The sequence below is a fragment of the Eubalaena glacialis genome, chromosome 4 (assembly GCF_028564815.1).
Source record: "Eubalaena glacialis isolate mEubGla1 chromosome 4, mEubGla1.1.hap2.+ XY, whole genome shotgun sequence".
NCBI classification, from domain to species: Eukaryota; Metazoa; Chordata; class Mammalia; order Artiodactyla; family Balaenidae; genus Eubalaena; species Eubalaena glacialis.
In genome coordinates this window covers 184,106,226-184,176,538 of record NC_083719.1, presented here as the reverse complement: position 1 = coordinate 184,176,538, position 70,313 = coordinate 184,106,226, and the positions used below count along the sequence as shown (strand labels likewise).

Below are 70,313 nucleotides of genomic sequence, written 5' to 3'. Positions count from 1 at the left end.
TATACCCAGAGAAAACCGTAATTCAAAAAGACACATGCACCCCAATGTTCACTGCAGCACTATTTACAATAGCCAGGTCATGGAAGCAACCTAAATGCCCATCGACAAATGAATGGATAAAGAAGTTGTGGTACATATATACAACGGAATATTACTCAGCCATAAAAAGGAACGAAACTGAGTCATTTGTTGAGACGTGGATGGATCTAGAGACTGTCATACAGAGTGAAATAAGTCAGAAAGAGAAAAACAAATATCGTATATTAACGCATGTATGTGGAACCTAGAAAAATGGTACAGATGAACTGGTTTGCAGGGCAGAAGTTGAGACACAGATGTAGAGAACAAATGTATGGACACCAAGGGGGGAAAACCGCGGTGGGGTGGGGATGGTGGTGTGCTGAATTGGGCGATTGGGATTGACATGTATACACTGATGTGTATAAAATTGATGACTGATTAAAAAAAAAAAGAAAAATAAGAAACTAATAGGAATTCATATCAATGGTAAAAAAAAAAAAAGGGTACTAATCCCATTCATGAGGGACCCCACCCTCATGACCTAATCACCTCCGAAAGGCCCCACCTCCTAATGCCATCAACTTGGGGGTTAGGTTTCAACATATGAATGGGGGGGCGGGGGGTGTATAAACCTTCAGTCTGTGGCAGTATCACTTCTGCTGCAAACTACGGGCCAAGGAGGAGCACAAGGAAGCCCAGGCTCGAGGGCCAGGGAAATCGATGTATTGATAATTTCTAGATGGGAAGAGCTGCATGGTCACAGTGGAAAGGGCGTGGATATAAGAAGGAACAACATAAAGGACAGGGGTGTTTTGGCAACCAATCTACCACATCGAGGTTTTAGGAGTTGAGCTAGCCAAAAAACAGCTCATGGGAGAGACTCCTCAGGCATGGCCCATATGGTTGTCAACACCTAGGTAATCTAGAGCAGGGGTTCTCACCTGGGGTGATCCTGCCCCCAGGGGAAACGGGGTGATATTGAGGACATCTGTGGTTGTCACTCTGGGGGGCTCCTGGCATCGAGTATGTGGGGGCCAGGGATGCTGCTCCACACCCCACAGCGCCCAGGACGGCCTCACAGAGAACAATCTGAGAAACTCAGACCTGCAAGGGCGTGGTGCCCAGGGCTGGGGATCGGGGATTAGAGCCTAACGTTTGAAGGTCGGGGGCAGGAAGGTGAGGCAGCAGCGGAGGCTGTCACTCTCGCCCAGGCTCCCTGCCCCAAGTCTGAAGGGAGAGTCCCCACACCTCTTCTCTGGCTCCCTTTGGTGAGAGGTCAATTTCTAATAGCCTTTTTCTGGGTCCTTTTACGAATAAGATGAAAGCTGTGACTTCCGGCCCTCTGTGATTCCCTGGAAATGGCACAGCTTTGCCGGTAATCACCTGGGGCCTCACAGGCCCCAGCTTAAGAATCTCTCCTTGAATGGGAGAGCAAAAAGCATTTGCTGAGATTAAAGGCAAAGTTTACGTGCCCCTGTGTGGCGTGGCGTGTTCCCTTCTCTCGGAAAATGTAATAAATCCTCATTCAATGGCAAGAGGGTCCCTGTCGTCAGTCACCTCCATGGATGAAAATCCTGCAGGCACAAATGAGACACTGCCTTAGAGCAAGGTGAAGAGAAGAGGCTGAGGACGCGAGGGTTCTGCATGAGGACGGAGGACCAAGATCAAGATCAAGGAAGAGCTCACAGGGGTTTCAAGCTTAGGAACTGGGAGGAGAGCCGCAGTCCAGCGGCTGGCATGGGAACGGGAGCCACACCACCTGGCTTCCAATCCTGGCTCTGCTCACCGCGGGGCCTTGAGCGAGTCACTTCTTCTTTCCTCACGTCAGTTTACTCACCTGTAAAATGGGAACACCTACCTCTCGGGATGGCGTGACAAACAAGAACTCATGTGCTACAGTGCCTCGCACAGGAGCTCACAATGCAGCCCAGAGTGGCCAGATCTTCCCATTTTAAACGATACCAGAAATCTTTAGAAAGTCTCCCAATTTTAAAATACTGGCACCTAACTCAAATATAGCAAGTAAAAAACCCACTGCGCAGGCCAAAGAGAGCTGGTGTGAGAATCCAACATGGTCTGCAGGCTACCGATTCTCAACCCCGACCAAGAGCAAGGAGTTGGGAGTGGTTGTTGAAAAACAGAGAGTCACACATTTACTCTCGGTGAAGCCTCCCCTCAAGCAAGGGGCCTAAGCTTGGGCTGCTGCCGTCTGAAGTCGCCTGCTGCTCACAGGGAGAGGATGCCGCTGCACCACAAGGCCCAGGGCCGCTGTCCCCATGACAACAAGGGCCCGGTGGGTGCCGCCTGCCTGGCAGGGAGAAGAGCTGAGGCGGGAAGCTGGGGAGAAAGCACCGGCACCTGTTGGCTCAGGAAGAGCGGGACTGAAGCACGTCTGTGTGACGCAGACGCACAAGTCCTGGCTGCCATCCTCGTCTTTGGGTCGCAGGCTTTTTGGTCTGAATTTTGTTTTGGGGAGTCAGGCTTCTTTGGGTGCATCGTCTAGATAAGATTTGAGAATGCAAGGCTGGCAAGACCCATGGATGTGAGCTTGTTCAGTGAGTCACCTAACTGATGGGGACACGGAGGCCTGGAGATGGAAGGGACTCGTCTGGGGAGGCCACGTTCCCCGACCCAGGGAACTCTCTGGTACACGCTCTGCTTGCTCCTAAAAGGCCAATCGTAAGGACACATTGCACCTTGAGTGTAGACCTCACTTCAGAAGGGCGCATCTCAGGAATCTACAGGCAGGTGATGAAATGTCACAGGGATGGTCAGGAGGAAAGACAGGTCACTCTGGGTTTGCTGTAACAATGATCTCTGTTGCAGACTGCTTTCAAAGAATCATTCAGTGAGCACACAAACACAATCAAAACATTTAGAGTATGAGAAAAAAAAATCAAGTGGAAGAAAGATTTTTGTGGAATCACAGTGCTGAGAAACCTTACATAGTGCTTTCTTTTTAAATCATGGACTCTTCCTTCCAGGGCATAGCTCTTCACCCACTTATTTATCATCCCTCCTCCTAATGACACCCACCCCCACCCCAATGGCAGAAACTAAACCAGAATGAGGGGTTAAACCTGAGTGCCTAGTACTTGGAAATCGCAACCTCAACAATCACCTACTTTGCAGTGCTGTGGGGAGAAAACCTCGGCTCTGGCATCCTGACCTAGCTCAGTTTCCCAGGTGCGCCTGAGACTACTCACAGGGTTGAGGAACATTCGGAGCTTAGACGGTGCACTGTGAAGGGCGATACCCAAGGCTAACATGCGCACTCAAGACATTCATCAGGGAGGATATTTTCAAACCTGTTTTATTGGCAATAAGATCACATTTGTTATTTTGTGTGTACACGCATACATATACACCCAGAGAGATGACTTCATTTGGCACTTCAGTTCACAAGAGTTTTATATTCAAAACATATAACATAACATACATTCATTCCCAGAACAATTCTGATTTTTCTAATAGAAGTTTTTTTTTTCCACGAAAGCCTTATATGCACTCTCCATGTTAAAGGCCCATTTCAGACCCAGGTACTCCCGGAAGACATCCTGGAAAGGGATCTGATGAACTAAATCCTTGGGCTCTTGGGAAGATGATGGAGAATTTCATTCCCCCACGCCCATCTGCAACCTTCTTTAAAATGTAGTCAGGCGTCTCCAGCTCCCAGTCAGGGCCAGCCTAGCTCCTCAAGACAGAGCCCCTGGACTGCTTGGTGTTCCCGAGGCAGGGATTCCAGAGACTGCTGACGGGAGTTTCCTGAGCGTTGAGGGTGAGCCATGTTCTGTTTGGCAGTGGAACTCCCGGAATTCTCTTCCGTCCTTCTGAAAAGGAACATGGTGCTCACACGGAAGGTGGCTGCATAGTTAGCCCTGCCAGTCAGATGCTTAAGAATGCCATCTTGTTGATACATGCTGGTTAAGCTAAAGAGAAAACATTATGTACACCCGCCCTCCCCAGAAGCAGTGCAAGTGAGAGGACGCCCAACCAGGATCAATAGGGCCGTGCCTTTTTGCTGCCATGAACAAAATAGGTGAAATGCTGTTCTGGGCACAGCGAGGGCTCATCCGTGGTTCCAACCCTCTCCTGCTGCTTTAAGGGGCAGAAAAACCTCCAGAGCAACATCTATGCTGGTCTAGCACATGGGCCTCTCGTGTCAACAGAGGGAGGTGGGACTGGACAGCCAATCTGAGTTTCTCATGAGCAAGTACAACAGATGTCGAACCACCAACCCTGATTCAACCAATGACATTCAAAATTTAAAAGAAGCCACTGGCTTTTTAAAAACATTCATTCCAAGAGTCTTAGACATTACAGTTCATTCTGTTCCCAGAGAGCAAAACTCACAAGGAGTTAACCTCAGTCAACAAAACTGACTTTCCAAACTACAAAGTGCTACAGAACCAAAGTGAAGCAATTCTCAATTCTCAGTCAACAGTTAATTTAAATATGCAAGTGGACAGTGATGCGCTGCAAATGCAACTTACCTCTGGGGGGAAACAAAACTGCCCAAAGCAAAATACGTACCACAAAAAGAAGTCCCGTTCCCCCAAATACTTACAAATGAAGTTTCTAGCTAAAAAAGTCTGGCAAGCTTAGAATTACCCTCTAACGCAAGTGTAAGAGAAAAGGACAGGCAGAGAATGTCAGTTCCCAGCTGGTGGCGGATACCTCAGTACAAGGGACAGAACAAGGGAACAATTACCAACCAATTAGACCTTGGGTGGTACCAAAAGCTTTTCCTACCAAGATTCTAGAATACCCAATGAGTAAAGAGCACACTTCAGATTTAAGGTGTCACAGACATACAAAAAAACAAAAGAAACAAGCAAAAAATCTCTGCGCTTTGTCAAAGCTTCCTAATTTTGTTTTGAATTAGACAGCATTTCTCACCTTAGATGAATAAGCTATCTGAACAGCTCAGAGCCGTGATGAAGACAAAAACTGGTATTATCTTCTTAACATACATGCAAAACCCCACAACCTTCTTAATCGACTAAAACCAGTTGAAAAGGAGGGCTCCTCCTTCTAGCTGGAATACATACTATTTCTTTTAATTATCAAATGTATCTATAATGTCTTCTACGTTATCCTTCTGTGATTAAGCTTTTAAGAACAGAAAGCAAGGTCATAAAGTGGAAGCAGATGTCATTTGTCTCACACAGTCTGACTTTGGTTCTGGTATTTAAAACTTGGATTTCACATAGGATGGGGAATTGTGGCTTCTCTGGGAAACGGGGAAGACTAGCCACTCTGGGTTCAGTGCCACGTGTCAATGACAGGTGGGAGGGTGGGGTGCGCAGGCTGTTTTGATCCTCCCCTGACAGACCCTCTATCCTCTATCTTAGACGGTATTCACACATGTATGTGTCTGCCCCTTACAAGACCATCTGCAATCCCTGATCTGAAGGTTCACAAACTTTTGATCTACTAATATAAAATAAAGAATGAATACGAGGTTTATAAATACCCTTTCTACACGTTTCCCTTACTTTTTAGGACTGCTCAGTTATTCATCCAGATCAATGGTCTTTGTCTCCTTATCTCCATAACCACATAAGAGAACACCAATCACACTCACGTGAAAAAAGAATTTTAAAGGATCATTTGAAAATGCTTTTAAATTTGATGTATTTGTTCTGATCATTCTAAATACACACATTGGTAGATCCAGACAAAAGACAAAATATAAAATAAAACTAAAAAATTCAGAAACAGAATATGTTGAGGAAAAAAATCTCTATTAGGAATTAACTTATGCTCTGATGTTGGTGAGTTGACTTTTAGTTCTAAAATGGATAAAATGAAAATTCAAAATCCACACTTCAAAAATTTTAAATGTACCTAATGTACTTGTGGTAGGAACACAGATAGTATAGTTCTGTCATTTGAAAGGTTTTCCTTAAAATATACTGAAATCAGGTCTTGCCTGCAGTTGCGAGCCTTTCTGAGATGGGTCTTTAGAAAACAACAGCAGGCACACTGTAAAAGGAGAACTCCTGGGCCTTGCTTTCCCAGGGTCCGCCTCCAGTCAATCCCACGGGGAGTACACGGTAAGTGCTGCTGAGGTGCAGTCACTGTCAGGACTGCGTCAAACTCGACTACAGGTTCCCACAAGCCCCACTCTCCTGCTTTTGGGTGTGGTGGCAGGTGCACCCCAGTCCCTGAGGCAATGACACCAGATTCTCTCTGGCAGCTTGTGTTTCTGGGACCTAAGCTCAGGGGATAGACAGGCCTTGGAGGGTAAGGTTCACTCTGGAAGGGCCTGGAAACCAGGGGGGCAGAGATGGGGTGCAGGCAACAGAGGCTGGCCTGGGTATGACCAGGACCATTCTGAATCTGGTCGTAGTCGTACCTGACAGGGCAGGGGGCTCCTACCTGGGGGCTGTTAACGGGTGATTTTCCGTCTGGCAGCACTGGGGCTGCCTATGCTGCCCCCCATGGCTGACGTGGGCTCTGGTGCCTTTCCCAAGCTATCTGTTGCCTCTGGAAGAGATTACTGAGAGACATGGGTTGGGTTATCATTACCATCCCCATGACACTGGACCAGATGCTTCCTCGGCTTCCCTACTCCAGGGCAAGTAATTTTGCAAGGTCTGAAGAACGTGGCCCTAAACCACAATCTGGCTAGGACCCAAACTAAAGGGGTAGGATCCAGGTGACAGCGTAAAGAATGGCGGAACCCAGTCTCCTCCAGCAGGCCCCCCTGCTAAGCGGCTGCATCAGGCTAGGTCAGCCACCACGAGCACCTCCCCAGGCTCGGGCATGCCCTACCATGGGGCAAAGGCACGGCCTGGGAGCCAGGCAGCCCTCATTCCTAGCCAGACACCACCACTCACCACCCTGGGGATCCTACACCAGTTACTGCACCCCGAGCTTCGTTTCCTTATCAGCAAAATGGGTATCATTAATACCTAGCTCACAGGATTACTGGGAGGACTGGACGAGATATCAAGTGCTTGGGACTTATTCAATACAGAGGATCAGTAACCAGCACTTCGTATTGTTACCCACCACTAACAGAGTTCGATGGGGTTCCAATCAGGCTTCCAACTTCCTGACATTCTCCAGATGAAGGAATTCAGCTATTAACATTTATGCCAAAAGTTTATTAAAATAGAACTTCTCTTGATGGGAAATCAAGTATTACACCAAAATCCAGTAGCTGTCTTATTTAGGTTTAACAAGAATGCAAAGGTAGAGGTAGCCAGCTACACTAGATGGGTGGTATTTTGACAAAACTGCTAGAAAAGGGAAATATCACAGTAGATCTGGCCCACCTGTCACGTTCCACCCCTGTGGACATCCACCGTACAGCTCTGAGCTCTCAATGCTTTCATTACCAACTCGACTTAACTCACACAGAATTCTGCTGGATTTCTTGAGCAGCTCTCAGCCTCACAACTGAAAACTGCATTCAGTGCTAATTAAACACACTGTCAGATTCAATTTTCCACATGGGATTAATCCTTAATTCTGAACACGTGCAGCACTAACTCTAAGTCTAAAAAAGCCTTATGAGATTTAAAAGACCACCTAAAGTAAAATAAATGAAAATCATCATTATTTACAAGTAAATACAAACTTTTCTTATAACTTCAAGAGTAAGTGTGCATCCGATTCTTACTGAACAACAATTTAAGAACAGTTCCGATTCCAACCCTATTTATGGATGACAATGTAAGCAATATTACTATCCAGGGCTATGGTTACCAATTTTAAAAGCCAAAAAAACCTATGCAAAATTCCTCTAAGAAATAAACTGTCGTCTTTGCTTTGGCAATCATGAAATGGGCTTTGTAAATACTGTTGTCCAGTATTTGTCCATAAAATTGGTACTCACAAAATCTGTTATCTGATCAGTTTTTCCATGGCACATTATGTAAGAAATATATACTTTAAAAGCAGCTGAAGGTTTCAAGCAAAAGTCGTTTCCCCCAAAAGAGAATGTCTAGTTAACTTAAAACCATTCAGACAATGCAGATTATCTTGTTTCAAGATTTTCTGAGACTAAAATTGATTTTGCTATAATTCCTATGTTTTTGATTTAGTTAAATCTACTCCTTTCTCAAGGAATAACACACACCCTTGGGGACAATTCTAAAGACACGGACTAATTTGACATTCAGTTCGTGGTAGTTTAACATCCTTAGTTACACGTGTGTTTACTGTATCACCTAAGTCATCAGAATCCAGACAGGAGCTGTGCCAAACTGTTTAAATACCTTAATTCAGGTAAATGACAAAAACATCTGCTGAAGGCCCGCAATTACCTGTTTTTTTTGTTGTTGTTGTTGTTGTTGTTGTTTTTTAATTTGGATTCCATAGAATTTTCACATCACAAGATATTCTTTTTTTTTTTAATTAATTAATTAATTTATTTATTTTTGGCTGTGTTGGGTCTTCGTTTCTGTGCGAGGGCTTTCTCTAGTTGCGGCGAGCGGGGGCCACTCTTCATTGCGGAGTGCGGGCCTCTCACTACCGCGGCCTCTCTTGTTGCGGAGCACAGGCTCCAGACGCGCAGGCTCAGTAGTTGTGGCTCACGGGCCTAGCTGCTCCGCGGCATGTGGGATCTTCCCAGACCAGGGCTCGAACCCGTGTCCCCTGCACTGGCAGGCAGACTCCCAACCACTGCACCACCAGGGAAGCCCAATTACCTGTTTTACCAGTGTAAGTGCTCATACTTCTCCTCCGGAAGGTAATCTTAATAGAAAGCGTAACATTCAAGTGATTTTCCGCATCTCACTAAATAATGCACCGGAGGAAGAGAGAAAAAGAAGAGAAACAGAAAGGAGAGAGAAAGGAAAGAAAGAAATGGCAGCGAGCAGGCAGAGGGGCAGAACATGTCCAAAAGGGCGCGGTCTCTGGCAGCCTAGCCTAGTCCTGCTGCTGTAACTAAGCACTGGCAATAAGAATGCTGTACCACCAAGGATGACGGAAACAGGGAAGGATAACATAAAAATGTAACACGCTGTATGTAACACTCTGTAGCCATTCTTTCCCTGACAGAAACTCCATGACCAGCCAACTCTACACCTTTCAGACCACTCTGGATACAGAAAGCAGGAAGAGCGCTCCCAATTTCCACAACCCCTGGTTCCAAGGCCTGACCTAATTCCTCCTGATCCCACAGGAAAGAACACAGCAGCATCACAACTGGGTTGAGGGAGGGATGGGCACTAACTTTCCACTAGCCTTACCTATTTTCAACGTGTTGAAAGAGAGCATGAAACAACCCTAACAGGCCCGTGGTGCAGCAGGCACCTGCCGCTCAGTTATCTAAGGGGCGGTTTGAATCCAGTCTGTGAGAAACTGGCCCAGGAGGTTCTGCCAGGCTACCAGCTGGCAAGTGACACCAGGGCGACAAAGGAAAGTGGGTAGGAGGGCACTTTCCCCCAGGGATGCCCGCTCTGCCTGCATCCCCACCTGGGACCTGGTCTGGAGTGCCAGGCTGAAGGACTGAGACCGCAGACAGGCTCCAAGGAGAAGCCCTGGAGAATGATGGGCGTGTGTACATCTGGGGTACAGACACACCCCATGTGTCTCTACCCACAGAGCCCTCCTTCCCCTGGCTGCTTCCCATCCCTGCCCACCCCCATCCCCGGCTCTTCCCTCGGCCCCTGTCTGCCAGGAGGTCTTAAAATATCCAGTCGCCTCCTCCACTGAGTTTCCAGGTCCCTCTACCCTTCCTTACTGTTCTCCCTCCCCCGGAAGCCCCAGGTGCCCACTCTCCTATTGGGTCTCAGGACTTCGCTCAGGTCAAGACCGCTACCCCCTCAAGTCTCTGCCCGCTCCCCCAGTCAGGCCTCTATCCCCCTCCCACATGCCTCTGCCTCTCCCCCCGTCACCCTCCCAGGTCTCCGTGTTCTCTCACACCCCCTCCCCCCATCAGGGTTCATACCTCCAAACCCCACGTCCCCCTGCCTGGCCAGGAACCCCTCCAGGGCTGTCTTCCCTCCCACCTCCACTCCGCTCTCCCTCGCCGAGGTCTCTGCTCCACCCTCTGCCCCGCCAGGTGCACTCCCAGATCTCCGTCTTCTCCCCGCCTCCACCCCAAGTCCGGAGGCTTGACCTCCCCGCCCTCCGTCCTTGGCCTTTGCCCCTCCCCCAGTCCGGCCAGGTACACTCCAGGCAGCCCCACCCCTCGTCAGATCTCGGCGCCCCCTCAGGTCCATCCCCGCGACAAGCCCAGAGCCCTCTCCCACGTCAGGAGCCCCTCTGCTCTCCCCGACAGTTACAACTCGGGGCCGCGGCCTCCCCGGGGCCGAGGCCGGGGCCGGGGCAGCGCGGGCGGCGCGGGGGCCATTACCTGTACTGCGAGCCGGCGCCCTGCGCGAAGCCGTAATAGTTACTCGCCGCCATCTTGGCTCCTCCACAGCGCGCCCGCTGACCCGGAGGCGCGAAGGGGCGGGGCCGCCGGCGCGTGACGTCATCCGGCCCGCGCCCAGGCCTCGTGCCGCTCGCGCCCCGCCACGCGCCCCAGGCTCCGCCCCCCGCGCGAAGCTCGCGCCTTCTCGCTTCCTAGTCTGCGCCTGGGGGCGTGTCTTTGCCTCGAGCCCGCCCCGCCGCAAGCCCCGCCCCTTGTTCGGAGTCCCCACCTTCCCTCTGAGCGGTCAGTATCCGGGGTCTTTGGCTCGACCCGCTCCTTCTCGCCGAGCCCCAGATCCGGCCCTCTCTGTTTCAGTTCAAGCTCCGCCCCTCGCCGCAAGCCCCGCCCCTTACCGGATTCCCCTCCTTCCCTTTAACCTCTCAGCTTGGGGATTTCGAGGCTGGAAGTGATTTTCCTTTTTGTGCCCTTGGGTGGATTTGGTTGCCCCGCTGACCGTTTCTGGCTGGGTGAATGTGGCCCTACTGATACGGCCAAGTCCTGCTTGTCCCTTCAGCAGCCCCCTGGGTGCCAGTCTTTTCGAGGAGCCTTCTAAGGCTCCAGTACCTAAAATTCAGTGGCTCTAAATTAGTGGTTCTCAACTGGAGTGTTTTGCCCCCAGAGGACAGTGGGCAGTGTCTGGGGACATCTGTGGTTGTCACGACTGGGGGTGCTCCTGGCATCAAGTGGATGGGGACCAGGGATGCTGCTCAACGCCCCACAGTTCCCAGGAGGGCCCCCACGACAGAGAATGACCTGGCACCAACGTCCGCAGTGCCAAGGTGGAGAAACCCTATTCTAAGGGTAATTCATTTTGAGGGCTATTTCTTGACCCACTTACTATAGGCAGGGCCATCTTGGGGGGTGCAACAGTAAGCTGCATGGCACCAGTCCTCAAGGACTTAGATTCAGGGAAGCAGATCATAACCAAACTATTACAATTAAGGTAGTCTTTGGTTAAGAACAGATTTATTGAGATATAATTCACGTCCCATACAATTCGCCCAACTAAGGTGTGCAATTCAATGGTTTTTAGTATATTCACAAAGTTGTGCAACCATCACGACTAATTCCAGAACACTTTCATCACCCAAGAATAAACCATGAACTCCTTAACAGTCACTTCCCCACCCCCACCCCAGCCCCTGGCCACCATTAGTTTGCTTTCTGTCTCTATGGATTTGCCAGTTCTGGGCATTTCCTATAAATGGAATATTACTCAGTAATAAAAAGGCATAAACTCTTGATACATACCACAACTTGGATAAAGCTCTAGAGAATTATGCTGAGTGGGAAAAGTTCCATTTACATAAAATTCTTGAAAGGTCAAAAATCATAGAAATGGAGAACATATTTGTGATTTCCAGGGGTTAAGGACATGGGGAGGAGGTAATAGGTAGTGGGAGTAGCTATAAAAGGGAAACATGAGAGATCCTGTGGTGATTGAAATGTTCCGTATCTTGACTATATCAAAAGCAATAGTGCTATTGCATTATACTATAATTTTGCAAGATGTTACCATTGGGTAACATGGTGGAAAAGGGTACATGGGATCTCTCTGTGTGATTTTTTACAACCCCATGTGAATCTACAATTATTTCAATTTTTTAAATTAATTTTTTTTAAAGATTTATTGATTGATTGATTGCTATGTTGGGTCTTCGTTTCTGTGCTAGGGCTTTCTGTAGTTGCGGCAAGCGGGGGCCACTCTTCATCGCGGTGCGCAGGCCTCTCACTATTGTGGCCTCTCTTTTTGCAGAGCACAGGCTCCAGACGTGCAGGCTCAGTAGTTGTGGCTCACGGGCCTAGTTGCTCCGCGGCATGTGGGATCTTCCCAGACCAGGACGCGAACCCGTGTCCCCTGCATTAGCAGGCAGATTCTCAACCACTGCGCCACCAGGGAAGCCCTAAATTAATTTTTTAAAGGCAAAAAAAAAAAAGAGTACATTTACCAACCATGGTGGGGTGGTGTTCTTTTGCCATCCTTTTAAGCAGGCACAGGGCTAGTTAATTCTTGGATGGAAACCATGGCAAGCCCAGGGTGCCAAGGAAAGCCGTATGGGTGATTTAGTGGATGGCATTCTTCCATTTGTGTCTTAATGACCATGTGTGGCCACAAGGAACAATCTAGTGCGTCTGGCAAACGCAGCTCTCCTGCCATGCCCTGGCTAAAGGCCAGCGTGGTAATTACACATGGCCTCCCTCCAATTCCCTGAAGCTCTAACTAGATAACCCAGACTGCATGCCTTTTACAAAAGCAGGTCTGTTTTGATGTTTTCTCTGGATTGCATAATATCTTTTTTTCCCTGTTATTTGCTATAAGCATTGTGCTAAATGCTTCACATGCATAATCTTATCTAGTCCTCACAATAGCCCTCAGAAGTAGGTATAGTTGATTCTCGTTATTGGCAGCAGCTCTGTTCTGTAAAGTTGCTGCAAACACTGAAATAGCAAAATACTGACCCATTACTCCTAGGGGAAATACAGGGTTAGGTTCCTGTGAGCCTCTGGTCACAACATTTTCATCAACTGATCAATACATAACCTTGTGTTATGTGTGTTGTTTTGTTTAAAGGCTTCTTATTTAATATACATTGTAGATTCCTTAATATTGAACTCACATTCCAGAGCACTATAACTCACACCTCAATGAAGCTTATCTAACATGCTTATTTTCTCCATAAGGGCACAGCGCAGCCTTCTTATGCTAACAAACACTAGACAGCACCTCAGCACCATGTGTGGGGGCCACTGTAAATAGCCAAGTCACCAAAAAAAGCACAAAAATGTTTAAAGCACGGCACTAAATAGACCCAAAAAAGGACAGTTGTTTACAGCCTAGGCTGGAATAAACATCATCTGGTTCAACCTCAGCTGACAGCACATACACAACCAGCACTCAGATTTTTTCACTTCTCTGTGTTGTCTACAAATGACCCTGGAAGCACCATGAGTATTGGTTTTGGGGTTACAAATAAATTTCAGCCAGCAGGCAAATTTACAAATACCGTGAGTAATGAGGATCAAATGTATTTGTATGAATCCCCTTTGCAAATCAGGAAAAGGAGATTCAAGGAGGTTTAGTAATTTCATTGCCTCAACAAACTTCACTGAGAACTAACTTCGTTTCAGGTGTTCTTCTAGGGCAGGGTTTCTCAACGCCCGCACTGTTGATATTTCAGACCAGATAATTCTCTTGGGGAAGGGGCTGTCCTGTGCATTGTAGAGTGTTGAGCAGCATCTCTGGTCTTTACCCACCCGATGCCAGAATCACCTCCATCCCCCAAGTCATGATAACCAAAAATGTCCCCAGACATTACCAAATGTCCCATGGGGGGTAAAACCGCCCACAGGTGAGAACCACTGGTCTAGGGATTAAAGATATAGCAATGACAAAAGGAAACATCTCTGATCTCAAGAAACTTACATTCTGGGGGAATGGAGATGGGGAGTTAGTGTTTAATGGGGACAGAGTTTCGGTTTGGGAAGATGAGAAAGTTCTGGAGATGGATGGTGGGGATGGTTACACATTGTGAATGGAATTAATGCCACTGAACTTTACATTTAAAAATGATTAGAATGGGGCTTCCCTGGTGGCGCAGTGGTTGAGAATCTGCCTGCCAATGCAGGGGACACGGGTTCGAGCCCTGGTCTGGGAAGATCCCACATGCCGCGGAGCAACTGGGCCCGTGAGCCACAACTACTGAGCCTGCGCGTCTGGAGCCTGTGCTCCGCAACAATGAGAGGCCGCGACAGTGAGAGGCCCGCGCACTGCGATGAAGAGTGGCCCCCGCTCGCCGCAACTAGAGAAAGCCCTGGCGCAGAGGCGGGGACCCAACACAGCCAAAAATAAATAAATAAATTTATTTTAAAAAATGATTAGAATGGTAAACTTTATGTTATGCGTATATATTAATATATATAACCACCATTAACGATAAACCAGACGAGAGCCAATCTTGGTTCACGCAGCGGCTCGGTGGCGGGCTGCAGCACCACGGACAGCTCCCAGCGCGCTCTCAGGGAGGAAGAGCTGCTGCTTTACAAATGTCCTTCGGTTCCAAATGCTTTTCTCCCCCTTCTTCATCCATCCAACTCCTACTCACTCCTCAGCACCCAACCCACACGGTCACCACCCCTGCCCCACTCTGAGAAATCTCCCCATGTGCCCCCCAAGCCACTCTGCTCTGAAGATGTCAGTGCAGACTCCCTTGCCCATATCTGCTTCTCCGAGTGGGAGTTCTACGAAAGCAAAGTCTTACTCACGTTTCGGACCCCAGTGCCCAGTACTAGAACGAACCTGGATTTCCCGCTCAGTGTCTCTTCCCAGAGCTCCACGTCCTCCAGCCAAGAGGTGCAAAGTCCAGATCTTGTGCTGGAGTCTCTGGGCTCTCCTTCCCTGCTGTGGGGCGGTTGCCTTTATGCCTTTGGCTTGGAGGGGCACCGACCCTGATGCAGTGAGTGGGGTAGCCACGTGAACAGAGTGTTATCTGAGACCCACAAGGGGAGCCAGCATCTGTGCATTCTACCTGCATTTCCCGAACATCTCCTTTGTGCCGCATGCTACTGCCCTGGCACATTACAGTGTACAAAACCAACCAAGTCTCTTTTGAAATTTCTATTCCAATAAGGGGGGGGGGGGTCCTAGAATAAACAAAGAAACAAGTAAATAATCTCAAATAGTGGTAAGTGTTATGAAAAAAGACTCATCAGGCTCCTCAATACCATAAACATAGAATTAGTGTATGACCCAACATTGCCACTCCCAGGTATATACCCCAAAGAACTGAAAATAGGGATTCAAATAAATCCATGTACACCCATGTTCATAGCAGCACTATTCACAACAGCCAAATTGTAGAAACACTTTTTGTTTATCCACTGGTGAATGAATAAACAAAAAGTGGCACACGCATACAATGAAATATATGATTCGGCCATAAAAATGAATGAAGCACTGACACACACCACAATGTGGATGATCCTTGAAAAATGATGCTCAGTGAGAGAAGCCAGACACAAAAGATGGCATAGTAGATTATTCCATTTATATGAAATATCCAGAACAGGCAAATCCACAGAGACAGAAACTGGATTAGTGGTTGCCAGGGGCTGGGAAGGGAGAAGTAAGAGACTGCTTAATGGGTACGGGTTTCCATTTGGGGTGATGAAAAAGTTCAGGAACTAGACAGTGGTGATGGTGGCACAACACTGAATGTACTTAATGTCACTGAACTATACACTTTCAAATGGTTAAAATGGTAAATTTTACATTATGTGTATTTTACCACAGTAAAAAAGAAAAAAAATAACACTGAAAAACAAATCAGACTAGATAATGGGATGGAAGATGATGGAGTGAGAGGCAAGGTAGGTGGTGAGATTAGGAAAGGCCTCTCTGAGGAGATTACTTGTGAGCTGACACCTGAATAATGCAAACATCTGGGGGAAGAGCATACCTGGCAGAGGGAGCAGCTTGTGCAAAGGCCCTGTGGTGGGAATGAGCCTGATGTGTTCACAGAACAGGTGAAAACCATCACAGTGATTAAGAGGGACAGAAGGTAACAACAGGCATCCATTCCTACTTAGGATCATGTATTGATATTAGTTTCCTGTGGCTGCCACAACAAAGTACCACGAACTAGGTGGCTCAAAACGATAGTTTTTTTTTTTTCTCTCTCACAGTTTTGGAGGCCAGAAGTCTGAAATCAAGGTATTGGCAGGGTTGGCTCCTTCTGGGGGCTGTGAGGGAGAATCCATTTGGTGCCTCTCCAGCTTCCGGTGGTCACTGGCAACCTTCCATATTCCTTGGCTTGTCGATGCATCATCCTGATCTCACATGATGTGCCCCCCCACCTTCTCTTCTCTTATGAAGTCACTTGTCATGGGATTTAGGGCACATCTTAAATCCAGGATGATCTCATCTGGAGATCCTTAACTGAATTCCATCTGCAAAGACCCTTTTTTCCAAATAAGGTCACATTCACAAGTTCCAGGGGTTAGGACATGGACATATCTTTTGGGGGGGGCACCATTCAACCTGCTACCAGTCTAAAAATAAAAACAGCAACAGCAAGAAACACGCATAGAACTTTTCTCATGCTGCAGCACTGTGCCAAGCACCCTCCCTGCATCACCTCATTAAATGCCGAAAGGCCAGTACCCTAATGTTTCCATTTCACAGATGAGGAAACTGAGGTCCAGGAAGTATGATCACTAACCCAACCAAGTCCCCAGCTAGTGGCTGAGCCAGTGTCCCAATCCACTTATGGTTTGATTTCAGAGGGTGCATTCTTAACTCTATACCATTCTATGGTCTTCCAGGGCGGGGTTAACGCACGCACACCTGCAGGGGGCGCCTTTCCCTCGGAGGCCCCGAGCGATTGTGTCTGAGAAGGTTCTGTCTCCCCAGCACCCAGCCCGGTCTTCGGCACATGGCTCATCGTAAGTGGTCGGCTGAGGGACCCATGAAACGGGTCCATGAGGATATTGTTTCCTCCCTCCCTCTTAATCTAAGGAATGAGGCCATCGCTGCCACTTATTTATTTGTTCCTTGTTTTGTTTTTAAATCTGTGATGCGCCATCAGGAAATCATTTCCGCTTCTGCCCCTGGTGAGGCTCTTGGAAATGCTCCCCTCTCAGCCAATGGAGAGCACCGATTCTGGCAGGGGGCTGTGCTTTTTGGTCAGCCCTGCCCCCATCCACCCACCCTGCACACAAAAGCAGCATAATTAACTGTCTTAAGGAAGCCGAGCCTCCGCCAGCTGCGAGCTGGCAAGAAGAAAATACCTCGGAGGCACGAGGACCAGGGACGCAGCCGCAGCCGAGCGAGGGGGAACCGACCGCTGACTGCAAGCTGTTTCCCACCCGTGGACAAAAGCGCCCATCCGCGCCCGTCGCGTTGCCCTGGGTGACCTTCCTTGGATGCGGAGTCCGCGCCTGAGCGCATCTTCCTCGGATGCTCTGAAGGCGAGGGATGCCCGGCTGCATCCGCCCAAGGCTCTTCTTTGTTTGCGCGTAACCGGGAGAGGCCGCGGAGGTAGCCAGGACTCACGCGGAGGTGAATCCACTTTATTTCTCCCCGCCCTGCCGAGGAAGACTGTCCGCAGGTATCTGCTGCTACAAACCCCCTTCTGGCAGATGGGGCGGGTGGGAGCAGAGAACCAGGGTCTTGTGATTCTTGGGATGCTACCACCTCCATTTTACCCCACGCTGAGAAAAGCATCCGCCCCACACACACACCCACAGTTCACCTCCCATGCCCACCGTTCACCTGGATGGCAGAGGATTGCACCATTTCCGGGACGTGCTTAGAGATTAGGCGGCTCAAACCCTCAGCCCCTCTCTGGGACGCTTCCTGAGAGACCGAAATGTACACGTCCCACCTCTGTGCATTTCCTATTTATAACACCGTGAGCGGATTTGGAATAGGATTTGATAGATGTGTACGTAAAAGCTTGCCTATGGGGTGGGGAGGAAGGGAAACGGTTGAAGACAGAGATTCCTCCTCCTCTGTCTGAACTTGTATGTGCTGATAATTCAGCACCATAGCGGGAAGGAACGCTTCTCAGCTTCCCGTCGCTGCCTTATTTGCCGTCCTCGAACGTGAAGTCGGGAACAGAGGGCGGGAGCGTCCAGGGCCCTGCGGTCACCCACACACACCCCTCATTTAGAGGATCGTTGGGCCAACATGTGTGGCCCCAGTCTCAGCTGTGGGTGGGGTGGAGGTGGGTGGTCCTTTCTGGGGGCTGAGGTCACACCCAGCTCAGGATAAGGAAAACAGACGCAAAGACCACTCCCTTCAGAAAGGAAATGAATTTCCATTGATGGGAACTTTCCCTTGCAGTAAGTTCCTGGGCAGTTGTTGCCCACAGCATCAGGAAGACATCTCTCTCTCTCTCTGTTTTCCGTACTGCGTCTTACTGTTCCTCCTCCATGAATGAATGACGACATTCAGGGCAGTGAGAAGAATGGAGTGAGAAACTCTCACTGAAGTGGGGGAGGGTCGAATTTCAGACATCCCGTCCCCCCTGCCTGGCCCTCACCTGTCTCCGGCTCCCTCTGAGCCCCAATCCCAAATGCAGACCCTCCATCCACAGGGGCTTAGGTCCAGCGAGGGGCTCTGGAAGACACACCCAAACTAAGAGCCACCCACCAGCTCTAGAGGGGCAGCCGCATTGAGTGGGAAGGGGGGAGGGGCTGGAGGCGGGACCTTAGGTGCTGGCAAGTGAGGATGACAACTTCTCAATCTCAGATCTATGGACATTTGGGGCCGGATCATTCTTGGTCATGGGGTACCATCTGGGGCACTGTAAAGCAGTGAGTAGCATCCCTGGTCTCCACCCACTTGATGTCAGTAGCACACCGCCCTCCTCCCCCCTTCCCCGCCCCCCCCCCCCCCCCCGCACTTGTGACAGCCAAAAATGCCTCCAAACATTGCCAAATGTCTGGTGGGGGAAGGCAGAATCACCGCCAGTTGAGAACCACTGGCTTAAAAGCTCAGAACCTGTACTATTAGTTGAGTCATAAGATCCTGGGGTTTATGCCCAAAGGGATCATAGAGATCCTTTCTAGACCAATTCTTTCATTTACAGGCAGGGAAACTGAGACAGGGGAAGTCTGCCATTCCCCAGGGTAGACCCAAATTCAGTCCCACTCGGCAGTTCTCACCACACTCCCAGAGAGCCCAGCACTTAAGCCACACCTAGGGTGCTGCCTCCACCCCATCCTTGCCCCCAGCTGGTTCCTCGCAACGATAAAAACAAAACTGGCATTTTGTGGTTAGTAAAAATGATGATCCTGATTTCCAGCCCCAGGCACTTTCTGCGCTTCCTTTTTCAGTCCTAGGGTCAGGTTGTCAGGACTTGCTTCTTCATTGGGGGAGGGGAGGCGACAGGGGCAGGACAGGTGGGCTGGAGCAGATAGAGGTGGGTTGGCGTTAACCAGGTCTTGTCTGAATGTCAATCCCAGCAAGGAAGCTTAATTATATCAGTCATTTAGTGTAAATGACTTTAATTGGATTTATTGCTTCCTAGTTGAAGTCCAAGGTAAGGGAGGGATGGTGAACCACGCAGAGGATGGATTTCAGAGCTTCAAAGGGGGGGGGTGCTTTTAGCTGGAGGCTCAGCCCCTCCTTTGGTTTCAAACTCCAGACCCACATGGGTGTTCAGCTTTCTATGCCTCTGTTTTCTCACTGGTGAAATGGAGAAGCCTCTTGGGACTGGACAATGATTCAATAAGACAACGGACACAAGAGCTCTTTGCAGATACATCTCTGAAGTTCTGTGTGTGAGTGGGGAATTGTCGTTATGATGATTGTCCAGTAAAACCTCCATCCACTGCCCTCCTTCAGGATTCATCCTTGCTTCAAGTCGGTGTCTCTTCCCAGCTCCCATGGGGACCACTGAAGCCACGCTCCGGATGGAAAACGTGGACGTGAAGGAAGAATGGCAGGACGAAACTCTGCCCAGGTACAGCTCCCTAGGTGTGCGTGTCAGACGTGGAAGGAGTGGCCCCGACGCTGCTCCCAGGTGTGAGGCAGAGACACCCCAGTTGACCGGGCCAAGCGCATAATTGATATTTGCTGAATTATTTAAGATGAATTTCCCACCTCCCTCCCCTGCCCATCCCTGCCCAAAGTGCCAAAATAGCTCCCATTCCCACACTATCATAAGAATTCTAAACATTCTTCTAAAACCATCTCATGGGCTGTTACAATATTCTTACCTGGGTTTCCATGAATTCAGGTAACAGCGTGTTTTTACCTGCAGCAGCCAGAGGGACACTGTCATACCCCTTAAAAGCCCTGGGGCAGGGACTTCTCTGGTGGTTCAGTGGTTAAGACTCTGTGCTCCTAATGCAGGGGTCCCGGGTTCGATCCCTGTTCAGGGAGCTAGATCCCTCATGCCACAGCTAAAGATCCCGCACGTGGCAATGAAGATCCTGCGTGCTGCAACTAAGACCCGGCGCGGCCAAAACAAAACAAAACAAAACAAAACAAAAGGCACGGACACAGATTCTCCCCCAGAGCCTCCAGGAGGAACCAGCCCTGCCGGTGAAACTGATTTCAGGCTTACTTCTTTGTCTAGATTCGTAAGAAAATACATATGTGTCGTGTTGTTGTTGTTTTTATTTTTAATTCATTTATTTATTTTTGGCTGCGTTGGGTCTTCATTGCTGTGCGCAGGCTTTCTCTAGTTGCGGCGAGCAGGGGTTACTCTTCATTGCGGTGCGCGGGCTTCTCACTGCAGTGGCTTCTCTTGTTGCGGAGCAGGGGCTCTAGGCGCCCGGGCTTCATACGATCGAATATGCTGAGTATTTCACATACTTGTTTACAGTCTGTTCCCCACCATGGAACCCACGAGAGCAGGGGCCTTTGGTTTGATCACAGGCATACAGTTGATGCTCAGTGGATATTGGGTGAATGGATGACGGTCATTGGTACGAATTCAAAATTGTAGGAAGCAAGCTGTGCGTGCCCACTGCTGAGATACTTGTCTCTCTGTATTCTCCTCTGGCGAGGCGTTGGGTAAGAGAAAATATAGTCAGCACAGGCTCCCCTTAATTCGTTGGCTGGATGCAACTGCTCATCTCCCTCCCACTTTTTTTTTTTTTGGCCAGCTTGCAGGATCTTAGGATCTTAGTTCCCCAACCGGGGATCGAATCTGTGCCCATGGCAGTGAAAGTGTGGAGTCCTAACCACTGGATCACCAGGGAATTCCCTCTCCCTCCCACTTTTTTTTTTTAAATTTTTATTTATTTATTAATTTATTATTTATGGCTGTGTTGGGTCTTCGTTGCTGTGCGAGGGCTTTCTCTAGTTGCGGCAAGCGGGGGCCACTCTTCATCGCGGTGCGTGGGCCTCTCACTATCGCGGCCTCTCTTGTTGTGGAGCACAGGCTCCAGACGCGCAGGCTCAGTAATAGTGGCTCACGGGCCCAGTTGCTCCGCGGCACGTGGGATCTTCCCAGACCAGGGCTCGAACCCGTGTCCCCTGCATTGGCAGGCAGATTCTCAACCACTGCGCCACCAGGGAAGCCCCTCTCCCTCCCACTTTAATGCAAGGAGTTTACCCACAGGAGATGATGCCCAAGAGTTAGTTGCATAACCATCTAGGAAGGAAGAGTCAAAGAGACTGGGCATATTCACCCTGGAAAAGAGAATTTGGAAAGGATCTCCAGCTCCAGGTAATCTCAGTCGGTGAGGGTGCCCAGGGCAGAACAAGGATGATGGACAGGCATGAAAGGGATGCAGGTTTGAGTCTAAAGTAGACTCTTTGGATTCAAATGGTCCAATCTGTGCATGCTTTGTACGGCCAGCCGGCCCATTCAAAAGCAAAATGGGCTGATGGGGGGAGGTCTGGAGCTTCCTGTCGACCTGTCCCAGGAGAAGCTGTGACGTCAAGGGCATCACCCCCTCATTTGAGAATCTTAGCCCTCTCTCCAGTCTATTCATTTTCAGTGTCGATGTTTCACGCACATTCTTATGATTCTTAAAGCGATAGATGGGGACTTTCCTGGTGGTGCAGTGGTTAAGAATCCGCCTGCCAATGCAGGGGACACAGGTTCGAGCCCTGATCCAGGAAGATCCCACATGCCATGGAGCAACTAAACCCATGCGCCACAACTACTGAGCCAGTGCTCTAGAGCCCACGAGCCCCAACTACTGAGCCTGTGCACCACAACTACTGAAGCCCACATGCTCTAGGGCCTATGAGCCACAACTACTGAGCCCGCGTACTGCAACTACTGAAGCCCATGTGCCTAGAGCCCATGCTCCACAACAAGAGAAGCCACCTCAATGAGAAGCCCGTGCACCACAACGAAGAGTAGCCCCCACTCGCCACAACTAGAGAAAGCCCGCGTGCAGCAACGCGCCAAAAATAAATAAAATTTAAAAAAAATAAATAAAACGATAGATGCCCCGCCTCAGAATAGATGAGAATCTCTTGTCTGCACAGTACCGTTGTCTTCAGAAAGGCAAGTATTTCGGGAAAGAGACGGCGACTTCATTGGAGCCGACCTCCTGTTCTCTCACTGTTAAAATGTTCTTCGTTCTACACTCCCTCTTATAAGTCTTTCTCTTTAACTCAATACAAGGAGTGCTGATGCCAGGATTTGTAGAAAGGGGTCTCATGACACCCGGACCTGGCAGTTTGGGCGAATTAAGGACTGTTTTTGTCAGGGGCTCCTGATTGGCTAGGAATGCTCCAGAATGGGCAAGAGCCGCCTTGGGGAGCTGTCCCTCGTTCCCGGCATGGGAGATATGTTTCCTCCGATGGAAAAGGTGGAAACAGATGGGATGATCTCTGTGGGTTCCTTCCAGCACCAAACACCCTGGGTTTGGAGGCGTCTCCAACCAGTGTCAGCATCACTTACCCTGTGGTCCCGTGAACTCTGGCCCCTGTCCGAGACCAAAGCGTCCCTCGGTCTGGACTTTGAGAACCTTCTGATACAACCCTGCCTGCCCGGGTGGCAAACCCCAACCCTTCCTGGACATAAAAAAATTCTCTGATGACAGCACAGGACTCACCTTGCTCACTCTAATTTTATTTCAAGCAACACAGCGGAACCAAGAGGGCACGAGCTGTGGAACCGGACAGCCGTGGGTTCAGATTCCAATTCTCCAGTGGGCTCGCTTGCCCACCTTGGGCAGCTCTTCGAGCATCTTTGTGCCTCAGTTTTCCTATCTGTAAAATAGGGACAATCATTCCTGGCTCCCGAAGTTGTCGCGAGAATTCGATGAGGTATGAGTTGCGAGGCAGCTGAGCTGGGCTGTCTAGATGCGGAGGGCTGCCCACGGGACTTGCTGCCCTCAGCATCATTCTTATCAGCTTGTACCTTGTTCACTCTGGTTCCTTTTTCCCATTCCCCCATAAAAGAGACCCTCCTCTCCCAAGCCTTGTTGAGACAAAGTGGAGCTGACTGCAGCTGCAAATGTGAATTTCAAGTGAGTTTCCCCAGCTGCAGAGGGTTCCTCTCCCTTTTCAGTAGTTCAGTGTTTGCAGGATAGTGGCCTGGCTGTGCAGCCCTGGGGTCGGGAACATGCCTTCATCAAGGCTCTGTCCTCCTCGTTCTGGGAGAAATGAGTACAGCTCCTTATACAGCGTCCAGCTGCAGCTCAACATAAGCACCTCTGTCTGATGCCAGACAACCCCCAATTCTATTCCTTCGAGCTCAGTGATCCCTTCCTGGGTGGGATCCTCGAGCTGCCCTGGGTGTGTCCGGGTGCTTGCCCTGTGCCCACAGCCCCCTCCTGCTGCCATTGCCTTGCGGTGTCTTCCTGCACCTCCTGCTCTTCTGCAGGTACCTGTGGACCCTAGCTGAGAGAGGGCAGCCTGGAGACGATCCATCTACCTGCCTTGCTTCCACATTCATTCATTCTAGTGATATGCACCGACTGTATGCCAGGCCCTGGGTGAGACGCTGGGGACACGTGGAGAACAGGAGAGCCGCCCTTGTGGGGTGTTTACAGTCTGGCGCAGAGACAGGCGGTCCCTTATAACCTCACAGACCAATGAAAAATTGCAGCTGGGTTCTTGGCACCTGGAGAGCGCCAGGTGGGGTCTGACTGGGTTGGGGACATTGGGGGAGGCACTGACCCTGAGCTCTGAAGGATGAAGAGGTATGAACAGGGGAAAGAGGCTGGGGGTAGGGGTCAAGCATTCCAAGCAGAGAGAGCAGCACGTGCAAAGGCCCTGAAGCCAGCGGAAGCAGATCGAGGGACTGAAGAAAGGTTGGGTGGGGAAACTGAGGACCAGGGTGGGAAAGGGCTTGGCCCGGGTCTCACAGCTAAGGAGAGGCAGGTACAGGGTTAGATGTCTGAATGGTGTCTCAGCCTGCTCTGCCTTCTATAACCGAGTGGTCGTGGGTTTTGCTTGTAACTTTTTTTTTTTCCTTTTTTTTTTTAATTGGAGTGTAGGTGATTTAGAATGTTATGTTAGTTTCTACTGTACAGCAAAGTGAGTCAGTTATACAGATACATATATCCACTCCTTTTTATTTATTTTATTTTTGGCTGCATTGGGTCTTCGTTGCAGTGCGTGGGCTTCTCATTGCGGTGGCTTCTCTTGTTGCGGAGCACGGGCTCTAGGCGCACGGGCTTCAGTAGTTGCAGCACGTGGGCTCAGTAGTTGTGGCACATGGGCTTAGTTGCTCCACGGCATGTGGGATCTTCCCAGACCAGGGATGGAACCCGTGTCCCCTGCATTGGCAGAAGGATTCTTAACCACTGTGCCACCAGGGAAATCCCTTCCACTCTTTTTTAGATTCTGTTCCCATATAGATCATTACAGAGTATTGAATAGAGTTCCCTATGCTATACAGTAGGTTCTTATTATTTCTCTATTTTATATATAGTAGTGTGTATGTGTCCATCCCAATCTCTCAATTTATCTCTCCCCCTGTAACTTTTTATTCTGACATGGTCCCAAGCTTAGAAAAAAACTATAAGAATGGTATAAGGAATATCTGTAAACTCTTACCCAGATTTGCTGATTGTTAAGATTTTACTTCCTTTGCTTTATCATTCTCTCCCCCAACCCCCGTCTCTCTCTTCTGCCCGTCTCTCCCTGTGTCTGTCTGTCTGCTGTCTGTCTCTCTATCTATCTATGCTCAGTCTCTGTTTGTATCTGCCCGCCCCTGCACAGGGCAAGCCAGGCAATGTTCCTCCCCCAGCCCAACACACGCACAGAGGTGATTTCCTGTTGCCCAGCTCGGCAGTCCCTCATGCAGGAGCCGTGGGTTTGGGCCAGGAAGTGATGGCAGGCTCTGAGCAGCCTCAGCATCTTCTGCCCTCCTCAACTCCGCCGTTCTCTTTCCTGTGCTCCAGCGATGCTGGGCTATCATAGCAGGATACCACACCCCAGGCAGCTTCAACAGCAGACATTTATTCTCTCACAGCTCCAGAGGCTGGATGTCTGAGATCAAGGTGCCAGCAGGGTTGGCTTCTGGTGAGGGCTCTCTTCCTGGCCTTCTCACTGCATCCTCGTGTGGTCTTTCCTCTGCGCTTGCAGGTGCAGGGGGAGCTTTCTCGTGGCTCTCCCTCTTCTTGTAAGGTCACAGTCCTAGGCGATCAGGGCCCCGCACTTTTTTGTTGTTTTTTTTTGGCCATGCTGCGCGTGTACACAAAACGGGCATGTAAGTTGTCTTCAGTCTCAATCTGAAAAAAAGATGCCTCTTTTAAACCTTCTGACTTAATCTGAAGCTTGCTTTTTTTCTTTTTTAAATGGAGGTGAAATTTACATAACATAAAAATAACCATTTTATTTTATTTTATTCTGTGCCATGAGCATGTGGGATCTTAGTTCCCCAACCAAGAGGTGATGGTGCTGGGGGAGACCAGAGCAAGATGAATGGACAGAGGTGTTGGAAATTGCAGAGAAGGAAAAAGGGCAGATTTATCTGAGTATCTGAAACCACCAAAGTTGCCAATGGATAATTCTTGAATGCCTTTCAGCAGTTCCCTCTCTGGTTCTCCCAACTTAGCTCTGCAGGAGTCCTGTGATAAGCCCCAGTGTTGCTGGCCCAGCACTGAGCCTTGGAAAAGCCTACTTATGCCCAGAAAGAGTTTTTGCTGTTACCCTGCACCAGAGGTGGCCGCCGTCAAACAGAAACAGAGGCTGGAAAACCCTGGAGGGGAGACCGAGGCAGCACAGCCGATCTTAATGCCGTCGAAGCCCTGGGGCACCAGTTGGGAAGCAGGAGGCATGTTCAAAGGTCCTGAGGCCCACAGTTTATTCCCAATTCCCTTCTTTCACACCGTGAGTAACATTAAGCCAGAGGCTAGGATCTGAGGGTAGAACTCGGTCCAGGAGCCACCTCTGAAGCCAGAACTATTGCAATAACAGCTGATTCTGGGTGACAGGTGTTTCTAGATTTTGGCCTTTCCCCACCACTTACATAATGTGCCCTCACTCGCTCCTTGCTGAGGGCTGCTTCTCCCAGGTCCAGGCCCGTGACTCACCAAAGCAAGAGAGGAAGAGGCACTTCCTCCCCTTCAAGGGCTCACAGTCTGCCCAGGAAACAAGCAATTAGCACACAGTACCACAGATTCAGTGCTAAAGAAGGCTTCTGAGGCAGAATGCAGGGGCAGGGTGGATGTCAGATTCAGATGGGGCCTCCTGGAGGACGCTGACCTAGCCTGAAAGGCTGAGCAAGTTCACCAGTCAAAGAAAGCAGGAAGTGGCCCTCTAGGCAGAGGGGGTGGGATGTGCAAACGCACTGGGGCAGAGAGGACCTTGGCATGGTAGGGGATGCAGTAGGAGAGAAATTTGGATTTCACGCTGAGAGGGCGTGTGAGTTTCCCAGAGCTGCCATAACAAAGTACCAGGAACTTGCTTAAAACAGAAGAAATGTTTTCTCTCACAGTTCTGGAGGCTAAAAATCCAAAATCAAGGTGTCAGCAGGGCCATACTCCCTCTGAAGGCTCTAGGGAAGGATGCTTCCAGCCTCTTTCAGCTTCGGGTGGTGGCCGGCAATCCTCTGCCTGCCTTGGCTTGTAGATGCATCACTCCAATCTCTGCCTTCCTCCATCTTTTTTTTTTTAAGCTTGTGTTTTATTTTTTATTTTTACTTTTTAAAATTTTTATTGGAGCACAGTTGATTTACAGTGTGTGCTAGTTTCAGGTGTACAGCAGAGTGAATCTGTTATACATATACATATATCCACTCTTTTTCTTTTTTTTTTGGCTGCATTGGGTCTTCATTGCTGTGCGCGGGCTTTCTCTAGTTGCAGCAAGTGGGGGCTACTCTCCGTTGTGGTGTGCGGGCTTCTCATTGCGGTGGCTCCTCGTGTTGTGGAACACGGGCTCTAGGCACACGGGCTTCAGTAGTTGCAGCACGCAGGCTCAGTAGTTGCGGTGCATGAGCTCAGTAGTTGTGGCGCACGGGCTTAGTTGCTCCGTGGCATGTGGGCTTCCCAGACCAGAGCTCGAGCCCGTGTCCCCTGCATTGGCAGGCGGATTCTTAACCTCTGCGCCACCAGGGAGGCCCTGCATTCGTTTTTAGATTCTTTTCCCATATAGGCCATTAAAGAGTATTGAGTAGAGTTCCCTGTGCTGTATAGTAGGTCCTTATTAGCTATCTCTTTTGTATATGGTAGTGTGTATATGTCAATCCCAATCTCCCAGTTTATCCCTCCCCCCGACCCCCTGGTAACCATAAGTTTATTTTCTACATCTGTAACTCTATTTCTGTTTTGTAGATAAGTTCATTTGTACACTTTTTGTGGATTCCACATATAAGCGATATCATGTGTTTGTCTTTCTCTGCCTGACTTACTTCCCTCAGTATGACAATCTCTAGGTCCATCCGTGTTGCTGCTAATGGCATTATTTTGTTCTTTTTTATGGCTGAGTAGTATAGTATTCCATTATATATATGAGATATATACATACATATATATTTATTTATTTATTTATTTATTTATTTATCCATTCCTCTGTTGATGGACATTTAGGTTGCTTCCATGTCCTGGTTATTGTAAATAGTGCTGCAGTGAACACTGGGGTGCATGTATCTTTTCGAATTACGGTTTTCTCCGGATATACGCCCAGGAGTGGGATTGCTGGATCATATGGTAGCTCTATTTTTAGTTTTTTGAGGAACCTCCATACTGTTCTCCACAGTGGCTGTACAAATTTACATTCCCACCAACAGTGTAGGAGGGTTCCCTTTTCTCCACACTCTCTCCAGCATTTATTGTTTGTAGATTTTTTGATGATGGCCATTCTGCCCGATATGAGGTGATACCTCATTGTAGTTTTTTATTTTTTTAATAAATTTATTTATTTGTTTGTTTTTATTTTTGGCTGAGTTGGGTCTTCGTTGCTGTGTGCGGGCTTTCTCTAATTGCAGTGAGCTGGGGCTATTCTTCGTTGCGGTGCACGGGCTTCTTATTGTGGTGGCTTCTCTTGTTGCAGAACACGGGCTCTAGGCACGTGGGCTTCAGTAATTGTGGCACGTGGGCTCTAGAGTGCAGGCTCAGTAGTTGTGGCACACGGGCTTAGTTGCTCCGCGGCATGTGGGATCTTCCCGGGCCAGGGCTCGAACCTGTGTGCCCTGCATTGGCAGGCGGATTCTTAACCACTGCGCCCCAGGGAAGCCCCTCATTGTAGTTTTGATCTGAATCTGCCTCCATCTTCACACAGCCTTCTCCTCTGTGTCTCTGTGTCCAAACTTGCCTCTTCTTACAAGCATACCACTGATTGGCTGTAGGGCCCACCTTGCTCCAGTATGATGTCATCTCAACTTAATGCTGTCTGCAACAACCCTATTTCCAAACAGGTCACATTCCCAGGTTCTGGGAGTTAAGACCTGAATTATGTTTTGAGGGGGATGCAAGTCAACCCACACCAGAAGAATAAAGCCACACTGTACACCTGGTGGATTAGGGGGAACCCCACTTTTTACATGGGTTTCCCAGCACAGACTGAAAGCAAGTTCTGCAGGGAGCCCTCTGGATCCACTTTGAGTTCGTGAAGGGGCTTCAGCTCTGCATTAGCTGAGGTCTTCCTGGGGCTTCTGGAAATAACCAGGTCTCACCTGACCTTGAAAGCTGCAGCCCTGTGGACCTGTGGGGTTTGTTCACATGAGCAGACTGGACACAAGGGGACAGTAGAGGGCAATGACCGGATTCAGCTCTACCTCTGTGAGTGGTTTGTTCTGCCCTTCGGCATCTTCTGGTTTAGCCTCCGTTTCCTCCTCTGTGAAATGGGCTGCTACCTGCCTCATAGGGATACTGTGAGGAGCAAACAAGATGATGATGCCGTCAACATTCCAACAGAGTGAGTGCCCTGTCCGTGGGGGTAAATTACAGTTCTAGCTGATTCTAGAACAACAGGGATTATAGCCTCAGACTGATGGAAACAGGGAAGGCAAAGTAAATGAGGGGAAGGAGCCGGAAGGAAATCCCGACACCCAGGTGAGCAGGGGTGGCGGACAGTCAGCTCCTGGTGGCGGTTACCATGCACGAAGGGCAGATCTGATTCAAGAAAAGACTGATATCTAGACTTTTTGTGTCGTATCTCTGATTTGACAGCAAATTTAAAATGTTGTGAAATGCTGTGTGGGCAGGATAAAACTAGGGGTGGTGCATCAGCTGTCAGCCTGCAATTTCAGAGCATGATTTTGGGTAACCTTGCAAGTAGGTGGTGTGCCTCCCGTACTCCCGGATCCCGAACTTATTCATGAGTTACCAGCTGCCCTCCCCGTGTTGAGAGCAGGGGTGTCAGCTACAGACAGAGGGACCAGAGCAACGTGTACATGAAATGGGCGTGTGAGTTGTCTTCAGTCTCGATCTGAAAAAAAGATCCCTCTTTAAAACCTTCTGACTTAATTTGAAGCTTGCTTTTTTCTTTTTTAAATGGAGGTGAAATTTACATAACATAAAAATAACCATTTTATTTCATTTTATTTTATTTTATTTTTGGCTGTGCGGTGGGCATGTGAGATCTTAGTTCCCCAACCAGAGATCGAACCTGCGCCCCCTGCATTGGAAGCATGGAGTCTTAACCACTGGACTGCCAGGGAAGTCCCCAAAATAACCATTTTAGGGTGGGCCCTAATTTTTAAAAATATTTACTTATTTATTTATTTGGCTGCACCGGGTCTTAGTTGTGGCATGTGGGATCTTTAGTTGCGGCATGTGGGATCTAGTTCCCTGAACCAGGATCGAACCCAGGCCCCCTGCATCGGGAACGTGGAGTCTTAGCCACTGGACCACCAGGGAAGTCCCAAAATAACCATTTTAAATGAACAACTCACATGTTGTACAGCCATCACCTCTATCTAGTTGTAAAATGTTCCATCACCCCAAAAGGAAACCCCATCCCCCTGGCAAACACAAATGCACCACCTGTCTCTGTGGATTTGCCTGTTTTGGATGTTTCATATAAAGGGAATCACACATTATGTGGCCTTTTGTGTCTGGCTTCTCTCACTGAGCATCATGTTCTCAAGGTCCATCCACATTGTAGCAGGTGTCAGCGCTTCACTCCTTTTCATGGCTGAATAATATTCCATTGTATGGATGGACCATGTTTTGTTTATCCATTCATCACTTGGTAGACATTTGGGTTGTTTCCAATGTGATCACGCTGCAGTGAGCATTCAGGTATGAGTTTTTGCATGGATATGTGTCCTCATTTCCTTTGTCATTTTTTTAAAAATAAATTTATTTATTTATTTATGTCTGCGTTGGGTCTTCGTTGCTGCGTGCGGGCTTTTTCTAGTTGCGGCGAGCGGGGGCTACTCTTCGTTGTGGTGCGTGGGCTTCTCATTGTGGTGGCTTCTCTTGTTGCAGAGCACAGGCTCTAGGTGCCCGGGCTTCAGTAGTTGTGGCACACGGGCTTAGTTGCTCCGTGGCAATGTGGGATCTTCCCAGACCAGGGCTCGAACCCGTGTCCCCTGCATTGGCAGGAGGATTCTTAACCACTGCACCACCAGGGAAGCCCTTCATTTCCTTTGGATCTCTGCTCTATTTTGACTTTTGACCTCTATGAGAGCAGGGCGACATCTGATTCATCCTTTACCTCCAAGACCCTCCAAGACCTCCAATGCCCCTGGAAGGTAGTGGTTACTCAAAGAACATTCAAAGCATGGTGAATGGGAGAAAGGTGGGCGGGGTGGCGGGTGCGGAGGAAGAAGCATGGATAGATCCCACCCGACAGAGGGTGCCAGCTCATGCCCTACAAGGAACAGAGGTGATGGAATAAATGGTTTTGTTCAAGGAAAAGAAAAAGCATTCTACTGTCCTTCCCCATCTAACTAGCTCCCATTCCAGCTGAGCTGGCACTGCTGAGTTGCAGAGATGAATTAACGCCTCAGTGCTTTCCTGAGCCAGCACACCCTGCAGCTAGAGCCGCTGACAGCCCCATGCACTCTGCAAAACCTTCTGCCTGGAACCATTTCCCTAGGGAGAAAAGGAGCCAGAGCACGTGGGTCAAAGTCAGGCGGCATGAGCTGTGGTCCAAAAAAAAAAAAAACAGTCTGGGCATTGCCAGAGGAACAGGTCTTATTTTGCAAATTCGTGCTCCACCAAGCATTAAAGGGGCACAAATGTATAGCTGGCTGCCTTTCTTTTTTTTTAAAAAAATTACTTTTTAGAAGATTTAGGTTTACAGAAAAGTTGCAAGAATATTACAGAAAATTTCCATACACCCCCACACACACACTCAGCTTCTCCTAAATTAACATCTTACATTAGGCTGATACATTTGTTACAATTAATAGACTGATGTTGATACACTGTTATTAACTGAAGTCCAGAATTTATTCAGATTTCCATAGTCCTTTTCTCCTGATATCCTTTTTCTTTCCTAGGATCCCACCCACGTTCCCACGTAACATTCAGGCATCATGTCTCCTCAGGCTCCTCTGGGCTGTGACAGTTTCTCAGACTTTCCTTGTTCTCGATGCCCTTGACGGGTTTGAGGACTGTGGCCAGAGATTTTGTAGAATCTCCCTCAGTAGGAACTTATCTGATGTTTTTCTCACGGTTAGAGTGGGGCGCTGGGTGCTGGGAGGAGGACCACCTGTGAAGGGCCGTCTCATCCTTCATCTCGGGGTGGCTGCTGTCAACATGAGTCATCACTGCTGGTGTTGACCTCGGTCCCCTGGCTGAGGTCGTGCTGCTCAGGTGTCTCCACTGAAAGGTCACACCTCCCCCTTTTCCGTACTGTCCCTCTTGGAAGGAAGTCACTGTGCCCAGCCCACACTTACAGAGAAGGGGGTTACTTTCCATCTCCTTGAGGGCAGAATATCTACAGACATTATATGAAATTCTTCTCTGCAGGAAAAATTTGTCTCTTCTCCCTGTATTTATTTATTCAATCATTTATTTATATCTGTATGGACTCATGGACATTTTATTTTAAACACTGGCTCACAATCCAATACTTCATGATATATTTTGTTGGTCAGACCAGTCCAGCATTGGCCACAGAGAGCTCTTTCAGTTGTCTGCTATGTCCATTGGACAACTTCTGGCTGCGTTAATAGCAGCAATTCATCGGAGACCAAACCCTGCGGGGTCAGCCCATGAAGAATGCTGCTTATATTCCGAATATAATATAGACGAGACCCTTCTTCTCACTGGGCCTCAGCTTTCCCCGTCCCCACCCCCCCAAAAAAAAGGCTTAATATTTATTAGATGATCCAATGGGAGCCCTCCAGCACTGATTGTTTATGATTTTCTGTGCTCGCGAGCAGATGTATTTTGTCCCAACGATTTCTCAAAGCTAAACAGATTTTGTTGGTGTCACTTTGTCTGAACTCCGCGCTCCTGTGGCTGGACTTGTGGGGCTTGGTGGCTGATGTCCGCTCCTGGCTGGGTCTGCAGGCCACTCTCGGAAGAGACGGGGATGGACTTGCTTGGCAGTGCCACAGAAGACACATCCTGTAAGTTTCCATGCATGCAGAAATGGGCACACGGTCTGGGCTGTGCCCAGCACTGTAACTGTAGAAATGTCAGAGGTCATGCCTCCTGGGTGGAATGTCAGGGAAGGGGATTGCTCTGCTCCAAGTCCTGCAGGGAAAGCAGTGTGGTTGTGGGCCAGAGACGTGTGTGGGCGACATCATGAAGTCAGTTGCTGTGTGTCCTTGAACTAGTTGCTTAGCCTCTCTGTGCCTCCAATGCCTCATCTACTAAATACAGTAGTAAGCCTCCCACAGAAGGGCATGCAAGGATTAAACGAGATGATTTGTGTAAAGTGCCCAGGGGATGCCAGGCACAAAGTCAGCCCTGGGAGGGCTTTGCTGCCCTGAGCACTCAGGAGGGCTCATGGCTCTGAGGATCCAAAGCCCCAGACTTTGAGGACAGGGGGTCTGGGGCAGCCCGAGAAGCTGCCTCAAACATGTGTTCTCTTCGATGACATCTCCTGGCAGAGTCCTGCTGAGGGTCCCCGCTCTGCCTGCATTTCCCCCATGCAGCCCATCACAGAGCCCACCCTACAGGGGAAAGACTGCCCAGAGAGGGACAGCCACATCCCTGAGGTCACACAGCAGTGAGAGCCAGCTCTGCCTACCCCTGTACCACACTATGCCCATGAGCCAGGTAGGGGGACCAATTTGTTCCAGGTTTCTGGGGCCGATCTGGATGGTTGGTCACCCTGGAGTACCAGCCCTTCTTCCTGCCTGAGCACATGGGCTCTGCCCGGTGTTGTCACATCCCCACAGGGTGACCTTGGGCAAATCCTTTCACCCCTCTGGGCCTCCATTTCCTACTTCTGTAAAACGAGGAGTGTGTAGTAACAGTACCCCACTTCCTAGGTGTGACTGGCTAAACGATGACCCCCAAAAATATCCAGATTCTAACTCCAGGAACCCCTGAATGTTCCCTCACATGGCAAAAGGGATTTTGCAGATAGGATTAAGTTAAGGAACTTGAGATGGGGAGATGTGATCATCAATTTTATGTATTCACTTGCCTGGCCCATGGTACCCAGCTATGTGGTCAAACATAATTCTAGATGTTTCTGTTGAGGGTGTTTTTTTAGATGTGATTTACATTTAAATTCATGGACTTTGAGTAAGGCAGATTGCCTTCCATTGTGTGGGTGGGCCGTGTCTAATCAGTCGAAGGGCTCAAGAGGAGGGAGGGGGAAAAAAAACTCAGGTGTGATTCATCCCGGGGCAAAATTCCTCTCCAGCTGTGGACCTATGAAATCAGGCAATGTCTCTGCTTCCAAAACACAATGGCGGGATGGACATAGAATAGATATTCTCATTCCAAATGGGAGAAATTGGAAGGAAGAAAGGGGTCACGGGTCCCAGCAAGTCTGAAACTTGGCAGGGCAAATTCCATTAGGTTTTACGCCTGGAGAATCATCTTCTTTGGCTCATTGCCCTATCCTCCAGGTCCATGTGGTGGCATACTGCCGCCGTGCTTCCTTGCACCTTTAGTCTTACTGCCACCATGCTGTGACCCACAGCTTGACCCCATCAGGAAGAGTAGCAGTATTTTAAATCAAGCACTCCTGATTCACTGCTCCTAACACACTTCCCATGAAAAAGGCAGAGTGAGTTGAGAAGTCTGGGGTCGGATCCTTGGGCAAGTCCCTGCCTCAATGTCCACATCTGTAAAATGGGTGACATTTCCCACCACACAAGGTCATGGTGAGAGCTAGAAATCATGCCAGTGCCCCACACATAGCAGGCACTTGATAAATGTGAATGCTGTGTTTCTATCATTTTCTGCCAAAGCGAATGTTTCTATCCCAGTGTCTCCTGAAGCAGTTACCTCTGACCTCCTGCTTAGGGACCGAGAGATTCAAAGTGAAAAAAAAAGTGAGATTCAAAGTGAAAAAAAAAAATGTGGTCCATTTAATTATGGATCAATGGGGGCTTCCCTGGTGGCGCAGTGGTTAAGAATCCGCCTGCCAGTGCAGGGGACACGGGTTCAAGCCCCGGTCGGGGAAGATCCCACATGCCACGGAGCAACTAAGCCCGTGTGCCACAACTACTGAGCCTGCGCTCTACAGCCCGCGAGCCACAACTACTGAGCCCACATGCCACAACTACTGAAGCCCGCGTGCCTACAGCCCATGCTCTGCAACAAGAGAAGCCACCGCAATGAGAAGCCCACGCACCGCAACGAAGAGTAGCCCCCGCTCGCCACAACTAGAGAAAGCCCATGCGCAGCAACAAAGACCCAACGCAGCCAAAAATATAAATTAATTAATTAATTAATTAATTAATTTTTAAAAATTATGGATCAATGAATGTCTTCATCCAATAAAAGAGGCGTAGGAGTCTCCTACTAGTTTACTTATTTTGTCCTCAAAGGCTGTGTAATGAGACAGGGTAAACCTGAGGGGCTGGCTCTGCTCCGCGGGCTGTCAGATGGGAGGCAGCCAAGGAGGAGAAACCACCTTTTACAAGGAGACCAGAGTCCAGGCTAAGAGTCTTTAGGAGGAAGCAGTCCAAACCATGGGGAATATCCATCCCGACAGGCTTCAGAGTGAAATGGGAGGATCCTGCCCTTCTGTGCCTCAGTTTGCTCATCTGTTAAAGGGGGCAATAGCAAAGTTGGAACGTGAAAACGCAGGGGAGAGCTTTGCAGAGTGTCTGGCTTACGTTACACGATCACTAAAAGTTAGTTGTTAGAGTTGAGCATCACAGAGAGGCCAAAAGCAGAATGTGGACATTCTCTGCCAGCCTTAGCCAGAGGAACAAGACTCGCAGATATTGGTAGGTCCAGAGCACACCATCTGGAGCCCAGGCTGCCCGGGGTCTAATCCCCACATCATTGTTCAACCTTGACTCGACTCACCTGTGAGTCCCATTTTGCAGATGGTAAAAGTGAGTCAAGCTCAGAGCAACATGGCACTGCAGGGTCACGGAGCTGGTGAGTAGCGAGGTCAGGCTCTGAACCCAGGTCTGCCCTACGTCCAAGCGTCCGCCCTTGACCTCCGCGCTAGATGGTTACATTAACCGCTGCCATGAAAGGATGTCCTCTGACTTCTAACCACTCCCCTCAATGGGGCGGAGTGGATCTCCACCGGGTTGGGAACAGGAGAGGGGGAAGAAGAAAGAAAACAGCAAAAGCGACTGATCTTGTTTTGCTTTTGTTTTTTTCTGTTTTCCTGTTCCCCCACAGCCCCTCCCAACACTCTGAACTTCAACGCGGCTCATCGTAAGCGGAAGACGCTGGTGGCCCCCGAGATCAACATCTCCCTGGACCAGAGCGAGGGCTCCCTGCTGTCCGATGACTTCCTGGACACCCCCGATGACCTGGATATCAACGTGGATGACATCGAGACCCCAGATGAGACCGACTCGCTGGAATTCCTGGGGAATGGCAATGAATTGGAGTGGGAAGGTGAGGTCGCTCGTCGCACCTGCCCAGCCCCCAAATCAGACCCCAGCGCTCCCTTTGGCTTGGGGACCAGCTGACCGGAGGCCCCCTCCTCCATCCCTGTAGGCTCAAGGGGGACAGGTCTTCCAACCCGCGGCTCCCAGGACAGCTCCTGGGACTCCACGCACATTTTCTCGTGGACTTGTGGACTTTGCTGGGAGATGTGTCTTTCACCCGATTCTCAAAGGGGACCGAGACCAGAGGAAGGGCCTCCCCCTGATTCCACAGGTGTTTGTGGAGCAGGTCTTGATTGCTGTGTAGGGGGCGGCAGGTAGATCAGGCGGGGGCATGTCAGGAATAGACATCGCCTGCCTGCTCATGTGGCCATCGGAAAGCCAGGCTCTGGGTAACGGAAAAAATGTACACAAGATAATTGCACCTGGTCATCGGTGCTGTGAGGGAAATGAGGTGATGGGAGAGGGCAGGGGGGGGGGTCTCACTGGGGCAATTCAGCCCCCCGCCCCCAGGGGACACTGGGCCATGTTTGGGGACATCTGTGGTTGTCATGACTGGGGGAATCCTGGCATCAAGTAGGTGGGGTCAGGGAGGTGGCTCCAAACCTCACAGTGCCTGGGATAGGGAAGGGGGCTCCACAGAGAATGATCGGCCCCCAAATGTCAAAAGCGCCCAGGCCGAGACTCCTTGAACCAGGCTACCTGGGGGTGGGGAGGACTCTTTGCAGGGTTGCTGGGACAGGCCTCCCTGGATGGGTGTTATTTGAGCTGACATGCTGAGGCAAGAGCACAGGTCAGAAAGGTGGCGATGGCGGTGGCCATGGGGATGGAAGCAGAGCCACGGCGCTTGTTGTGGATGTGGAGTAAGAAGGGGAAGAGGGGGTTGAAGGTGACACCTGGGTGTGGGGTCTGAGCAGCTGAGAAAACGGCCAGGCTATTTTCTGAGGCGGGAAGATTGCTGGATGATGGGTGGGAAAGAGGCAGATATTTCAAGCGTGGTTAAGAATCCTGAGAAGCCCAGAGAGGGCAAGACTGTGTGCAAGGTCACACAGCAAGAAACGGGCTCTACCCAGGCCAACCGCCTGACTGAGCACTTTCCTGTGTTCCACGGCTTGGGGAAAGAAAAATTATTATTTAGGCGTGACTTTTGGACTCCCAGGTCCTCCGTCTCGCCCAGCAGCCCCAATCTAACACCGCCTGTCAGCAAAGGGTAGGGTGAGCGGTTTCGCCTCTGGCCTGGGGAGAGAGGAGAGGGCTCTGGGGCCACAGGCGGCGAAGGTAGCCCGGAGAGGGAAGCTGGGATGAGGTGTCCGGACTCGGGTGTCCCTTCCGCTCACCTTCCCCCCCGCCCCCCGCTTCCAGATGACACCCCCGTGGCCGCCGCCAAGAATATGCCTGGGGATAGTGCGGACCTGTTCGGGGATGGCTCGGCAGAGGACGGCAGTGCCGCCAACGGGCGTCTGTGGCGGACAGTTATCATTGGGGAGCAGGAACACCGGATTGACCTGCACATGATCCGGCCCTACATGAGGGTGGTGACCCACGGAGGTGAGGCCACACCCCTCGGGCCCCCTCCCGGCTCCAGCAACTGGAGGCCCATCAGTGGCCCTCTCTGGACCTCAGTCTCTTCTTCTGAGCCAGGGGGATGTTAAATTAAGCCCTAGTGTCCGGGTGTGCAGGGGTGAAACTCGCAGGGGGGCAAGGCGTAGGCATGCCGGATGCACACCGGAGGTGTCTATGAGGGTGGCTGGCGTCCCCCGCCAAAGGCGGAGACAGGTCAAGCGTTGGCTGGCTTCTCCAGCCAGGCTGCTGTGACTCAGAGCTGTACCCTCTGGGTGTGCGCAGTGGGTGGGAAGGGGCTGGCCAGCGACGAGGCCGCTGCACGGGGCAGAGCAGGGGGCGGCTCAGAGCTGGGAGACGGCTCTACCCATCTCTGCCTGGGGCTGCTCACTCATTGGCCGCCTCTCCCCAGGGTACTACGGGGAAGGTCTCAACGCCATCATTGTCTTTGCCGCCTGCTTCCTCCCAGACAGCAGCTCCCCCGACTACCACTACATCATGGAGAACCTCTTCCTGTAAGTGGCCCACCCCCTCCGTCCCAGCTGCCCACAGTTCTGAGGGTCCCACCCGGTGGGCGGGACCATGCTGCAAGAACCACGTTGGGTGGGGGGCTCTGCCCGGCACCAGGGAAGGGCTGGGCCGCCAGCAGACCTGCATCTGAGTCCCCTGCTCACCCGCTGGGCCTCATGGGTGCAACTGTCATCATCCCTAGCAATTATGGAGCATTTACTATGTGGCAGCCACAAAGTGAAGGGCTTGGTATGTGATAATGCATTCCACCCTCGACACGACACTGTGGGTTAGTTACTGTTGCCTCCCATTCTGTGGCTGCAGAGCCTGAGGCACAGAGAGGTTAAGTCACTTGCCCAAGGACACACAGGTACAGTTTTATTATGATGGAGACAGATAATATGGATAAAGCGCCTGGCAGATGACAGTAGGAACTCAGCAAATCATTATCACTCCTATTATCATTATTATGAAGATTTCCTTCTTACACAGCGGGGCTTGGATGCCAGGTGGGCCAGAGGACAAGGAGGTAGTCATGGAAGGTCAGATCGGAAAGTGGCCTGAGATACCAGGGAGCCCAGTCTCCCCAATCTACAGATGGGGAAGTAGAGGCTGAAAGAGAGGAAAGGATTTTTCTGGGACTTCCTTGGTGGTGCAGCGGGTAAGACTCCACGCTCCCAATGCAGGGGGCCTGGGTTTGATCCCTGGTCAGGGAACTACATCCCACATGCATGCTGCAACTAAGAGTTTGCATGTCACAACTAAGGAGCCGGTGAGCTGCAACTAAGGAGCCCGCCTGCCGCAACTAAGACCTGGTGCAACCAAATAACTAACTAAATATTAAAAAAAAAAAGAAAAAGGGACTTCCCTGGTGGCACAGGGTTAAGAATCCGCCTGCCAATTCAGGGGACACGGGTTCGAGCCCTGGTCCAAGAAGATCCCACGTGCTGCGGAGCAGCTAAGCCCACGCGCCACAACTACTGAAGCCCGCACACCTAGAGCCCGTGCTCCGCAACAAGAGAAGCCACCGCAATGAGAAGCCCGTGCACCGCAACGAAGAGTAGCCCCGACTCGCCACAACTAGAGAAAGCCCGCGCACAGCAACGAAGACCCAACGCAGCCAAAAATAAATAAATAAATAAATAAATTTTTTAAAAAATGTTGTTTGAAAAAAAAAGAAAGAAAGGATTCTTCTGAAATCACTTAGGGGGAGACAGGCCTGGGACAGACCCCAGGCCCCAAATGTCCAGTGCAGTGGATTGTTGGCTGTGGGTGCCTGTTCCCCAGGTGTATCTGGGGCTGTTGAAGCCCACCTCCCAGGATTAATGGAGACCATGTATATAAATCACTTGGCATCTAGTAAGTGCTCAATAAAATAGTAACTACTACAATCACTGTGCCTACTGACACAAATTTGGGGTGGGCTGGGGTCATCCCCCACCCCCCGCCCCGGGCCGAGTATGCCAGGACAGCCAACAACACCTGAACAGGTGTGGCTGGCAGAGCCAGGGCAGGCAGAGGCAGAAAGGGCAGGTGCCCCAGGGGTTCAGTCCCGGGAACTGGGCTTCTTGACTCTGAGCCTCTCTGTCGGGTCCCCTGTCGTCTGTGTCCCGTGACCAGGTACGTCATCAGCAGTCTGGAACTCCTTGTGGCCGAGGATTACATGATCGTGTACCTGAATGGTGCCACGCCTCGGCGGAGGATGCCCGGCATCGGCTGGCTGAAGAAGTGTTACCAGATGATTGATAGGAGGTGAGTGGGTGGGGCTGGGGGACCTCCTCAGGGTGCAAGGGGCCCTGAGGTCCCTCTGAAAGGTGTGTAGTGGTCAGCTGGGGCGGCCGTAACAAAGCACCAGACTGGGTGGCTTAAACAATAGATATGTGTTGTCTCCTAGTTCTGGGGGCTAGAAGTCCGAGATCAAGGTGTCTGCAGGGTTGGTTCTTTCTGGGGCCCTGAGGGAGAATCTCCCCTGTGGACACCTGTGTGCAAATGTCCCCTTTTTAGAAGGACACCAGTCATAGTGGATTAGGGGCCCACCCTACTCCTATATGACCTCACCTTAACTAATTTCTCCTACAATGACCCTCTTCCCAAATAAGGGGGCTGCAATTCAACATGCCCATAATAGGTGCTCAGAACCAGGGGGCCCCAGAAAATCTTTCAGAAATGGGAGACGCTGTGGCCACGAAGTCAAATGCTCAGACTCTAAATTAAGAGAGATTGGGGACCAGACATCAGCTCTGCCACCTGCAAACTCTGCGAGGGGGCTTAGCTTTACCGAGATTCCACCTCCTCCCTGCCAGTGGAGATAATCATAGCACCTCCTGGGCACAGAGAGAAGGTAACACCGGTTAGCTGCTCCCTCCCCGGGGCTTTCCCAAGGAGCCCATTTTGCTTCCTCTGTCTCCCCACGCAGACTGCGCAAAAACCTGAAGTCCTTAATCATCGTCCATCCATCCTGGTTCATCCGCACCGTGCTGGCCATCTCCCGCCCTTTCATCAGGTAAGGTCATGACCTGGGCCCAGATAGCCACCTGGGTTTTTGTGTGTCTTATTTTTTAATCTGCATTTTCCAGCTCCTCTCTGATGAATCTATATTGTTGCGTTAAACAGTTTAAAATCATATGTATTGTTATGTAGTGACGAACATCACATCACGGGGTCGGGGGGTGGGAATAGTAACAACCAGCTCTCCCATATTGAATGTTGGATACCTTTTAAAGTTTACAAGCCACAGCCCTGAAAGGTTGACTTGGCCGCGCCCATTTCATGGATGAGGAAACTGAGGCTCAGACTATTCCAGGGAATCACCCAGAGTCACACAGCAAGGTCACCAGCCCACCACACGCCCTCAGAAGGAAGCCCGGCTCCATCCACTCTGGAATCTGTGAGGGAGGGGCATTAGGATGCCAGGAGGGTCTGACCCACTCCTGGACAATGATATGGTGAACTGATACCTGTGTGTTTTGGGGGTGCCCGAGACTACCCTCAGGTTTGATGATTTACCAAGAGGACTCACAGAACCCAGAAAAGCTGTTGTGCTCAGGGTTACAGTTGATTACAGAGAAAGGATGAAGACTGAAATCAGTAAAGGAAAAAGGTGTGTATGGGATTCCAGGAGAAGCCAGAAGGGAGCTTCTGATTGCCCTATCCCAGTGGAGTTGTACCCAAAGCCCTTCGTTCTCCCTGCAATGATGTGTGACCACGTGTAGGAAGTACTGCCAACGAAGAAGCTGACCTTGGTGTCCAGGGTTTCCACCAAGGCTTGGCCACACGGGGATGGAGTGCCCACGCAGCCCCCTTAGTTCCTCAGTAACTGATATGATGGCCCAAGACCCCACCAGGAAGCACATCTTTAGCACAGACTATGGGCCCCGGGTAAATGAAGACACTTACCAGATGGGACATTCCTAGGGCTTACAGGTGACCTCCTGTGAGTCTCAGGAGCTGGTTCTTTCTTTGGAATGTGCACGAGATAGAAGCACCTGGACACACAGAGCAAGTGAAACAAAATTAGTCATGTTAAATGCCCTCGTCAATCACATAAAACTAAATGTACATTTAATGTAATATAATTCAAAACATTGAATTAAATGAAGACCCTTCATTTCCACGTTCCCAGTGAAGAATCTGTGATGAGTTTAATAGACGGGGTCAAACTTTGCCTTGAGAGCATCACAGCGCTGAGGCAAGGAGGCAACTTCAGACGCTCTGTTCAGTGACTCCCAAGCACCCTCAGACATTTGCACATTAGTGAAATCAGGCCTTTAATACACTAATTATGGGTCATTTGTGTTAATGATGACAATTACCGGGCAAAACAGTAGACACACACTTCAGCCTAACAGAATTGCCTTCTGTCCTCGACATCCTGTAATTCGGGAACTGAAATTTGCCTTGAATGCAGATAATTCTCTCACTTTGGGTTGCTTTTCCTACTTTCATTTTACTTTATTATTTTTTTGGCCGTGCTGCACAGCTTGTGGGATCTTAGTTCCCCGAGCGGGGATCAAACCCGCGCCCTCGGCAGTGAAAGCGTGGAGTCCTAACCACAGGACCCCCTGGGAATTCCCTGGGTTGCTTTTCCTGTGGTGAATTTCAAAGGTCTCATTTTGAGCTTTCAGAGAAATAGGAGGGGAGAGTGGGGTAAAGTAAGCTTCCCTGTTTAAAAGCCAAGGGAAGTGGAGACAGATTCTGAGCTGCCACCCAGCCCTAGCCCTAGGTTCTGCGATTGTATCTCAAAAAGAACTCCTGATTATTCCACGATGATCTAAACATGGGCATGTGCCTCGCCCTGAACTGGAATTCTCCCTCCCGAGAGCCCTGCTTCCCAAGACAGAGCTCAGCTCACAGGCAGACAGCATCGTCACGTGGAAACCGGGTACCTGTTTCCAACAACAGACATGGCAGCTTTACCATGGCGTCCTCACGATGGGATCTCGCCTGTATTTATAGCCCACTGCTCAGACCACAGGTGTCGCCTCTGTGCCCCCTAAAAACACCTTTGCAACCAATCAGATCATCCACCCTCAGAGCCCCCCAGACCCGGGGTATTCAGGTAGAGTCGGTCTGAGACTCACTCCCCGTCCCTGGGCCCTTTACTTTTCTGTCACACCAACTGGAGGAAGAACTCATGTTCCAAGAATAATTTTTTTTTAATTAAGGAAATAAATTTCAGGGGCTTCCCTGGCGGTCCAATGATTAGGACTCTGCGCTTTCACTGCTGAGGGCGCGGCTTCAATCCCTGGTGGGGGAAATAAGATCCTGAAAGCTTTGTAGCTCAGCCAAAGAAAGAAAGAAGGAAAGAAAGAAAAGAAATTTCAACTGCACGAAAGGGGTGGGGTTTATTTATTCCAGTACACATGGCCGCTTTGTGACTTTCTGTGGGAAAACCGTCTATCATTCCAGTACACATGGCCGCTTTGTGACTTTCTGTGGGAAAACCGTCTATCATTCCCTGATCGGTTCCCAGTGGCCTCTGCTGATTAACCTGTGTATTTTTCTCTTATGGACACTGCAAACTGTAACATTCCTCGTGGGTCTCCATTTTCCCCGGGGGCCGGAAAGTTTGAGCCGAATTCTTATCTAATCTCTAAAAATAGATGTAAAACTTCTTGACACAGTTTTGTAACTATGTGACTCTTACTTTTTTTCTTTTCTTTATTGTTATTTGATTATTTTATGACTTAGTGTCCTGTTACATTCTCTTGGCCTTATATTTCTCATCGTTAGAAAAACTGATGTGAGGGACTTCCCTGGTGGTGCAGTGGATAAGACTCTGCACTCCCAGCACAGGGGGCCCGGGTTCCATCCCTGGTCAGGGAACTAGATCCCACATGCCTGCCACAACTAAGAGTTTGCATGCCACAACTAAGGAGCTTGTGTGCTGCAACTAAGGGGCCCACCTGCCGCAACAAACACCTGGTGCAACTAAATAAATAATTTTTTTAAAAAGGAAAAAAAAAACTGATTTGACCTTGAAAAAAGTTTATTGGACATTTTACCAAAATTAGGTTTAAGGTAACTTTTTAAAAAAATAATCACGAGTTCAAAGCAACGCGCTGGTGACAAAGCACCTCAGTGGGTAGCAGACGGCCAGAGCTGGGGTTTGGACCCGAACAAGCCATTCATCCCGAAAGAATGCAGAATGAATCAGCAGTCCACATGTGCACCTGTCTCGTGACCAAAGGACTACTGGTGCCATCCGGGCAGTGGCGATTGTGCCAGAAAAGCATTCTTGGGAAGATTCACACAGAGGAGCAACTCCTGGGGAGGATGGAGCCTGGAGTCTAGCAGCATCTCTTTCCTCTCTGCTTCCTTCAAAGAATTTCCTCAGCTCAGCAAGGACTGGTGTCCAACACGTGGTTCAGGACGCTTCTCTTCTTGCAAGGGGAGACCCCGGGTTCTGCTCTGTTCCCCCACTAGGGGCCAGGGGTGGAGGCTGGCACGGGTGGGGAGGGAAGCTCGGGCGAAGGTTCTTGGGGCATCCCGGAATAGTGTTGCGTGTGCATCACTGTCTGCCATCGCTCCTTCTGGCCCTGAGGAGCCACCCTGAGGGCTGGCTTTCAGATGTCTCCCTGCTTCTTCTCCCACCAGCGTCAAGTTCATCAACAAGATCCAGTATGTGCACAGCTTGGAAGATCTGGAGCAGCTCATCCCCATGGAGCACGTGCAGATCCCAGACTGCGTGCTACAGTGAGTGTCCCTGGGCCATGGGAACACCCCCCCCACCTCCACCCCCATTGCGCCTGGGCTGCTCGCCTCTCAGCCCCCTCCGCTCAGCCCAACCGAGCTGCCAGGGAACCAGACCTGTGTGGGAAAGCAGAAAAGAAGGAAATACAGTGAAACAAGCTCCTGTGAAATTACAGAACACAGCGGGCCTGGCTATCTAGTGCAGGCCGGGGGCCAGTGAGCCCTGGCCCCCTGGCTTGTCTTTATAAATAAAGTTTTATTGGCACACGGCTACACCCATCCATTTACAAACCATCCATGGCTGCTGTCGAGCTACAACAGAATCGAGAGGTTGCCACAGAGATTGGCCTGCAAAGCCAAAAATACTGATTCTCTGGCCCTTTACAGAAAAACTTTGCCCTGATGGAGGGGCCTGTAGACCAAACCCACGTCAATGAGGGGGTCGCTTTATACTGGCTGTGTTCGGGCCTGATGCAAAAAATGTCCGCTGAGCCGCATCTACTCCAGATGCTGGAATATACCAACCAAACAGATATCCCCTGCCCTGGGGTGGGGTGGGCGTGGGCAGGCTTGTAAAGCAACTGCAGGAAACAAAAAAGACCAGTAGACCCGTCAGCTCCGACTCTCCTTTCTGCTCTAAGACCTGGCGTGTATTCGGATGTGACAGTGAGATTGCTTCCCTGTTCCCAGAGGGAAGGGGATTCCCAGCCTGCATCTCATGTGCTTTCCTTTCTCTCTCTTCCAGGTACGAAGAGGAAAGGCTCAAAGCCAGGAGAGAAAGGTCTGTGCGGAGTGGCCTGTGCCCGGGCCAGGTTAGGGCTGGCGCTGAGCCGGGCCCACAGCTGGGGGGAAATTGGTGGTTTCCGCTCAGTGGGGACCCATGTCATGCACGCACGTAGCTCAAGGCCCTGCCCTTCTCTCGAGGGCTTGGAGTCAGAGCCAGGCTCAAATCCAGGCTCCCTCATTTAGTCACAGAATGATATTAGGCAAGTGAAAAGTTCACAGCCACCCTGAGGGTTATTGTGAGAAATCAGGACCAACGTAACCCACCGGACAAAAATAGTGGACTCCATAGAGAGTCCTCCTAGTAATCCTGATGACAGTGGGGGGAACATAACCCGCTCCATGCTCGCCCCTGCCAGACTTACCCCAGAATCGCCCCTTCACTGACTTATTGGCTAATTTTCGAGAGTGGCAGTGCTCACAGAACTTCAGGACTATTTCGGTCCCACCCAGTTACGGAGCCCTTATACCATTCCTGTATCCTTTCACATCACCCCCATCCCCACCCCTCCGCCCAAGAGGAGGGCAGGGCCAGGATTCCTAAAAGCGTCTGATAGGCCGGGAATCTGAGGCTCAGAGAGGGCAAGGCACCTGCTCAAGGCCACACAGCAAGTCTGAGAAAGAGTTGGGGCTTTCAGTGAGTTGAAAGCATGCCAGGCCCTGTGCCAGCCTGGGGGAGACTGAGGCCATTAAGACTGAGTCCTGGTCCAGAAGTTTCCTCAAAGGGCAAAGGGGAGGGTTGCCTCACCGAGTGAGGAAAGCAGATCCTGGGGCAGGACAGGTGATGTCAGCAGATGAGACACATAATGAGAAAAATTACGGCGGCTTCACACAGCGTCGTTTAATAGTGATGAGTGTGAGTGGAGTGGAAGGGGGCGTGGAGGGCAGCAGGACCCGCCATCCCACGCCTTCCAGGGAGTTTTCCTCCTTCCCCTCCTCTCTCTTCTCTACTCCCTCCCTCCCTCCCCTTCCTCTTTCCTTCCTTCCTGTCTTGTTTTTTTGGTTTTTTTTAATATCTTTAGTTGCGGTAAAATACACAGGACATAAAATTCACCGTCTTAACCATTTTTAAGTGCACAGCCCGGTGGCATTAAGTACATTCACATTGTTGGGCAACCATCCCCACCATCCATCTCCAGAACTTTCTCATCTTCCCCAACTGAAACTCTGTCCCCATGAAACACTGACTCCCCAGCCCCTGGCCCCCACCATCTAATTCCTGTCTCTGTGGATCTGACTCTCTAGGACCTCGTGTGAGTGCAATCAGACAGTATTTGTCCTTCTGCGTCTGGTTTATCTCACTGAGCATCATGTTCCCAAGGTTCATCCACATTGTAGCAAGTGTCAGAATCTCCTTCCTTTTTAAGGCTGAGTAATATTCCAGTGTGCAGATAGACCACATTTTGTTCATCCATCACCTCTCGATGGACACTGGGGTGGTTTCCACCTCTTGGCTGTTGTGAATTGTGCTGCTGTGAACATGGGTGTACAGTTATCTATTCAAGTGCTTGCTTTCACTTCTTTGGGGTGTATATAGACCCAGGAGTGGAGTTGCTGGATCTTATGGTAACTCGATGTTTCATCTTTCGAGGAGCAGCTAGAATCTTTGCCACAGCGGCTGTCCCATTTGACATCCTCACCCACCAGCCACGTGCAGTTCCAATTTCTCCACATCCTCGCCAACATAGTGACAAATGTTCTACGTTTAAGGTAGTGGCCATCCTGCGAACTTCCCTGGCGGTCCAGTGGTTAAGACTCTGCGCTTCCACTGCAGGGGCTGTGCGTTCCATCCCTGGTCGGGGAAAGGAGATCCCGCACACCACGTGGTGTGGCCAAAAAAAATTTTTTTTTAAATTTTAAAGGTAGTAGCCATCCTGATGGGTGTGAGGTAGTCATGTCTGTCGGTCTGGCTTCTTTCTTTTCCTCCCTTTCTCCCCACCGCCAGGTCCCCCTCTCCTCTGTCCCTCTGTCTGAGTTACGCTCCTCCCGCCTCCTGAGCCTTAGCTATGGATGGGAGTAGAGAGGTGACAGGACAAGCAGGGCGCCCACCTTCCAGAATCACAGCACACGGGCAGCAGCGTCCAGGGAGCAAGTGCATGAGGCCCCTGCGGCGGCGATAAGCTGAGATAAGCGCACCTAAGGAATGGCCCACAGCCCCTCCCCCTCCCCCCCGCCAACCATCTGCGTCCACCTTCATGAACCCCTGGCCATCCCATCACTCAGTCCACCCTCTGGGCCCCCGCGTTTCCCCGGGGGCAGCCAAACCCTCTCCTGATCGCTGTCGGGACATGGTGGGTCCAGACAGAGGGGCCAGTGGGAGCCGAGAGCCCCTGGGCCCACTCGGCTGGCTGGTCATCCCTCGTCACCTCTTTCTGTCCCCAGCGCAAGGCCGCAGCCAGAGTGCGTCCTGCCCAGGTCTGAAGAGAAGGTGGAGGCGGGGCTGGCGGAGGACAGGTAAGTGTGTGCAGGTGGCCACAGGGCCAGAGCCCACACCCGCGGGGGGCTGCTGAGCCCAGGGAACCACAGATGAAGGTGATCTGACATTACCATGGTGCTGAAGTAAGACCACCACTGTGAATCAGCCAGCATGAGGCCCATTCCATCGAGCCATTTTAATGTAAATTTAGTGCCTCCGTAGTTTTGGGCAACCAGCACCTTCTCCAGTTCCAGAACATTCCATAGCCCAGAGGGAGACCCTGTACCCTGTTAAGCAGTTGCTCCCATTCCTATCCTCCCCCTTCTTTTTCTCCTTTTTTTTTTTTTTCCCGGCTGGGCCGCAGCATACGAGATCTTAGTTCCCCAACCAGGGATAGAACCTGTACCCCCTGCAGTGGAAGCATGGAGCCCTAACAACTGGACTGCCAGGGAATCCCTCCTTTTTTTTTTAAATCCAGCAACTCTCTACTGAAAGTCCTTTAGTGCCTCACCCTGGGATGTGTAGACAGACGGCACGACCCCCTCCCTGGCCTCTAGAGGCCCCTCCCACCTTTCCTGTCTCTTTCTTCAGGTCTGCCTCCTGCATTTGACCCTTGTCGTACCCTCCTTCTCCTGTCCTTGAGCTCCTTGAGGGCAGCGGTTGCATCTTGGGACCACTGCCCCCTCCTCCTCCCACCCTGCATCCAGCACAGGCCAAGCACGGGGACCAGGGGCAGCTGATGTGGCCGAGAGACCAAGATCTGCTCTCAGATGAAGGTTCCAGCTGGTGACCTTTGTGCAGGTCCCGGTGGATGGGTTCAGCCTTCCCAGTGGGTGGACCTGGAGCAGCAATAGTGATTTCATTTTGTGGCAGCGAAGGGGCTCAGACGTTCTCACGACTGCCTGTCCTGGCTCATTTGTTACACAGCTGACACGTGCTGACACTTGCTTTGTGCCAGATCAGGGTGCAGCCATATTGGCCCTCATGGGGCTCATGGCCAAATGCCAAGGCTCCCCAAACAGGCAACTAATGCTGAGACTCCTTCCTTTTCCCACAGGTCTGCTCTGGCCACAGAAGATCAGGAAACAAGGTGGGTGGGAAGCGGGGCGATCTTGGCACCTTTTCTGGAAACATTCTAAGTGGAACCTACCCTGGGATGAGTGCCTCATGACTTATTGTTGATGGGAGGAGGATGCTGCACCAGGGAGGCAGGGAAACCGTGGTTACCATGACAACGGGGCCTCCTCTGGGGCCAGGCAGCCAGTCCCTGCTCCACTCCAGCAGGGCGTCATTAATGGGAGGCCCCAGAGCTGAGCCACACAGCGGCCCTGACTGAGATGTCCACCCAGAGCCAGGCCCCCTGAAGCCCAGGATTTTACTCAGCCAGAGGGTGCACTGTCTGCCCACAACCTATCTCAGTGTGTCTCCCTGGCTCTGGATGCCAGGAAAAGCCTCCCTGTGTGTCATGGGTCCTGGAGACCACCCTCGGGGGCAGTGGTTTGCTAGAAGGACCCACAGGACTCAGCAAAGCTGATCTGCTCACAGTCATGGTTTATTAAAGTGGAAGTGTGGGTACAGCTCAAAGTCAGCAATAGGAAAAAGAGCGTGGGGTGGGGTGAGGGGAGACAGGTGCACACTCCCAGTTGTTGTCTCCCAGGGGAGTTGTTTTGGGACAGCCCTTAATTCTCCCAGCAGCCAGGTGTGGTGATGCACACCAAGTGTCACCAACCAGGTGTGCTCATTTGAGCCCTGGTGTCCAGGGTATTTACTGGGGGTCAGTCATATGCATGGTGGACCACCCACGTGGCTGACCTTAGTCTCTAGCCCCTCCAGAGGTTGAACTGATACCACATGGTCCATGGCTCCTGCCTTAAATCACATTGTCAGCAGAGACTATCCAGGGTGACCCCAGGTCCCGGCAAACAAAGATACTCTTATCAGGAAGGACATTCCAAGGGCTTAGAGGTGACCTCCCAGAAGCCAGGCAAGGGCCAGACCTTTCTTTGGAACCTGCAGCGTTAATCCTTGACCACACACTCTGCTACAAATATGTTACATGGCCCGGCCACATGCCTTAATACTACCCATGTGACCCAAGAAGCCCCAAGCTGAGAAATAAACATCAAAAATCGTCTTAGACCAGTACTGCCCTGGGGACACTGAATAGAAGCAAGTTCTCAATGCATTTCTGACAAGACCATCTCAGTCCTTCTGGAGCTGAGTTCCCATCCACAGACACAAAACACGCAAGGAAATCATTCACCATGAGAAAAAGTCGGCGGGTACAACAAATAGCAGCATTAGACGTCCTCCTGGGAATCCTCAGGTAGAGATGATAAAAACAAGCATGTTTAAAATGATTAAATACATAAAAGAAGGAATGGTTGGGAGCAATGGATGGATGGACAGATGGACAGACAGATGGACAGGTGGGTAGGTGGGAGGGTGGATAGATGGATGGATGGATGGATAGGTAGATGGACAGGTATACGGATGGATGGGTGGATAAACGGATAGATAGATAGGTGGATGGGTGACGGATAAGTGAATGAATAATGGATGGATGGATAGGTGGATGGACGGATGGATGGATGGATGGGTGGATGGACGGATGGGTGGATGGATGGATGGATGGGTGGATGGATGGATGGATGGATGGATGGATGGATGGGTGGATGGATGGATGGGTGGATGGATGGATGGATGGGTGGGTGGGTGGATGGATGGACAGATGGGCTGGTGAGTAGATGGGTGAGATGAAGCCTCCCTCCAGTCTGATTGAGGGCACCAGCCCTGGGGCCTTGTTCTTTGGCTGGGGCACCAAGAGAGAAGTCCCCTTCAGGACCACACCTAGAAGGTGGGTGACAGGTGGCAGACCTTGAAAGGCAGGTGTCACTCTTGCTGCTGAGGGCACACCGAAGCCGATTAGATCATTCTTTTGGATTCCCCACGCATGGAACATTTTCCACTTTCTTTAAATACAATAATAATAACTTGACTGTGTTTCTGCCTCTCCAGCATGTCCTGAGGTGACGTGAGCACAGAGGAGGACACGAAAGAAGATCCCAGATGCCAGGAAACCTCTGTCGGACGCCCTCTGACCCTGGATCTTGTCCCCACCTCATCCTGAGTCACCGGGGGGTGTCCGTCTCCTCCATCCATGTCTGAAACCCAACATCCTTTCCAGCTGCTTGAAAACTTTTTTTTTTAATGATGCAGTATTAGTGCGTTCTGGAAAAGGACCCAGTTCTCCACCCTCCCACACTCATGAGCTCATGGCCAAGAAGAGTAAGAAGCGTTGAGCATGGCCTGTGTGTCCTTGGTGGCCTCAGATACCCCACCACCACCACCACCACACCACTGCACAGAATCCTGGTCAGGACCCTTCTCTTGCTTGTCACCTGGTTCAGGTTGGAGCCACAGATGCCCATCGACTCCCTGGCCGGGTCTGGATTCCTTCTTGTGCCTTTCCTGCCAGAACAGCCCCCGCAGCCCTGGGCATCTGGCCTGGAAACTCAGCCCCCACCCCCAGCAGCGCCGTGCCCCCCGGGCACTGCCCAGCCTTTGAACTCACAGCTTTTCCTTTGAACAGCCCTCCCCTTGCCTCCTATAACTTCCACCTTCTTAGGGAGCATCGGAGCCCACAGCACCAGTGAGGGCCGCTGATAATCATCCTTGTTCTACAGTTGCGAAACCACATCCCCCTCAATCTAGAACATTCTCAAGCCCCTTGAACGCGGAGGCCACGCCACAGGGCAATCCCGATCAATACCTCCTACCGAGGGAGTGAGCCTCCCCACTTCCCTAATCCCCCCGACAACACGGGGTTGGGATGTGCCACTTGGGCTCCCACCAGGAACAGAGGCCGAGAAACCAGTGCTGAAATAAGCTCATCCCAGAAACGCAGATCGAGAAAAAGGAAGATACAGGGTACTGAACGTTCGAGTGTTACAAAGGTCACTGGGGAGAATAAAAACCAGCGGCCTGGATGCTACAACCACCTGCATTCAAAGGAAGCAGATATCCTTAGGACAAAAAAAACATTTTTCTAATGCGGTCGAAACGCCAGTCAGGTGGGCGCTAAAGGGAGTGAGTTCCCCGTCTCTAGAGGCATTCAAGAAAAGGCTGGACGGTACTTGCACAAAGTGGTCCTCTGCGGTCCCCTCCAACCCTGAGAGTCTCTGTTTCTATGAATCTGAGCAAAAGTCGAGCAGGTGCATCGTCCGGCCCCTCTTGCTGGCTCTGTAGCTGGCTTCTTAGCGGGTGTCATTCAGGTTTGGTTGACCCTCCCTCCCCCAATAATTTCCCAGTAGGAGATTCTTGGCCTCAAAGGAGATGTTGAATGCTTCTCCACCTGGGACATCAAGGGGGTGTGTTTGGGGTTATCCCAATGGCAGGAGGGAGCCAGTGGTGTTCATTGCTGAGCGAAAGGGACAGCAGTGCTTCCTGCATGTCAAGGAATTGTCCCACCCCAAATGCCAGTGGCTCCCGCCTTGGAAAATTCGGGGTTTCTAAGCAGCCTTGGGCCTGCATCTTCTGGAACCCAGCACTGCTCCTGTGAGGCCAGGGCATTTGGGCGTCTGGTGGGGTTTTTAAATTTGTGTTTCTGCTCTGTTTCCCAAATGTCAAATAAAGGACAGGGACCGTGTTCCAGGCGCAGATGAGTTACCTGGAGCCTGAGGCAGGAGAGGCTGGTGGATGGGCCTCTGCAGGCTGCCCTCCGAAAGGCCGCTCCATCCTGGGCCCGCTTGTCCCCCACCCCTGCCCAGAGCGCCTCCTTTTCTAAAAGGTGCCTGGGCATCTGCCAGGTCACCCTGAACTCCAGGTTCAGGTGGCTGGCTCTGCTCAGCTGAGAGGGACACGTGACCCGCGAGACCCGCAAGTCCACAGTAAATGCAATAACTCCTGGAAAGCCGGTGCTCCACTGGAAGAGAACAAGGAGCCCGGGATAGGAACAGATGCATTCCACCTAACCCGACAATTACTGAGCGGCTGCAGAGGCGACAGAAGGACGAAAGAGGCAGACCCATCCCGCCCTCAAGGAGCCTGCAGCATAACAAGAAATTCCAGCACGGACCCCCTGGTTCACCGTGGCCCACCGACCACCCCTCCGGACCACCAGCAGCCATAGACAACGGGCAAGTGGAACCAAGGACCCCAACCCAACCTCACAGCCCCTCCAGAATAGAGAGAGACCCCCGGGGTGGCTGTCTCTAGGTCGGCCACCTGTCCACAGGTGTGTGAAGTTCTGAGGCACAGCTCCGTCCATACGGGGCCACTGTGTCCTCGGTAGCACCTAGGGCTGCTACCCACACCCTCTGAAATCGGCTTTGCGAAAGATTTGTATCTGCGGGGCCATTTTTGGCTGAAATGCAACGGATGTCGAGCCCTCCTTGTAAAGGAACATTGCGTTTTCCTCTTGTGACACACGGGATGCATCATAAGTCCCTCCCCAAGTCGTAGTTCACACACCCATCCTTCCGACGGCGAGTTTTGTGGTTTTTAAAAACAAAAACAATTCATTCTGATTACTGTCGTGATATGAAGGCATCGTTTCCATGAGCTTTGGGGGATTTTTATGTGAAATAAACTATCACTGAGAAGGGAGGTTTGTGACTTTTGTCCACGTCCAAGGGATGTGGCACTGGTCTTGGTCGCGGTGCAGAGGGAGGAGCTTTCACAGGATGGGAGGGGGCACAGCTCAATGCCAAGCGACCTTGGGCAACCTTGGGTGACTTTGGGCCATGGCCTATCTCCTCTTGCTTCTATCTCCCATCTGCAGAATGGGAGCCCCGGCTGGGTTCTTCCCGAGGCCCCTTTTGGCTCTGCCTGTCTGTGATTCAGGTTCCTTTCCTGTCCCCAGTCTTCTCTGGAATCAAACTTAGTCAGCAGTTAATAATATTAATTACTAGTATTAAGCAATCCTCCAATCCCCCGCAGACACCAGCTGGGTATCCTACAAATTTATCTCAATCCTGACACTACCGGTTTGGGCAGACCTTACAGGCTAAGGGTTCAGCCCCACAAGACGGCCCCGACTTCAGACACCAGTCAATCTCAGGTCCTAGAATAGGGTACAATTCAGCAATAGTCAGATGGAAGAGATGCACAAGGCGAGGTGTGGGGAAGGGGGCGGAGCTTCCATGCCCCCTCTGGGCACCACCCTCCCAGCACCTCCCTGTGTCCACCCACCGGAAGCTCTACAAAAATTGTTTAGGGATTTTCATGGAGGCATGATGGATTACACCACTGGCCATTGATGAAAGTTCCATCCCTCTAATCCCAGGGTCAGTGGGGTCCCCTGGCCACCAGCCCCGATCCTGTGGTTACAGGGCGTTTCCAAAAGTCACCGCGTAGCATAAACTCAGGTGTGGTTGAAAGGGCTTGTTATGAAAGCAAAGGATGCTTCCTTCATCTTTATTATCTGGAGCCATTTCAGGCACAGAGGACATAAGACCAAATATTATCATAAAAGGGACTTCCCTGGTGGGCCAGTGGTTAGAACTCCACACTTCCATGGCAGGGGGCACGGGTTAGATCCCTGGTCGGGGAAGTTCCACAAGCTGTGCAGTGTGACCAAGAAAAAAAAATTTCCAAAAAAAAAAAAAGTATATATCAAAAGATGTTCCCTCTTCTGACGTAGGAAATTACAAGGGTTTTAGGGGCTGTGTGCCGGGAACTGGGAACTAAGTCCAACTATGTTTCTTATTATAAATCATAATATCACAATAATAGTAACAGTAGCAGTAATAATAATAGTCTGAGTCCAACCTAGCACAGGCCCCATGTTACTGAGAGGGGGGTCTGAGGCAGAGAGAGGGTATGTGGCTCACCTGGGGTCACCCGGACCCTGAGTGATTGGTCTGAGGTCTGATTCTGTGCCACCCCCGGCCACCCCATCGCTTGGCTGGAGACCCACGACCCTCTGCCAGCTGCAGGACATTGGGGGCTGTGCCCCTCAAAGGGTCAGAGTGGACCCTCCCCTGTCAGGTACAAGAGGAGTCCTCCCGTTGTCCCCGCCCAGGATTTTGGGACCTGCTGGTAGCAGGGATGCCAGGACAGGTGTGAGGTCCACACAAAGTCACCATCAGGTTGATGGCGGGAGCTGGCAGGTGCCAGCCCACCTGCCTCTGCCCTCCTGCTCCTCTGATGTCCAGTGAGGTGCCCTTCACGGAGAAGGTCGCTTCACCGGGGCTGGGAGGGGGCCTCAAGTGGAGGGGGCCTCAAGTAGAGGGGGCGAGCTGGCATGGAGGCGGCGAGGAAGAGGTGTTGAAGATGGCAGAGCTGGTGCTGGGATCAGGGGGTGCCCTCTTTGGAGGGGATGGACCCGCCCCTTTTTCCCACCACACCGAGTCTCTGATTATCCTAAGGGGGTTCTTGCGAACCTCATTCATCCATTCGTTCATCCATTTGCTGAGCACTGGCGATCCCGCAGGGCCCAAGCACCCCTTATGTTGCTCCCAGCCCAGTGGCGGAGTTTGACACAGGGAACCAGGGCCTCACTGGGGACCAGGAGGAAAGTCCAGGAAGGGTCCCTAGAGGGAGGGTCCTCGGTGACTGGAGACCAGAGAGAGAAGTAGCAGTTAGCTAGGCCAACGGGCGGGCGGAGAGGTGTCCCCGGCGGCGGAGGGCTCAGCAAGGGCAAAGTCCTGGAAGCCAGACAGAGCTGGGTGAACCAGGAGCAGGAAAATGAAGGGCGGCTGGAGTGCAGGGTGGGTGCTGGGGGGAGATTTTTACTATTAGTGGCATTCAGTACATTCACAATGTTGTGTAGCCATTACCTCCGGTCCAGAGCTTTTCCATCCCCCCAAAGGAGACCCCGTCCCCATTAGCAATCACCCCCCACCACCCCTCCCCTAGCCCCTGAAACCAGGAATCCACTCTCTGTCTCTGTGGATTTGCCTGTTCTGGACATTTCACACTATGGGACAGGATGGTCACTTTTAATAACCTTGGACCAGTGGGCTGTTTGAGGATCGGCAGATCTGCCCTGGGAGCCCATGTGCCAGGGTGAGCCGACCAGGAGGCCTCCCAGCAGTGCCCTGCCAGGGCCTCTATCTGGGCATGTCACCATGTGGCTTGGGCCACATGCCCCACAAGGAGGCTCCCAGGAAATTCTTGCCACTGAAACTGAGCCAGAGGTCACACCCAGAGCTGGCTTTCCCCCTGCCTACGGGGCAGCTGATGGAGCTCAGTGTCACAGGTCCGGCCACACTGAGCTGCCAAGAGCAGCAACTGAGACCCAGAAGGGGCTGGACGGGGGAGAAGGGGGTGGGAGCCAGTAGACAAGAACCCCGTCTTGGCCATTTGCTCACTCTGCCCCTGGTGGCCACCTTTGAAGTGAGGGTCACTGCTCCCAGTGACCTCTCCTGACCTCTGTGCCAGGCGAGTCCTGCCTGAGGCCACTAGGTGAGTCCATTAACCAGTTATCAACAAGATCCATCACTTTTTGTCTCCACCACTGGTTGGCCCTCAGCAGCTGTCTTGGCCACAGCGGGTCCTGCCGGTGGAATCGGGGGGTGAGGGAGGTCATGGGGGTCCAGACAGGGCAGGACCTGGGCGTGAGGACAGTGGGCTTCTTTTCTTTTCTTTTCTTTATTTATTTTTAGTTGCGGCATGCAGGATCTTTGTCTTTAGTTGCGGCATGCAGGATCTAGTTCCCTGACCAGGGATCAAACCCAGGCCCCCTGCATTGGGAGCGTGGAGTCTTAACCACTGGACCACCAGGGAAGTCCCTGTGCTTCTTTTAAATGCAAATAAGAATGGGGAGGCGTGTGGCAAAGGAGAGTTGAAACAGAGGAAAGACAGCCCCTGGTCTGGGTTTTTACAAAGCTCCTCCCTCTGGCCGTCATACAGAGGTAGTTGGTTTAAAGAAAAACCAGTGCCAGACAGTTCAAGCTGTAAAACCGGATTGTATTCAGGAGCCATTGCAATGGCTCCACTCCTAACACAGCACAGGCAAGCAGGTTCACAGCCAAGGAGCCGGTGGGGTCAGTGGACAGAGAATCACTAGGAGGAGACGTGAGGGGTAACGGGGGGATTCTGGCTACATTGACTTAGCAGGTTCTTGCTGAAATCCCCTCATGCCGGCGGCTGGATTCAAAGATCTCCTGCCCCTCCCTGTTTCATTCATTCCCTCTGCTACCATTTAGGGAGCCTCTGCCTTTTGTGGACCCACCCTTGTTAGGCACCCGGGACACATCAGAGAACAAGACACATCTGGCCCTGCCTGCCCGGGAGGGAATGGGGATCCAGAAAGGCTTCCTGGAGGAGGGGACGGACGTCCAAGCTGACACAGGATGGCTTAGTCAAAGTTAGCCCAGGGGAGGAGGATTGGGTAAGAGGAGAGGGGTTCCTGGAAGAGAGAACAGCATGTACGAAGGCCCTGTGGCAGCAGCTCTGGGTGCTGAGGGACAGGTAAGTGATGGGTAGGGCAGGGCATCCTCCCTTCATAAAGCCTCCTGGAGGTGGAAGCCCAAGGCCAAAGAGAGCCTCCCTCCCTTGGTTGGGGCCAGCAGCCTCCCTTTATAAAGATGAGAACAGGTGAGGCACAGAGAGGCAAGGGTGGGGCCTGAGCTCCCCCAGGTGGCAAGTGGCAGAACCAAGATTCAAATGCAGGATTCTTAACCAGGGGTTCTTAAAGTGTGTCCAGTGTGGGTGAGGGTGGTGGTTGCTGAGACCCTTTCAGGGGGTCTTCAAGGTCAAAATCACACATGAGCAAAAGATCCATTCAAAGTGCAAAGACAGGGACTTCCCTGGCGGACCAGTGGTTAAGACTCTGTGCTCCCAATGCAGCGGAGCACGGGTTGGATCCCTGGTCGGGGAACTAAGATCCCACATGCCGCACAGTGTGGCCAAAAATAAAAATTAAAAATTAAAATTAAATGAAAAATAAAACAAAGTGCAAAGATAGACCAATGGCCTTTAATGGAGCAGAGAATGAAAGAGAACAGGCCACCTTCATAAACCTCAACCTGCCCAGTTTGGGTGTAGGACAAAGAAGACTACCTATGATGACCTAAAAAGGCGAAAAATCCTCCTCTCTCTGTGTGAAGCTGGGTTTTCTTCCTATATATCAACCGAGATAACTATGGAAATGGGCTGAACGACAAGCAGATGTGAGAATCCTTCTAAACCAGATATTAAAGAGATTTGCAAAAATGTAGAATATCACTCTTTTACCTTAAAATTTTGTTTTAATTTCAACAAGATGAATTTATTCTCTGACAGTTCTGGAGGTGAGGAGACTGACACGGGTCTCACGGGGCTAAGATCAAGATGTGGGCAGGGCTGGTTCCTTCCGGAGGCTGCACGGGAGCATCAGTTCCCGCCTTGTCCAGCTTCTAGAGGTGCCGCATCCTTGGCTCACAGCCCCGTCCTCCATCCTCACAGGCAGCAGCGGGGTATCTTTCTGAACCTTCTGCTGTAGCTACATGTCCCTTCCCTGTGATTGTAGCTGGAAAGGTTCTCAGTTTTTTTTGTTGTTAATTGAGGTGAAATTCACATAATATACAACTAGCCATTATTGTAAAGTATACGATTCAGTGACATTTAGTGCGTTCACAATGCTGTGCAACCATCACCTCTAATTCCAGAACATTCTCATCACCCCAGAAGAACACCATATAAGTAATCATTCCCTATTTTCCCTCTCCCAGCCCCTGACAACCAGGAACCCACTCTCTGTGTCTGTGGCTCTGCCTGTTCTGAACGTTTCCCGTCAACGGAACCACACACTGTGTGTCCTTCTGTGTCTGGCTTCTCTCTCTGAGCACTGTGTTCTCAAGGTCCATCCATGTTGTAGCGAGTGTCAGTGTTTCACCCCTTTTCATGGTCGAATAATATTCCATGTGTGGATGGAACACAGTTTGTGTATCCATCATCTGTGGATGGACACTTGAGTTGTTTCCACCTTTTGGCTCCTGTGAATTATGCTGCTATAAACATTCATGTACAAGCTTCTGTGGGGACATATGTTTTCATTTCTCTTGGGTAGACACTTTGAAGTGAAATTGGGTCATAAAACCGCCAACTGTTTTCCACAGCGACTGTCCTATTTTCCATCCCCACCAGCAACAGGGTCGCCGTTTCTCCCCATTCTCACCAACACTCTTTATCATCCATCTCTTTGACTATGGCCATCCTAGTAGGCGTGAGTTGTGTCTCATTGTGGTTTTGATTTCCATTTCCCTGATAATCAGTGATGCTGAGCATCTTTTCACGTGTTTGTTGGCCATGAGTATATCTTCTTTGAAGAAACGTCGATTCAGATTCTTTGCCCATTTTTAAATTGGGTCGTTTGTCTTTTTGTTGTTGACTTTTAAGAGTTCTTTATATATTCTGGTTAGTAATCCCTTACTATATATCAATATATGACTTGTAAAAATTTTCTCCCACACCCTGCTTTGTCTTTTCACTTTCTTTTTTTTTTTTTTTTTCACTTTCTTAATAATGCCGTGCAATGCACAAGACATTTTTAATTTGATCAAGCCCACTCCCTTAATTTTTTATTTTTAAAAAACGTTATTATTTTTCATTAAAAATATTATATTTGGGACTTCCCTGGTGGCGCAATGGTTAAGAATCCGCCTGCCAATGCAGGGGACACAGGTTCGGTCCCTGGTCCGGGAAGATCCCACATGCCATGGAGCAACTAAGCCCGTGCGCCACAACTACTGAGCCCTCGTGCCACAACTACTGAAGTCTGCGCGCCTACAGCCCATGCTCTGCAACAAGAGAAGCCACCGCAATAAGAAGCACGCGCACCGCAACGAAGAGTAGCTCCCGCTACGCGCAACTAGAGAAAGCCCGTGTGCAGCAACAAAGACCCAACACAGCCGAACATAAATAAATTAAAAATATATGTATTATGTTTATGTGACCATGTAGTGATCAGTTGTCCTTTTTTTTTTTTTTTTTTAGTTGCAGCATGTGGACTCTTAGTTGCGGCATGTGGGATCTAGTTCCCCCACCATGGATCGAACCCAGGCCCCCTGCATTGGGAATGTGGAGTCTTACCCACTGGACCACAAGGGAAGACCCTGGTTGCCATTTTTTAAAGTTAACAAACCTTTAATTTTTCTCAGTTTTAATGTATAACATGGTAAATATTATCCATGATGATAATCCATTTAAACAAAAGCTCCCCAGGGCCTCAGTCCTTTTCAAGAGTGGAAAAGGGGTCGTGAAACCAAAAGGTCTCCTCTGGTGGGGAGGCGGGGTGGGGTATGTGGTCCCATCTGGTCAGTAAGGGGGCGGGGATCAGCAGGGCCCTGCCTACCCCACCCCCTAGCTGCTGCGAGGCCTGAGGCCAAACGCAGTGACGCCAGCCCTCACATGGGCGCCCGCTGAACAGCCCCTGGTGTCACGCTGAGATTTCCTGGAGGCCAGGGTCACCAGAACGAAGCTTAAGCTCATCTTGGCATCAACCCCCTTGGAAAAGGAAGTCCCCTGCCGTGTGGAACCTCTGGGGCTGGCCCGCTGCTGTCGCTGGAGACGGGGGAGGGGGGTGAGTTCCTTTTCTCAGCCCCCAGAACCGACCTTAATGTCAGGGTCAGGCGAGGGGACACACCGGGCTGGATATTTTTAGGGAGGGAAGAGGTGTGGCTGGTTATCTGCCCCGTGGGCAGTCTGGCTAGGAGGGGGCAGGCGGGGAGGAGGAGGAAGGGGGAAGAGGCAGCGGGGTGACTTCCACCCTCACCCCCCTGCCCGGCCGACCCGTGACTAATTTAGGCAAAAGACAGCGTGGAGCTATTTCCATCCAGTGGGAACAGGTGCGGCGCCCCCAGCGCTCTCCCCCTCACTTCACCGCGCCGCCCGCGCTCCCCATAGGCCGTGGGCCGCCTCCCTGGAGGCGGCCTCCGGGCTGCCCCAACCTATAAAGGCGCAGGGTTTTCTCAATGAAGCCGGGACGCACTGCGGAGTCGGGCCCAGCCAGGTACCAGGGAGTCGGGAGTTGGCCTGCCAACCGCGGTCCCCGCCGCTCCTCCGCGCGGAGATGAAGTACATTGTGGGCATCGGAGGGTGAGCGTCCAGGGCCCCAGGCGGACCGCCCCGCGGGGGCAAAGGCGCGGAGCTCGCGGGAGAGGCCGGCCGGGTGCTCTCCTGTGCGGGCCGAGGTGGCCTGGGCAGGAGGCCGAGGAATGAATGGAGGGCTGCCTGGCGACTGGTGTCGCAGGGACCCGATGCCCAAGGTCGGAGTGCGGGGAGGGGTCTCTGCCCTCTGTTCGGCGCAGGGCCGGGCGCGGGGCCCAATTTAAAATTTCCAAATGGAAGTCACTTCCCCATGCCGCACCCCTGACTAGATTCAGCGGCGGAATAGAAGACTTTATAAAGCCCAGGCTGACCTTCCTTAGGCGCGCGGGCGGGGAAGGGGGGGGAAAACTCCGACCCCAGGGAGGCACGTGGGCAGGTGCTGCGGGGTCCCCAGAATGGCACTTCCCTGACTGTGTGGCACCTGCCTTTGCCGCCACTTCTGCTGACCCCAGGCAGGGGCCTTGCCTTCCCGAGATTTATTACCAGTAACCAGGCCTTTTTAAGATGATGCCCGGGAAGCATTTCGCATAAGCAGGGCTGGCTTGGCGCTCCCACCTAGGAGGTCGCCCTGGGTCCTCCCCCTCTTGGTTTGATGCTCCATCACCCTCTTGAAATTCCTAATAGAGTGAGACCAGGGCCCTCCATTTCTGCACGTTCTGTAGCCGGCCCTGAGGGCACAGTGTATCTTTCAGCAATAAGTCAAATTAACATCAGGTATGTTCTAACCTGCTCTCCTTAATGTATGGGGGTCACCTTTCCCATTGGCCCTTTTAAACGGCTGCAGGTTCCCCCCTTCCACACCCAGCTTTCCACCCCTGATTCCTAGGAGAGGGACAACCAGGTCAAGGGGACACTCATTTCCAGAAAGGCCTGACAGTCAGCCTTCTCTGTCCTTCAGCGGCCCCAGTCCAGAGTCCTTAGGGTGACTATCTGTCCTGCTTTTCCTGGGACTGAAGGGTCCCCAGGATTTGGGACTTTGAGCACTAAAACCAGAGACGTCCCGGGCACACCAGGATGAGGTGGTCACCCGGCTTTGCCCATTCCTTTTTTTAATAATCCTTTCCCTTTGTCATAAGGTGATTATCTCTTCCCGGTTTTGCAGTGAACTGCCGGTTTTCCTATCAAATATTTTTTTCTCCCCCAGTTTGCACTTGCTTTAACAATTTGGCTTTTTTTAAAGCCCTGCTGAGGCTAAGTCACACGTGGGCCTCAGTTTCCTCGAGCTCCGGGCACCACCTCCTGGGTTTGCAGTAACACTGGACGAGTCTGAACACAGAAAGCAGTGCTTCCATGACCCCAGCCAAGGCTGTGTTCGCTTTTTTGTTGGGCACCCTCTGCCCCCTTTCTCTGTTTCATCAGGCAGGTGAGCACAGGCCCTTGCCTGGCCCTAGTGGGCAGTGGGCAGTAGTGGGCCAGGCAGCCCAGATCGGCTGATTAGAAAGCCTCCTCTGACCTAACATGAATAGAAATACCCTCTTAGCTCTACTGTTTTACAGGCCTGTGTTTGTTTTGCTTTGTTTTGTTTTTGGCCATGCAGCTTGGCTTGCGGGATCTTAGTTCCCAACCAGGGATCGAATCGCGCCCCCTGCAGTGGAAGCGCAGCGTCCTAACCACTGGACCACCAGGAAAGTCCCTACAGGCCTGTGTTTTAGATTTGAGTCTGATCCTGGGGGCCCCTCAGACCCGGACAGGTCCAGAGAGGGGACCCAGGCAGCCTCACGTGTATGCTTTCCCCACAGCATGACCAACGGCGGCAAGACCACACTGACCAACAGCCTCCTTAAGTCACTGCCCAACTGCTGTGTGATCCACCAGGATGACTTCTTCAAGGTGGCTGCCCTGGCCGGGGGCGGGGGGTGGCAGCCCCGAGAAGGAGACTCAGGGGAGCAGACCCCTCCCGGGGCACCCTGGGCTAACCCGAGTCGGGAGATAGAGGGACCGGCGATCTCGGTTACTGAGCACCTACTGCGTGCCTGGCTGGCACGTTCTCACGGCACACCCGTTCCCCATGGGACAGATGGGGAAACTGCGGTTCCCAGAGGGTGCGTGCCACCTGGGTGGTACCCTTTATCCTCTGCAACTCCACTTTCCCATCTGCAAAATGGGCTCTGAGCCCGCCCTTGATGCTTTGTGGAGGGTGAGGGGGTAACTAGATCATAGATGCAAAATCCCCCCGCTCCTGGTCCCAACAGTCACAAGGTTGGGGAGGGGTTCTGAATGCCAGCCTGGAGCCCCCCCCACCCCCGCCTGGGACCTCGGAGCCTATGACTATCAGCTGCAGGGGGCCGAGGCAGGCAGGGGCACCCAGACCCTCACTGGGGGCTCTCCAGGCGCTGTCACCCCAGGGTGGGGTAAGGTGGGAAGGCGGGCACTGAGCCCGCGGCTTGGGCTCCTCTGTTTCAGCCCCAAGACCAAATAGCAGTTGGGGAGGACGGCTTCAAACAGTGGGACGGTAAGGACGGACGGCAGCCCCGCGCCCCCTGCCCTCGCTGCCCCATGGCCCCCACCCCACCAACACTCGCTTTCCCGCCCCCAGTGCTGGAGTCCCTGGACATGGAGGCCATGCTGAGCACCGTGCAGGCCTGGATGAGCAGCCCCCGGAAGTTCGCCCGTGCCCACGGGGTCAGTGTCCAGCTGGACGCCTCAGACACCCACATCCTCATCCTGGAAGGCTTCCTTCTCTACAGCTACAAGTGAGCATCTCCAGGTCTGGGCCCCGGACAATCCGGGCCCTCCCAGGTCACCAAGTCTCTATTTTGACAGACAACCTTGCTGGGTGACCCTGGGCAGGACATTGTACCTCTCTGGGCCCATCCAAATTGGGAGAGAGGGAGGATTCCATCCTCAGGGTGGGGGGCTAATGTGGGCATAGTAGGAGGCTGGCCGATGCTGGTCCCCTCACTCATCCCTAACCTAATCAGCCCAGACAAACCACCACCCCCCCCCAACCAGCCCTCATCACCCAGGAATGTCCCTGGAGGCCAAGGCCATGGGGGGTTGTGTACTTTGACCCACGGGCGCTGACCGGGTCCCCTACCCCTGCCAGGCCCCTGGTGGACTTGTATAGCCGACGGTACTTCCTGACCGTCCCGTACGAAGAGTGCAAGTGGAGGAGAAGGTGAGCCTGGGGACCCTGTCTGCATTCCCAGGTGGGACCAGGAAACTGGGTAATGCCTGCTGGACACACGGCCACCCTGAAGCTGCAGGCTGACGGGCAGCAGGCACCTGGGTGGCCAGTGCTGGGTTCCAGAGGCCCATAGCCTGGGGCCTGGAGAGCGTGGCCCACCCATGCCCTACCCTGGGCATCTCCCAGGCCCACCGGGGAAAATGCTGGAAGTTGGGGCACCCAGGCCCCACCACGGGGCCCCTGAATCAGTGGGGTCCCCGTTCTCAGTGGTGCCACCCCAACCTAGTTTCCGCACCCCAGGCTCTGCTCATGGCACCACCCTTGGGCGACATGGGTGTTGCTCATTCTCGCCCATCTCCCTCCCCAGTACTCGACGCTACATGGTCCCCGACCCCCCCGGCCTCTTCGACGGCCACGTGTGGCCTATGTACCAGAAGTATAAGCGGGAGATGGAGGCCAATGGCGTGGAAGTGGGTAAGTCCCTGAGTAAGATGAGGCCAGCTCCTCCCCATTGGGACCATTTGGGAACCCTGAAAGTCCCTCCTCGAGTCTCACCACCAGTCTCTCTCGCTTTGGGCCCCAGAGGCTGGTCTGTTCCCGCAGGCTGACTCTGCAGGCCAGCTTCCTCCTGACCAGCAGTCCTCCAGTCCTCTGTGCGCTGGCCGCCCGCCTCCTGGCAGTAGCCCCAGTGACCCGGGCCGCGGTTGGGCCCCCAGGGCCCCTGACTGTGGCCTTTCTGATTTCAGTGTACCTGGACGGCACGAAGTCCCGCGAGGAGCTCTTCCACCAAGTCCTGGAAGACATTCAGAACTCGCTTCTGAACCGCTCCTAGGTGTGGCTGGAGAGGAGGGGCCCAGCCCCCAATGCAGGGACCCAGACACAATTCCGGCCACAGTACGGCCAGGCTGGCGGCATCCCAGCCAGACACTGCGTGACCATTTCCCTTTGGGGAAGTCTGTACATATGAGAGTGGAGGCCCCACTCACAGCCCAGCATCTCAGGGCCCGGGCATTCTGTCCCGAGATGCTTCTGTAACCTCGATGGCGGCTTACATATTAAACCTGATCCTGTTTTTTAATCGTTGGGGTCCAGCCTGTTGTGTTCGAGGTGCTGAGAGGGACCCTCCTCCCCCGTCTCCTTGGTGCATTGGTGGCTTCGGGGGGGTGACACCGAGGGCTCTGGGCAGTTACAGTCTCCACCTGTTGGACCCATGGCAATGTGACCCTGGGTGGCTGCTTGAGGGTCTTTGGGCCTAGCTTCCTCAAAAGGGAAATTTCCTGCCAGCTTTCAAAAAACAGCGCAGCACGGCCCAGAGCAGGGGCTGGGAGGTCAGCCAAGGCTGAGGGTGCCCCTGGCTCTTAGCTGAGCCCCGCTGTCACTGCACCCTGGCGCCTCCTCCGCGACTGGAGCTGACACCTACTTCTCATGACCCAGGATGCTCGTAAGGACACACTCCCTGTCCCAGGAACCACATCTCCCTGAGCCTTCCCTAGAATGTTGGTGAGGCAGTTTATCGTATACACCCATTTCACAGATGGGAAGACTGAGGCTCAGAGATGGTCAGTGGCTTGGGAGCTGGGATTTGAACTCAGGTCTCCTCAGACCCTGTTCTTTTTGCCCAAGGGAGGTTGGAAAGCTCCCGTGGAGACTGAAGACAGGGCGGGGAGGGGGAGGGTGGACAGAGCAGGGGTAGACAGGAGGAGGACAGGGTACCCCTTGACCTGAGGGTGATACCCCAGGGCCAGCCGTGGAACTGTAGCAACCCACCCCACTCAGTCCAGAAGGGCAGGAAAAACCTGAAGTGTAGACAGTTGTGGACAAAGCCATTGAACATTTGGAAATTATGGGGAAAAAAAAAACACCAATTACCATATGACCTAGCAATTCCACTCCTAGAGAAGATAACCAAAAGGATTGAAAACAGGTGTTCAAACAAAAACTTGTACATGAATGATTCAAAGTAGCACTATTCACAGAGGCCAAAAGGTGAGAGCAACCTAAAAAGTCCATCAAATGATGGATGGATAAACAAAACATGGTCCATCCACACACAGCCTTAGGAAGAAGGAAAGTCTGACACTCAGTACAACATGGACGAACCTTGAGGACATGATGCTCAGTAAAATAAGCCAGACACAGGAGGACAAACACTGTATGATTCCACGTATATGAAATGTCCAGAACCAGCAAATCCACAGAGATAGAAAGTAGACTCATGGTCGCCAGGGGCTGGGCTTGGGGGGAAGGGGGGGTGCGGGAGTGACGGATGATAGGGACAAGGTTTCTTTTTGGGGTGATGGAATGTTCTGGAATTAGAGGTGATGGATGGTTGCACACCATTGTGAATGCACCGACTGTCACTGAATTGTTCACTTAAAATGATTAATTGTATGTTATGGAAATTTCACCTCAATAAAAAGAAAAGGAAGGGATGCAGGGAGGGAGGATCAGGACACAGGGGCAGTGAGGGTTCCGTGTGCTTTCATGCTGTACTTGCAGTCGGTGGCAAGAAGGCTGTGGGGCAAGGAGTGTGGGTGTCCAGAGCCCTGCCCCTCACTTGCCACACAACACTCCCACTGTCCTCTGAGCTTCCTGCAGTGGCATCCATGGAGTGGGGTCTCCATGTGCCCCAAGGCTCCCTGCCCTTCACCACAGAATGGGCTGGGCAGCAGGTCGGCCCTACAAGTCCTGTCCTGCCCTGGATTCGGGGTCCCAGGCTCCTGGGAAACTGCTCACTTCCTGTGCCCCAGCTGGGGGGAGCCTCCCACTCGGCTGCTGCCCCTTCTAAACACAGCCTTCCTGCCAACAGAAATCACCTAGCGGTGCAATCACCACTGCCCTTTGCCCCTGTGGCCTCAAAACCCAGCACAGAGCAAAACACAAAGGAGAGAGTGGTAAGCAGATGGACAGATGGACGGCAGCAGAGCCGGGAGGCCCCGCTGGGCCTGGGGCTCATCCCTGGCACTAGCTTCAGCTAAGGCCTCATGCAGCCCTTTCCCCACCAACCTGAAGACCCAGTGCAGATCACTAGTGGGGTGACCAACTGTCCCTATTTTCCAAATACTTTCCCTTTATTATTTTTTTTAATACGTTGCGTGCCTTGCGGTATCTTAGTTCCCCGACCAGGAATTTGAACCTGCGTCCTCGGCAGGGAAAGCGCGGAGTCCTAACCACTGGACTGCCAGGGAATTCCCATCCCTTTACTTTAGCATGGAAAGTCCTGCTTCCCCAGAAATCCCTCAGAACCAACCAACCGAGATGGTTGGTCACCGTATCTGCTAGTCTGCTGGGGGCTGCAGAACAGAGGTGAAAGGGCCCACAGGCCGAGAGTCAGGAGGGGCTGGGTTCCCGTCCCTGCCAGGCCATTGACAAGCTGTGCACCTAATGGCTCAGAACACCACGTCCTGGTATGTTTGAGCAGGATTTGAATCTGTTAAGACTCTCCTTGCTTCAAACAAACAAAACCAAAAAGCAAACGACACTATTATGGGCTGAATTGTGTACACTTAAATTCGTATGTTGAAGCCCCTGACCCTTAGGACCTCAGAGTATGACTGCATTTGGAGGTCACAAAGTTAAAATGGGGTTGTGAGGGTGGGCCTTAATCCAGTATGACTGGTGTCCATATAAGAAGAAGTTGGGACACACCAAGGGAAGACCATGTGAGGACACAGGGAGAAGATGCCCATCTGTAAGCCAGGGGGGAAAGAGGCCTCGGGAGGACCAACCCTGCAAAGCCAGAGACAGAAAGCAGACTCGTGGTTGCCAGGGGCTGGGGAGGGGTGGGGAGTGGCTCCTAGTGGGGATAAAACATTCTCAAGTTTTTTTTCTTTTTTCGGCCGTGCCACGCAGCTTGTGGGATCTCAGTTCCCGGACCAGGGGTTGAACCTGCGCCCTCGGCAGTGAAAGTGCAGAGACCTAACCACTGGACCGCCAGGGAATTCCCAAAATATTCTCAAGCTGATCCTAGTTGATGGTTGTACAACCCTGTGAATATACCCCAAAAACTGAAGTTTACACATTAAATGGATAAATTGAATGTTATGTTAATTCTATGTCAATAAAGCTGTTTTTTAAAGTTCTCTGGGCCTTGATGAGAAAAAAAAAAAAGGGAATTCCCTGGTAGTCCAGAAGGACTCAATGCTTTCACTGCCGAGGGCCTGGGTTCAATCCCTGGTTGGGGAACTAAGATCCCACAAGCTTCGCAGCCCCAAAAAAAAAAAAAAAAAAAAAATCACCCAATGTGACTTTTATTTTATTCGGTGGCATTTCCAACACTTGTGACTTTAATCAAAAATGCACAAATGCCCATATACTCGCTAACAGCATGTAACTGTCACGCTAATAAATTAGTGCCTGCTTTAATGGGGCACTAAACATTATTCACTCAACAAATGTTTATTGGGTGTGTAGTACTTGGGGCAGCAAAGTATGGCCCATGGGCTAAATCCAGCCCACTGCATGTTTTTGTATAGCCCTCGAGCTAAGAATGGCTTCACATTTTTAAATGGTCATGGAAAAAAATAGGAAGAATTAAATTTCATGACACATGCAAGTTACATGGAATTCAAATTTCAGCATCTATAAATAAAGTTGTCTTGGATGGCAGCCACGCCTACTCGAGTACGTGTCAGCTGTGGCTGCTTTCAAGCTACACGGCTGAGCTGGGAGCTGGGGTAGAGACCCTCAAGTCCGCACGGCCGAAATCACTCATTTCCTGCAGCGTCTGCTGACGGCTGCAGTGTATGCAAGGTCTGGGGTGGAGGGTGGCGGGAAGAGCCCACTGTGTCCCGGAGGGCAGGTGGGAGCTGGTGCAGGGCGTGGAGGGAGCCTCGGAGAGCCTGCCAAGGCCTGCCCTTTGTCACAGTCATGGAGCACGGTGAGGCTGATCCTCTGGTCACCAGGCCCGAAATAGTCCAGGATGGGACAGGGACACGGGAGAGGTGGCTCTGGGGCAGCCAGAGCCCTGCCTGGCCACCAGACACCTCGGTCACTATGAGAACAGTAGCGGGATGGGGGACCACCTCATCCTGATTGCACAGCACTTTCCCAGTTTCAGCACTGAAAGTTCCCCATCCTGGGAAAGGCCGGGCCCAGGCAAACTGAGACAGTTTGTCACCCTGATCGGGGCCGACCACCTTGAGTGGTCGGATTATTCTATGACCTGCCTCTCTAGGGCTCAGAGAGGAAAGGGACCTGCCCAAGGTCACTCAGCGGAGCTGAGATTTGAACACATCTGTCAAATGCTGACCCAGGACCGTCTCCAGCCAAGGAGGCGTGCCAGGTGGCTCACCCTCGCCCCATCCGCCTTCCGTCTTCCTACCCGTATCTCGGGAAGATTCTCTCACTCCTCTCACAGCCACCTGATGGGCCCAGTGAATCCGGCCCCACCTGCCCCTGGCTGGGCAGCTCTGGGCACAGTGTGGACTCCAGCTGGGCTAACCTGTGCCTTTCCTGCAGCCCCTGCCCTCCCCAGACAGAACCCCAAGACTAACCTGATGTGCCCCTGTCACGTCCACCAAGCACACCCTAGGTCAGTGCCCGGCGGTCTCCCCAGGCCCCAGAACGGGACGCCCTAAGACCGGGCAGCCCAGAGCGTGAGAGGGCGGCTCCACAACCCGGCCGCCTCAGCCCCTTCCTAGAGAGAGATCCCCAGGGCAGGTAACGTGCCACCTGCGCCTCAGCGTCCTCCCCTGGGCTTCGGATGCCCGTTGCTGCTGGGTTTTTGTGGCAGGTGTTGCCACTCACTGGGACGAGGAGCCCAAGGCCTGCCCCCCCTGCCCCAGGCCGGCCCCCAACCCCGGGGAGGGCACTCACACCTGCTGGACCCCTGTCCGGTGTTCGGGGGGGGCGGCGCTGGGAATTGTCTCCCATGCTCCTGTGACCAGTACAACCTACTCCTTTTCCGCAGATGAGGAAACTGAGGCTCCCGGAGGTGGAGTCCCTTAGCCGCAGGCCACAGACAAAGGAAGGAGACAGGGTTCCAGGCCAGGCTGGTGCGCCTGGGACACAGCTGTGCCCACTGTCCTGCCTGGGCTGGCGGCAGGACCAGTCACCGCCAGGCTCCCCTGCGACCCCGGGCCCGGAGGAGGCCCCCCGGCTCCCGATGCCCCCAGCGCCTCCCTCCGAGGTCCCTTCTGAGGCCGTTCGTTCTCCTCCCACCCTCGTGACAGGGCTGGGGCCGCAGACTCCCCTATAATTACTATGGTATTTATTAGTTTTCTTTATGAGTTTCACTCTTTTTATTGATTTTAACTAAATTCGTTGGAAGAGGAAACTTCATGGCCTTGCTGTGGATGGGAAACCTTGAATTTCCTGAAAGCATGTCGCTACAAAACACTAAGAATGCCTGCCCCCCATCCCTCCCCTAAAATCATCCCGGGGAGGCCCAGGGATAAGCACTCCACCTTCCCGGAACGCTCAAGGCCAAGAACTACCTCAGGTCAGTGCTTCTCAACTGGGGGGCGATTCTGCCCCCCGCCCAGGGGA

The 70,313-nt window shown here is 51.6% G+C and overlaps 2 protein-coding genes across 4 annotated transcripts; both read left to right on the top strand.

The window, feature by feature from the left end:
• The first annotated feature begins 17,440 nt into the window (after window positions 1-17,440).
• Window positions 17,441-56,980, top strand: ATCAY (ATCAY kinesin light chain interacting caytaxin). Its single transcript, XM_061189069.1, has 16 exons — window positions 17,441-17,502; window positions 19,746-19,863; window positions 32,732-32,790; window positions 35,990-36,211; window positions 37,564-37,749; window positions 38,174-38,276; window positions 39,892-40,023; window positions 40,688-40,774; window positions 44,368-44,466; window positions 45,209-45,244; window positions 47,629-47,700; window positions 48,720-48,752; window positions 51,141-51,314; window positions 54,820-54,965; window positions 56,048-56,071; window positions 56,850-56,980. The coding sequence occupies exons 2-16, from the start codon at window positions 19,787-19,789 to the stop codon at window positions 56,978-56,980; spliced, it is 1,581 nt and encodes a 526-aa protein (XP_061045052.1). The 5' UTR covers window positions 17,441-17,502; window positions 19,746-19,786.
• A 3,679-nt stretch (window positions 56,981-60,659) lies between these two features.
• On the top strand, window positions 60,660-64,681 carry NMRK2 (nicotinamide riboside kinase 2). 3 transcript variants are annotated; one of them, XM_061188895.1, is made up of 7 exons: window positions 60,660-60,685; window positions 62,437-62,527; window positions 63,101-63,149; window positions 63,234-63,390; window positions 63,744-63,815; window positions 64,192-64,298; window positions 64,571-64,681. In XM_061188895.1, the coding sequence occupies exons 1-7, from the start codon at window positions 60,660-60,662 to the stop codon at window positions 64,654-64,656; spliced, it is 588 nt and encodes a 195-aa protein (XP_061044878.1). In that variant the 3' UTR covers window positions 64,657-64,681. The 3 variants fall into 3 exon arrangements, with proteins under 3 accessions (XP_061044878.1, XP_061044877.1, XP_061044879.1); XM_061188894.1 differs by having other exon boundaries at window positions 63,074-63,149; XM_061188896.1 differs by lacking the exon at window positions 63,744-63,815.
• The last annotated feature ends 5,632 nt before the right edge of the window (window positions 64,682-70,313 follow it).

Coding starts and splice junctions, on each gene's coding strand:
- ATCAY (XM_061189069.1), top strand. CDS start 19,787: ATGGGGACCACTGAAGCCACGCTCCGGATGGAAAACGTGGACGTGAAG. Junction 19,864..32,731: donor CAGGACGAAACTCTGCCCAG/GTACAGCTCCCT, acceptor CTGGGTCTGCAG/GCCACTCTCGGAAGAGACGG. Junction 45,245..47,628: donor CTCAAAGCCAGGAGAGAAAG/GTCTGTGCGGAG, acceptor TTCTGTCCCCAG/CGCAAGGCCGCAGCCAGAGT.
- NMRK2 (XM_061188894.1), top strand. CDS start 60,660: ATGAAGTACATTGTGGGCATCGGAGG. Junction 63,150..63,233: donor CGGCTTCAAACAGTGGGACG/GTAAGGACGGAC, acceptor TCCCGCCCCCAG/TGCTGGAGTCCCTGGACATG. Junction 63,816..64,191: donor GAGTGCAAGTGGAGGAGAAG/GTGAGCCTGGGG, acceptor CTCCCTCCCCAG/TACTCGACGCTACATGGTCC.